This window comes from Acomys russatus, chromosome 12, assembly GCF_903995435.1.
Source record: "Acomys russatus chromosome 12, mAcoRus1.1, whole genome shotgun sequence".
In the NCBI taxonomy this organism is placed as follows: Eukaryota; Metazoa; Chordata; class Mammalia; order Rodentia; family Muridae; genus Acomys; species Acomys russatus.
Genome location: NC_067148.1, coordinates 1,576,918 through 1,648,412, shown reverse-complemented (window position 1 = coordinate 1,648,412; position 71,495 = coordinate 1,576,918). Strand labels below are relative to the sequence as shown.

Below are 71,495 nucleotides of genomic sequence, written 5' to 3'. Positions count from 1 at the left end.
TCAAATTGTGCAATATTCAGCATCTGTGGTCACTTGAAGATGTATGTAGGATTGAATCTATTAGCTTTCAATGATAGGTGAAGAGACTTGTAGGACCACTACCATGCCAAGATTTATAGAATATCGTGATTAGTAGGAGAAAAAGCTCTTGAAGCCAGATCCATCCTCAAGAATATATAGATAACTAATAGCCACTGCATTAATGGCCATTACTCTTTTTCTTTTCTTTTGTGGCACCACCACCCATAAGTTGATCATGGACTTTGATACCTCTTATTCATACTCCTGTAAACAGCTCTAATTACATTTACTACTTCACCATGCTGGGCTTAGGGGATTTCTTTGGTCAGTTGCTCAGATACCATCTGGGATGAATAAACAGTTGATTATCTCTTCAGAAAAAGTTCATACAAAACTAGAGTATTATAAATAAATATCTATTTACTCTAGATAGGTCACAATGACAATGACATTATTTTGGTCAAATATAGCTTGGTGAATGTTTTAGTTATTTTTCTTACTCTTTTTGTTTTGTTTTGTTTTGTTTTATTTTGTTTGAGGCAGGGTTTCTCTGAGTAGACTTGTCTGTTCTGGACTTGCTTTGTAGATCAGGCTTGTTTTCTTATTCTTCTTTCACTGTGCCATAGTATAGTGCTTTGGATGACAATAACCCTGATAGGCTATATAACTAAATGTTTAGTCACCAGTTAGTGAAATGGTTTGAGAAGGATTAGGAGATATGGCCTTATTGGAGTAGGCTTAGCCTTGTTCGAGGAGATGGGTCACTGAAATGGGCTTTGAGGTTTTAAAAGCCCACACCAGGCTCATCTCATTCTGCCTGCTGCCAGGAGATCAGGATGTAAAGCTCTCAGCTACTGCTCCAATGTCAGGCCTGTCTGCTTCCTGCCATGGTGATCATAGACTCTTTAAAAACTGTAAGCAGGTCCATGGCCAAATGCTTTCTTTCACAAGAGTTGGCTTGATCATGATGTTTCATCTCAGGAACAGAACAGTAACTAAGTAGAAGGGGAATGGGAGGAAACAAGTGATGGGATTACAGTTGAGTTGTAATCTGAATAACTTAATTAAGTAAAGTAAAAAAAAAAAAAAAAAAAAAAAAAAAAAAAAAAAAAAAAAAAAAAGAAAAAAGAAAGAATTGTAACTAAGATACATAGTAAGAGCTAAGAGCTTTTTATAGTTTCAGTATCTTGACCAGTTATACATCATCACATTAACTACCACAAAGACGTTTGCTTTCACAGCCAAGCCTGTCAACAGTACTAGTTTTTTGGGTGTAATCATAAACATTTAGAAAGCAGTAATAGGAAAGACACATTATATTCATATACGAAAACAATAGCAGTTGCTTATATACTGGGGCTTATAACCTTCCCGGCCACAGGCTTTTTCCCTCTTTCACTTTTATAGATAATATGTTCATTTTTGTGAAGTAGTCATGCCTCTCTTGCATCATGATTGACATTTTGTTTTGGTGGTTAAATCTGATTTTCAACCTGATAGCATTTAGAATCATCATGGAAACAAACCTCTGTTAGATCTGTTAGAGGTTTTGGGTTTTTTTTTTGTTTTTCTGGTTTTTTTTTGCTTGGGTTAATTGAGGTGGAAGAACACACCCTAAATGTGGTTATTCTTGGCAGGGAACACCTTCCCTGCCAGACTCCCTTTGTTTAATTTGCAGGAAGGTGTCTCACCCCTGTTGAGGAGATCCAACAGCCAGACTGGGCAGCTTCAAGTTTTACCTCTGTGCCCCCCTACATTCTTTCTTTGGATACCTCCTTTCAGCTTTTCAGCTTGCTCCCCTGGGTCCCTGGGTCAGGCTGTGCTGTTTGCCTCTCAACTCCTCCAGACAGCAACACCTCAGGACTCCAGAGCAGCTGAGGGTAAATCTCCACAGCTCTGGGACCTGAGATCAGACACTTGGAGAAACTGAGACTCTGAAGCCACAGAGAAAGAAAGTAGCAGCACCAGAGGCCTCAGTTACGACTGTTGCTGACAGGGAACTCGGGGGAAGGAAGACATATTTAACTGGAGCTAGTTTGTGCGCTCTTGCAGCTTCTCCTGCACCATCTTTATGGCAGCAATATATAAACTAGCCAGCCTTCCTCTGAGGCAGGGAGCTTGACAAGGTATGACACTGCCAGCCAGGAACTAGAACTAGAAATCTGACCCCTTAGTATAAATTCATAGTTTAGTTAAAGAAAGGTGTTTTTGCTTAGCTTACAGTTCAAGTGTGTGTAAATCCCTTAGGGATTTAATTTACACAGAATTAATAGGCTCCTCCCCCATAACACCACCCCCACCCATCCCTGCTGTCAAACTGGCAGTTCAGCTTCTAAAGGTAACAACGGCCATCCCCAGCCCCTCAGTGTGACCCTTCCAGATTTGTGCTAATTTTAGGTGAAAAGGCCGAAAAAAACCCCACCAATTCTTAAGCTTTCCCATGCTCAGGACTTGAAATATCCCCCAGTCTTCACTCTGGAAATCTCTGCCTTAGTTCTCTTAAACAAACAAACAACGACAAAAAAAAAAAAAAAAAAAAAAAAAAAAAAAAAAAAATCAACAACAACAAAACCAGTTCTGTGCTGTTTTCTCCTGGGAACAGAGGCAGCCACTCTTGGATTTGTCCTCCCTTTCTGGACTTGTTCCTCTAATAAATCTCTTTTAAGAGATCTACTGCCTGGTATGACTCTCTCATTGGAAGAAGTGAAGGAGGAAAGAAGAAATAAAGAAGCAGTAGAGCTCAGGCTCCTTAGCTCCTCAGCTAATTATGGGTTGTGGTAACCCTCCCCTGGGAGCTGAAACAGCTGGAGAAGGATGATGGCTCAGGCTCCAAAGTTTGTCAGGCGTTGGGGCAGTTCTCTCTTGGGAGCTTCATGGTTTGGAGAAGGTGTGGGGTTGAGGCCCTTAGCTCCTCAGCTCCTAAGGGGTTGGGTTAGCTGCAATGTCTCTGCCAAGAAGGCCTCCTCCCAGAGCTGGGAGGGTCCTGGGCTCCCATGTCTCAGGAAACCCTTCCCTTTCTGGACACCTTCCCACCTGAGAAGAAAGGCCAGTGGTGGGCATTATTAGCATTCTAGAGGTGCCAGAGTAGGGAGTAGCTAAGAAAGAATAAAAGAGAAAAAGCTGGTTGAGCAAGAACATTGATCTTTCAGCTTCTTGATAGCAAAAATCTATACTACCAGTAACCTCTTGTTCCTGATGCCCCATCTTCCCTGTCAAAATAGAACCCAACATGAAATTCTGAGCCCAAATAAAATTTTTTTTATTTAAGTAGCTTTCATCAGAGTACTTTATTACTGAAATGTAATAAGTAACTCATAGAGTAGTGTAGTATGCCAAGATCATAACTGAAGAGCATTGCCAGACTTTTTCTATTAACAGTTTATACTATGCCTTCAGTACAAAAACCAATCAAGAGAAAAGGCACTTCCAAACTAGTCCCTGTATCCATGTGTATCCTATCTTTGGCAATATGGATTTAACATCTATTATCTGCATAAAATTAGCAAGTGACATGAGGTTTTAGGTAAGCCATCACATCCTTGAGAAGTAGCCATCTATGGGCCTTCAAAAATTTATCTGTAACTATATGGCTTTGTAGCATTCCGTTTTGCATCCACATAATACTGTATTAATATTATTTAGTTGCTGTTTTATTGTTATTCCAGATGCTTTTCCAAATCTGTCAAATTGCCAATATTAGCTTTATGTGAATAAGCCTGTTTGTAAAGGGTGAATACGATTCCTGAAATCCCACTAGTATATATCCTTAGCATGTCCCAAATGGTCTTGTGGTTGCATAGCTAGGAAGATACTTTAAAAGACATTAATAAGGGTCAAAAGGTCAAGAAAAATCTCATTATCAGTTTTTTCCTGAAACAAGTCATGTTGGAAATGACATGGATATAGGGATACTATTCCATCCATCTATCCATAATCATGATTATTCTCCACAAGCCATTCTGTCTCCTTATTCCTTACTTTAGGGCTGCCGCTTTTGGCTTTTTGAAGCTGGTTTATGTTTCTTGGCCTGGCTTGGACTATATTCTTACCTGCCATGGCTGCTACTGGAAGTACCTCCTTACCCAATGCCCTTCCATTGGACATCCATGGCTGCTGAGAAGTTCCTGGTGTGGCCTTTTCTATATCTATCCCAAGCATAGTTTCTTGCAGAGGAAAAATGGTCACCGCATACTCTGTAAAGGTAACTGCCAACAGCTAGGTCAAGCTTACATTTTATCTTTGTGCTATTCTTTCATTGACTTCATTCACCCCTGTGGTAAACAAACCAGACCTTGAAGGTTTTCAGAGCACAGTAACACAGAGTTTAAGTCTCTGTCAGTTTTTTTTATACTAGGCACACTGGCTTACATAAATCTTGAAGAGTTTCCCTTTTTAATAACATGGTTTTTTGCTTTCATTTCCTGAATATTTTATTATCTTATGGACCTAACTTAGATGATGGGCTAAGTCATTTATATATAGAACCTTTTCTGTCTCATAATAATCACATGTGATTATGGGGCCCAACAAGGCCTTTAAAACCACGTAACAATTCAGAAATCCTTGCTGAATCAGTTTTTCTTAACTCTCTAGTAAACACTCACATGACAAAAAACAAGTGTCTCTGCTGGCTTACATGAGTCACTCCATCAGAGACTGATTTTTCTAGTATTGTGTCAGGTTATTCAACCTTGGTTTAAAGGAAGAATGAGTAGTAATATCATCACTAGGTTTTCTCCACTTAAAGAGAAGAAAGACTGATCCCACCCCTCTCCATGACCCATAGGCCCATGAGACAGGCTGTGAGGGCTTCTGTTATTCCTTGTTTAAAAGTCTTTTTCAATTCAAGCACTTTGAATGATGACTCTTCTGTGATTATCAGTTTCCTATCCCAGGGGCATAATTTAGGGCTCTATATTTTCAACAATTGAAGAGGGAATATAGACATGCCCATATATATATATATATATATATATATATACTTTTAACTTCAAACAAAAAAGTAAAGTTAGTTGATATAAGGAAGCAGCCATGTTTCAACATGAGGTCTAATTGGGAGACAGACAAAGTGACAAATCAAAGAAGGATCTGACAGAATTGGAGATTCGAAACTCTCATGAAAAGAAGCTCCTTGAGAGAGAAATACAGGAAGAGGGAAAGGAAGGGGAAGGTAAGAGAAGGGAGGGGGAGAGGGAAGGAAGAAGGGAGGGAGAGAAGAGAGAGAGAGAAGTGTGAAAAAACTCACAAGAGCTCTGTGCCCTATGGATGTTCCTTTGAAGTCAATTGTTTGCTTATTGTTTTATTATTTTTGGGTGTGGTCTCATGAGTTTAACAACTTGATATTTAATAGTTCCAAAGCATGAACAGCAAGCTTTGTTTATTTGTCATCATGTCACTACAGTTTCCTATACTCCTTTCATTACTTTGTTCTTTGCTCTTTACTGCTTTCTGTTCATTGTCATAGTTTCCAAACACTGAAATACCTGTAGGACTTTGCTATCCACATTTTCTTATTTCTTTCTATACTCTATAGATTGCTGATCTCAATTACTTCCTTGGATCAAGAATACTTGATTTCTCCCTTGGATACATACATACATAATTACATACATACATAATTACTATCAGGAATATTAAACCCCTTGGTATTTTGCACTTTAATAATTTCTGGCAATTCTTTTTAAATTAATTATATTAATTTGTTGCATTTTTGAGACAGAGTCTAGCTATGTAGTCCATGCTATCTCCAACTCCATAACAACTTTCTGCATGAGCCTCCTAGGTGTTGGGATTAAAGATATGTGTCATTCTGCAACTCTTTAAATTTTTAATTCTTTATTATAATTTATTCACATTATATCTGATTGTTATTCCCTTGCTCTTATCTTCTCATTCCAATCCTCCCTCCCTCTTCTGCTCTATTCCCCTCCCCTAGACCTCTGAAAGGGATGCCATCCTCCCTGACTGTCTGACTACAGCCTATCAGGTCTCATCAAGATAGCATGTATCCCCCTTCCTTTGTGTGCCTGAAGGTTGCCCCACCAAGGGGAAGTGATCAAATCACAAGCACCAGAGTTCAAGTCAGTGGCAGTCTCCACTCTCCCTAGCGCTTCATCCTACAACTCTTATCTTTACTTACTCATGCAAAGTGCCTTGATTTATGCTTCATTTCCCTCTTTTGTTTTAGACTACATACTTGATATGTTAGCAACTCCTGTAGGCTATGTATCAAAAATTCTTTCTGTTGAAGTTACTTTTATATAACTATGTTTGTTTTTCTTAGTTTATTTATTAACCTGGCTATCGCACAAATAATTGAGACTCTTTTATAATACAAGGCTTCACAACACAATCCGAACAGTTTAAGTCTGTTCTTAGCCCTCTATGCTATCCTGTCTTAATCCCAGCAAACCTTTCAGCCATACCAGCTTTCCTCTTCAATTTCCTTCTCCCTCTCCCTGCTCCTTCTCTAACTGCTCCTTGCCTGGCTGGCAGGGGGCCCAGCCCTATTCTTTCCCCTGCTCATTAATTGGCTGTAAGCCGCTTTATTCACATAACAGGGGACAATTGGGGAGCAAACTTTACACAATATTTAGACAGAAAATCAGAATTTAAAGTACACAATAACCTTAAGTCTACAGTATTCAAAATACAAATATTTTCATCCCATTCATCATGTCCACGTTGGTAGAGGCCAGCATCATCCTTGGCCCAGATTATCACAATAGACTACTAAGTCATGAACTCTTTTCCTCATGCATATTATTTCATAAAATCAATCTCAGCAATATTCCTTGTTAACTAGGTCATAACATCTGTTACATTCAAATTGCTCATCTCCCTGGGAGCAGTGGCCAAACCCATCACTTGGGGCAATAACAGTAAATATTCTATAATAGCATCAAAGCATGGGCACTGATTGTCAACTTGCCAAGATCTATAACAGCCTAGAAGGTAAGATTCCTGGCATGACACGAGGGATTGTCTAGGTTAGGGTGGCTTCTGACAATGTCTAATAAGTATAATTTAGATATTGTAAATTGAAATGAGAAGACCCATCTTGAAATGGGGACCAGTATTCCATGGATGGGTCTCCATAATTGAATGAAAATAGAAATCTGAGCCCAGGCATTTAAAATTCTCTGCCTCTAGACATGGACCCAACTTGCCTAGATGCCTCTGGTGCCTGGTTTAATAACATCTCTGCCTTGATGGACAGTATCACCTGGAACCTCCAGCCTCCAAACCCTTCCTTAAATTGGTTTTGTCAGGTATTTTCACAGTAATAAGACAAGTACCTAATACAGAAAACGACATCTGTTAAAAAATGAGTATTTTCATCAGATACTATAAGTCTATTCCACCATTTCTGTCTTCTACTGTTTCGTAATTACATTTTTTTAGGGCCTGCCAGGAAGTTCTTGGTGTCTCAAATTTGTTTGGTTTCAGCAGATCTGTAATCTGAGTTACTTAAATAACCATGTCAATAAATATTCCTAGAACTTCCTGCTCTTTTTCTGAATTGATAATTTTTCCTACAATATACCATCTTTTGTCTTGTTTCTCAGCGTTGGTACACATATTTCCCAAATTTTAGGTAATATAAATTAATGAGGTCTGTTCATTCATTTTATTTGTAAGCCTCCTCCTAAGACTGGCATTTTAATTTTTACTCCCTGAAGCATTTTGAGATCTGACTCTAGTTATAAGTCTGGACACAGCAAGCAGTAGTGGGAATGGGATATAAGGGAATTGGCCTTGTGGCCATTTGGGCTTTTAAGAAGAAATCCCAGCACTCAGGAGGTAGAGGCAGGTGGATTGTAGTGAGTTCGAGGTCAGCCTGTTCTAAAATGTGAGTCCAGAACAGCCAAGGCCACACAGAGAAACCCTGTCTTGAAAAAAAAATATAAAAAAAAGAAAAAAAAAAAAAAAAAAAAAAAAAAAAGAAAGAAAGAAAAAAGAAAAGAAAAGACATTGTCCTGGACCATCCAGTTGGGCCTAATTTGTCCATTAGGTGCTTACTCACAAAAGAAAAAAGGGCAGAGGCAACATCAGAGTCTAGGGATGGGAGAAAGAGTCAACCAAGTACTGTTGGTTGCACTTACGTTGCTGTTACCCATCAGAACAGGAAAGCTTCCAGGACAATATTTTTAAAAGTTTCTGACCCCAGTTCATCCAACAGTTCAGACTGTCCCACACAGGACTCATATTAAGCCTGGAACTTCCAACTTATGAAATATGGACCACATATGTCATCCCTGACTTACTTAATCATTTTCACCAATTTGGGGGCGGGGCTTCAAAGAAATTATTCGCCCTAAATTAGCCTGAAGAAACCTTAAGAGAACGTCATCCCATTTCCTTTAAGAGGGGTTGGATAGGTCTCTCTTTACTCTCTTGGCGTACAGATGCTTATTTTTAATGGGAGTTGGTTATAAGTATTATTGGTCTTTTACAGAGAGGAAACCAGGTTTGACTCAGGGACGTATCTCTTTTTCTCTATCTTTCTTTTGTAGGTAAGGAGATAGGAGCTGAAAAGAAGGAGAAGAGGATATAGAAATATAGAGGGAGAATGGAACAAAAGATAGATTATTGAATCTACTCATCTCAAAGCCCTAATTGTTACTCACAAATAAGGTTATTTTTTAATTCAATGGTATTGAATTTTGTCTATTGAAGCAAATCATGCTCATGTCAAAAACTAGTCTAATTTTATCATGTACTCATCTTAACTTAAAAGGCTAACTGAAGTGGCTACCTCCTATATCTAGAGAGGACTTCCAGTGGAAGGAGGAGGACTCCAACCCACCCACAAATCCTTTCACCCCAAATTTATGCTGCCAACAATGTGTGCAGAGAAAAACATGGAACAGAGATTGAGGGAGGGCCCAAATAATGACTGGCTCAACTTGCGATCCACCTCATGGTAGAGAGCCAACCGCTGACACTATTAACAACACTCTGCTATTCTTGGAGACAGGATCCTAGGATAGCTGTCCTCTGAGAGTGCACCCAGCAGTCTATGGAAACAGATGCAGACTCACAGCCAAATGTTAGGTGGAGCTTGGGGAGTCTTGTGGAAGAGTTGGGGGAAGGATAGAGGGATCTGGAAGCTGCAAGAACTCCACAAGAAGATCAACAAAGTCAACTAACTGAGGACCATGGGGCCACACAGAGACTGAACTACCAAGCAAAAGCCATGCGTTGGTGGGCCTAGGTCCCCTTCTCATAAGTAGGTAATGGACAGCTTGGTTTTTAAGGATCCCTAGCAATAAGAGCAGGGGCTGTTTCTGACATGGATTCTGTTGCCTGATTTTTAATCACTTTTTCCTAACTGGGCTGCCTTTTAATGCCACAATAGAAGAGGATTCACTTTAGTCCTGATGTGACTTAATGTGCTAGGGTGGGTTGGGAGCTGTGTGTGTCTCCCTTTTGCTGAGAAGAAGGGAGTAGGACCAGGAGTAGAGGAGGGTGGGGGCTGCAATCAGGATGTAAAGTAAAAAAATAAAAAAATTATGAAAAAAAAGTCTAAAAAATATTATTTAGTTCATATTCTTAGTTTGCACTCATTCTTTCCTTATGTCTAAAATTATTGTGCATATATAATTTATATGTAAGTAATAGATACAGAATACATTATAACATCATAAATATATAATCTAAAAATACCCTGAATGATAAAACAAGAGGCAATTCACACAGGTGGTTTCTAGGTTACTATTTGACTAGTAGGATAATTAAACATGTTTTATATGAACATGTTGATTGTCCAAAGAAATGGATTTCTCCCTATTCTTCTGTTTTGTAGCTAGGATTGAATTTGGGGTCTTGGGCCTGTTAAGCAAACAGTCCCTGAACTGAACTCCCAGCTCTATACATTGCCTTGCTGACCTTTCAATTGCTGCCCCCTCTGCACTGTCATTACTGTTTTAGTGACCAAGAGGAGCAACAGAATGGATCTGCACATTTGACTTTATAACTTGAACATTATCTACTCTGTATTACTAAGGAAAGCACTTCAAGATGAAAATAGAAATGAACAAAATATATGTATGTATGGAAGTCTCATAATCAAATCTATGCTTATTCCAGCTTCCCAGGGGCTGGGACAGGATGCCTATATGTTCTAGGACACTTAACGTACAGAGTGAGCTCAAGCGACTCAGCAAGGAATGAAGCTTAGCAAGACATATCTGAAAAATAAAAATAGTAGTTCATTTTGGGATTTGGTCACCCCCAAATTAAAAGTGACTTCAAGTATATATTATCAATTACAGTCATCAGTATATATTTGGAACTTACTCCTGTTATTATTTTATATCCATTGATAAAAATACTCATATCACCCTACCCACAGCCCCTAGTAATCTATAGCTACTGTTCTTCAACATTTTAAAACTCCACATTCAGGTGAAAGCATCTAGGATTATGTTTTGCTGCAGCTTATTACTTCCTGGTTATTTACCAGCATTTTCTTATTCCAAATTTAAGGATATACCAGTTTTCTCTGGAGCCCTTTCCAGACATTGATCTAATCAAATCTAGTGTCCTTTGTTTGAAATAATATCAAAGTGTCTAGAAAATATGATCTAAAATATACAGAATTCACTAGGACACATACCTCTTTCTGTACATATGATGCATCATATTTTTAAATAATATATTACTGAACTACACAATTAGAATTTTTATTAAAAAATTACTGAAATTCTTGCATGTAAATATGCCAGTTAAATCTGTGAGAAGCGACAAAACAGGAATCTTTCATTATAATATTTTATTATGAGTGACTGTAAGAAAAAAAAGATCAACAACTACATACAAGATTTCAAAAGAAAAAATGGAAAACATTCTTTATATCACTGTGACAAAACAATCAGCCAATTTGGATTTGTTGTTGTTGATTTTTACAGGTTAAAGAGAAAAAGGCTCCTGTGGCATGCCAGTTAATCTTTCTGGCAGAAGACAAATATATGACTTGAATGAAGGTTGCCGATTTTGATCTAGAGTTCTAAAAGTGAAAATCCATTAGCACCATAACATGTGTCATTTAAGCCCTCCCAAATATTTGCAGGTTCACCAGCAATGCAGAAGAGAAGCTCTGTTAAAAGCATTTATCCCTATGATGAAGACAATTATGAACTGAAAGTACTCCTTCAAGTTCCCACACTAAAGTCTATTTTTTTTTTTTTTTTTAGATTATCAACATTCTATGTGGTTAAAATGGATGAGATCTGTAAGTTTTGTCTAGTTATACATAATTGTGTAGTCTTCTAGGGCTAAGAATTTATCTGTTCTGACAAGTTGAGGTAGTTGAAATAGGGAGGTATTTCTAATTTTGATTTGCCTGTCTGGGAAGTAATGATATTCTTTTGCTGGTGAATATGACCTTTGCTCTGCAGATGGGCTAGAGTTCAAAGAATTTAACACAGTGTTATCATAAAAGTGTTGATGTTTATTTATTATAGCACCATTGAGACATTTTGAAGTTGGAATTGGTAAAAAAATAAAACAAAAGCATTTGAATTGTATTGGGTCAGTGAAACAGCAAAAAATTGTATTCATTTTTTGTCAAATTATACTTTTTCCAAAAATTTGGAAATAAATAACTGGAATTTAGTCAATCGCTTGCACTGGTTCACAAGATTAGAAGAAGAGGAACACAAGAATGCATTTTTTTTGTTTTACTGGGGCTTCAGATAGAGTTTGACTTATAAAAAGCAAACAGGGCCAACGTCCACACCAAATTCTTGATCAGGACCACCAATGTCATAGGGAGCGATATCTATGATGGGTAGTCTCATGGCCTTGCGTGTTCGGTATTCAAAGACTGTTTTGCTCCATTCCCCAGTGTGTTTCTATTCAAAAGAGGAAAAAATGTGTAAGAAAAATTCATGACATTTCAGTTACTTAGATACTTTTCTTAAGTAATCATGTTGGAAAATTTCCCTCTGTTCTCACAGAGCAATTAGTGCACATGGAAACTTCTAGGCATATGAAAACATCTGTATTTGAAGCTTTAATGATCTCAATTGATAAATAACATTGTTAATCACAACCTGGTAAGACTCAAAAGTTAACCCAGAAGGGAGATTGCCACAGGCTAGCCCATTTGCAAGTATAGTTCTGGTTATTGCTGCCATACTATAGTTGGTTTACAAAGACGTGGGCGAGTCATGCACCACAGGGGTGGCTAGTGCTAAAAATGAGTGCCCCTTTTAATAAATTATGAGGAAAAAATAGATCTTAAATAAGACTTTACACCTTTAAAAAAGCAGTTATGTTTAATGGGCTTCATATAATAAATAGTATGTATAAGGTACAGCAAATATCTCAGTTATCAAAGTGTTTTATGGGTTTAAATTTCAATCACTTTCATTTAAACTGTTTTCTATCTAGAGTTAAGGTCTATTCAATTTTCATAATACTTAACATTTTGTCTAAGAAATATGTAGGTGTTAAATAATTCCTGTCACCCGGCAGCTTTTATCTCTCTTATTGTTTTTAATTTTTCTTCCCGAAATAGTTTGGATAGTTAGGCAGCAAATTCTGATTCTATTTGCTATCCTGCTTGCAAAGACATTGTTACTTACAGTACAGCCATCCTCTAGAACTGTGTAAGTGAATTTGCTGTTTCCTTCAGCTTTGAATTCCCCTTCATTTGATCCCATCAGCTTCAAAGACTTCTTTACATTGCCACTGGCTTGGTCCATGTAGGCAATACTGTTCTTGCAGTGGTACGTAATGTTCTGGGAGGCCCGGCTAGAGAGAAGCCTGAGGAATGCCAGCTGCACATCAAGCACATCTTCAGGAAGATCAGGATTGCCATAGCTGAACTGTAACATGAAAGTAGTACATCAAAGGGTGTGCCTGAAACCTCAGGTACAGGACTTATGCACTTTTAGCATGGATGTTGGACTATAACCTGTTCATATGCAGAGGTAAATGCCTTAGCAAGTTAAAGAAAGATGTTCAATTCAACTGACCTAGTATAATTTAACCTTTTACAGGCATAATAGTTTTTCCAACCATACAAGTGTTCTGGGTATTCTTAGTTAACATGAACAAGAAAGAAGGAAAAATCAGGTAATTCTGCATATCTTGGTTTAAAAAGTATATCTATTATTACCTGGAAACCACCATTCATAGATTCTCCAAACCAAATGTGTTTCTTCTCTGCACCAGAACTTGTCCACCAGTTCTTCCGTGGAACAGTCATAGGATTTGCATTTATGCATGTTTCTCCAGTTTCCATGTTACAGAATACTTTGATTGCATCCAACTTGCAACCTTGGTTAGGATCAACCCAATATTCTCCTGAAAAGTCACCAAAAAAAGATAATAGGAATTAGTTATAAAATTCAGAAGTAAATTTTATAGCCTGGATCAGAAGATTTGCTTGTTTACTTGGTTCTGAGTACTGAGTGCTAATGTATTTGAATGGAATGTATAGTATAACTGATTGACATTTCTGAAGTGAAATCCTACTAAGAGCCATAGAAGCACTAAAATAAAAAAACAGTATTACCATTGATTGATGATATACAGAGTGGTGGTGTATTTGTCTAAATCTCTCATCTTTTAAAGATAACATCAATCCAGATTTATGACATCGTATTTTAACTTAATTGATACTTATTTCTTATTTTAAGCAACGCCCAGAAGTGAGTCTGAGTAAAAGCTGTGGTCTATATAGATATTTAAAAGCTTCAAAGAATTTTGAAGTGTTATTTCAAATTTTGAAAATATAACAACTAATTTTATATAATAACTGTATTTTCAGTAATGAAAATGAAAGTAGACATGCCATAGTGGATAAAAGCATGAGTTATTTAAGAAAGAAGTTTGAATTTAATCATTAAGTTTATTAAAATAAAGTTTAATGAATATGTAATACAAAATATGACCAAAATCAAAATCAAATATACAAAACAATAAATTATTCATATCTAACCATCGGAATAAAATGATACATGTCATTTGATAATTTGAATCTTTTTCTTTTTGTTATTTAGAAATATTTGTGTTAAATTTTCTGTAAAACTGTCCTTAGAATTTCTTGTATTTGAAATATATATTGTAGTTACTTACATCTTACTTTAAATACACTTACTTTAAATACCTCAAATATTGTTTTTTCTCTTCTATCAAGCATTTTAAGCTCAATTAACAACGTTTTGATGGTATAATGGCTTCAAAATATTTTCCATCAGAAACATTTTCTTGGTCAAATTCTAATATAGCATATTTTTCTGTAGGTCTACAGCCACGAGTGAAAAAGACTGGAACATACCACTCTTGAGTTCAGGGTGGCAGAATTTCAGGTCTCTGCAATTCCGAGCAGGGTTTTTCCTAGAACCATCGGGACTGATGAGACTCTCTATTTGTCCGTTAACAGATTTGAGTGAAGACATAATCTCCTCAGTGTTGATCTTAAAATCCAATGGGTCATCTCCATAATATGGTGCGAAACCACCAGACTTTTCACTTCCGACTCCAGCAATGGCAGCGCCCCCACCACAGCAGGGTCCAGGTGCACCTGGAGGTCCGGGCGGGCCTGGAGCTCCAGGGTGACCTGGCGAGCCCTGTGTAAGTAAAAATATGCATCATTCAGCTTTTTGTTTTGTTTTTGGGTCTCCACTGAAGGACTGATTCACTTGTCCAGGAAAATTAACTATAAGCAATTCACTTATGTTGTCATAATTACTTTAATTAAAAATATTTGAAAGAATTTGTAGTTCCATGATTGTCACTTTACAAGACATATGATTTATTACAAAAGATATTTCATTCTTATTATGTAAGAATAATAGGCCTGAGCACAAACTAGATCATTTCCTCTGTATGCAGCAAGATGTAAGCAAACAGCCCAGAAAGCACAATTCAAATACTGACACGAGAGGGAATAAAACAAGGACTTTAGCTTCTGGGCTCAAATTTCCCATTATCTTTTTATCTTTGTTCTAGTGACTTACTGGTTTTTAATTTGTTATATGTTTGCTTGTCCATACAATGGTTTGTTATTACATTTGCTCCAAACTGTAGCGTATGAAGGCATTAGACATGATTTTATCAGTAGCAAGGCAGAAATTTTATGTGATATGTGTGTGTGTGTGTGTGTGTGTGTGTGTGTGTGTGTGTGTGTGTAATATTCCATGTTACTGTGGCATAAAAAGTCTTAAAAGCCAAGAATGTGTTAAATTAACTTTCATTTTCTAAAGTAAGCAAGTATACTGTCTACCTCTGTTTGCACACAATGCAATGTTGGTGAAACATTGTACTACAACAAATTAAATCATGCGTGTATCAGCAATGTCTTACCTCAGATCCTCTTTCACCTCTGTTTCCTCGAGGTCCTGGAGGCCCAATCGGACCTGGATGCCCACTCGTTCCATCTTTTCCAGGAGGTCCATGTGGTCCAACTGGTCCCTTAAGAGATGAATATGATGTTATAATTCCAGAGTTTATTCCTAGTGTAAACATTTTCAAAATGCATTCTCTGATGTACTTAATGACACTTACTCTGGGACCTGCAGGCCCAGGACTACCAATTGCACCCTGGTGACCAGCAGCACCCTGGAAAGCAAGAAGAGAGAGACCAGTGAGGAGCTGTCCAGACTTAGACAAGGGACTCTTTAAGATCAGTGCTGAACGAAATGATCATAATAAAATAAGCATTTCTCTTTCATGTCACTGTTCCATGATAAACTATTATTTCAAATAAGCTCTTGAGTTCATGTGTCATCTCTTGTAATTCATTTCGTTATTCATGCTGTTAAGAGGAGCTTCTAACAGTGGTTGCACTTACAGGAGAGCCCGGGGGACCTGGGTTGCCAGGGAATCCTCGATGACCTTTGATGCCATTTGAGCCACGTTCACCTGTTTCACCTTTGTCACCTCGTGGACCTTGGGGACCCTATAGAAATATGTTTCAAATTAAGGTCTTTATTACATAGACATATTGAGAAAGTAAAATTGAAGTTATAATAATAAATCTATTATAAGCTATAGAATTTTGTTGACTTTATAATAACATTATATGTGATTCTATTATATTTAAAGTAATAAATGTATTACATTGTATAGGATTCCATTAGCTATAAATTCTCTCAAAAGACACTTCACAAATGAAATACTGAAGATTGTTTCTGCTTTAATTTTGGACTGATAGCTGCAGTCCTCACAAATGATGCCTATATCATCTGCATGAAACCGATAGAAATTGAATTGTATCATCAAAAAAAAGTTTATACTTTCTTCATAGTTAGGTATATATCATCTTAACTATTTTCTAAACATTTCAAAAAGCAACAGAATGTTTCTTATACTTTTAAGTGAGTTTTGGAGCATAAGAGTGCAAATGTTCAGTACTTACAGGAGCACCCCGAGCGCCAATAGGACCTGGAGCACCAGAAGGACCAGCAGGCCCCTAGGAGGCAAACAAGCAAGTCAGTTACGGCACTTGAACTGAATATTGTTACTGGTTCAACTCCACTTCAAAATGTTGAGTATGTAAGGAGGACAGGAGGATCAGAGAGTAGTGGGGGAAGAGAAATATATATTGTAGACTGGATTAATTAAAATTGTAATTAAATTAAAAAATTAAATACAATAAACACTTCTGAAGTTTTCCCAAAATGAAATAGTTTTCTTTTAAAAATTACTAGCTTCGTTATGCTCTGATCATAATACACATACTGTTACTGAAAGCTAATATTGCTCTATCCTTCATAATCTGTTCCCTTCCTCCATCTTTACATGGGAATTGAAACAAAGAAAGCAGGAGAACCCCTACTCTGATGTAGCTAATGGTCAGGACATTCTCCACAGTTGGATGGAGAGCAGGGACTAACTCTGACATGAACTCTGGTGCCCCATATTTGACCCCTTCCTCTTGGTGGCACTCAAAGAAACAATAAGCAGGCTACCAAGATGAGACTTTATAGCCTATCACCATAAAGTGGGGGAGGAGGTCCCCCTTGGTCATAGACTTCGGGGAAGGGAATAGGGTGAAAGTGGGAGGGAGGAAGGAATGGGAGGATATAAGTTATGGGATAACAATTGAGATGTAATCTGAATAAATTAATTAGAGAGAGAGAGAGAGAGAGAGAGAGAGAGAGAGAGAGAGAGAGAGAGAGAGAGAGAGAGAGAAAGCAGGAAAAGAGTTCTGTTAAGTCTGACTGCATTCCCACTGTGAACAGAAAACTGCCCCAGGTAATACTGACAGAAATCATCAAGGCAGGAGTAACATCCTAGCACCCCACACCAGCCTCTTTTTGAGGTACAGGGGCACATATAGAAAGAAGCAGCAATTGGAACTCACTGTTTCTCCTCTGTCACCACTTTTCCCAGCTGGACCAACAGGACCAGGTGGGCCTGGATGACCGGGAGCACCTGGGGCACCAGGAGAACCATTTTCACCACGATCACCCTGCAATGAATTCACAGATGTCACATAAGTATGACAGCCATCTGCTATAGTTAGTCTACTGTACACAAATTTGTCATACCTTGCCACCAGGAGAGCCATCTCGACCCGGCAGACCATCGGATCCAGGGTTTCCCTGGTTATAAGAGAGTGGGGATGGGGAGAGCAGATGACTTGAAATTATCCAAGTACGATGCCAGCCTTTTACTCTTTTTAAAGATAATTTCCAATTTGTATACACATATTAGACACCATTATGGTAATTTTGAACAAAGGATCCTTTAGTAAATTTTCCTTTCCTCTCATGTCCCCATTCCCTTGCTGCCTTTGTCTCCCAGTAGAATTAAATGTTGATTTTGGGGACAAGCATCCCATATACTACAATGTGGCTTAGGTTTTTGTACAACCACAATTCTTTGGCAGATATGTAAGATTTCTATTTTGCTAAAATTTCACTAGGCAATATAAGAATACTTATTTAAAAAAAAAAAAACCCTAAAGTGGTATTTACAATACAGCTAATAAATAATTTTTGAAAAACGGAGATCTAAATTTATGATGGAAATCTAAAATTAATCTTTGTTTAATATTTCCATAGTAAATATATCTCTCAAAAATTACACAACACCCTGTTTAAATATATTTGTTAATATAAAATATTAATTTAAAAAGTAAGAATAATCACAAAGGAATAAAGAAACCTATTATACAAAATAGGATCTTGCCTCTAAGCCTAATGACTTTAGTGCAATATCCTGGGAGCTATATGGTGGAAGGGAGGGAACTGACTCTTGAAAGTTATCCTCTGACCTCTATGTCATGGCTCCTATGTGTCCATGTGTAAATACACAAACACATACAACTTAATAAATATAATCTTAAGAGATAATATATTAAACAATTTGAACATTAGCTGACTGGCTGAACACTTTTCCTGAGTTGCACTTACATCCCTTCCGGGTTCACCAGCTGTACCAGGCTGACCAGGGAGACCTTGGGGTCCAGGAGGGCCACGTTCCCCATTATGGCCACTGGCTCCTGGCTTTCCACCTTCACCCTGTGGAATAAGAAATAAAAGGCATTTCACTTTATGACACCAACTATGGTGTGTTACCAGATTGCTTTATTTTGGAGGGTGAAATGTGTTGTACTCTTTTTTTGATGGTTTGAAACTATGCCTTTTATATGGGAAAAATGAGGGAGCAAGATTTTTGGAGTTTCCCAATTGCTCAGGGATTCAGAATAGCTAAATGTTGTATTACTCAGAGGACATTTGATTATGAGGAACAGAAACTTTCAGTACAGTGAGAAAAATCATGCTAAACAATCACCCCGGTGACCATTACAATCGAGACACTTCCTAGATATTTAATGACTGTTGATTTTCTTGTTATTATTTTCTGACATGTTTTGGAAAAGGGTTCATAAAGTGTCATATTATGAAATCCGATATGAACGGAATTTTGTAAACTTATTTGCTGAATGCACATTTTAGATGTTAAGCAATATTATGCTATGTTAATATCAACGAGAGGAGAACAAGAGAGCAAGTTACTTTAAGGGGTGGGTTATTAGCATCAATTACAGTGTCAGATATTTTTGAGCTGAAATAATTTCTCCCTTCAAGTTATAGTGGACGAACTGAAGAATGCTCACAGGTTTCCTAACAATGGTGTTTGAGAAAGCAACGTTGTTTTTCTGTGTCGTTGGCTTATTTGCGTATATATTCAAGGCTTGTTTCTGACTTGCATTGTCTATTCGTTTTGAAATGATTTAATAAAAACTTTGTTTTTGCAAACCTCGAAGTGTCAAGAAAGAGAATTTACATCTTGACCAGAAAGCTTTTTATATCTAATACAGTGAAGAAATCCCTATACCTATGAGGGAAAGCAAAATTCGAATGCAAAATGACCACACTTACCTTGATACCTTGAGGCCCAGGGCTACCCCTAGGACCTGGCATGCCTGGGGGTCCGGCAAGACCTCGTGCTCCAGTAAGCCCTGCAATTCCAAGTGGACCTGGGGATCCCTGTTGCAATAGATAAGGAAGATTCAGCTCGTTGTTACCCAGTTATATTTCTCTTATTAAATTTGTTATCAGAATATATGGTCTATCAATAAAACAACAAAAGAACTCACTGGAGGACCCTGAGCACCAGGTGGTCCCTTCTCTCCAGGTTGGCCAGCATCACCTTTTGGTCCAGCTATTCCAGGGTTTCCAGGGGAACCACTGTTACCTGCAGGACCTGGAGGGCCGTCCTTGCCAGGAGCACCACTAGGCCCTGGGGGCCCTGGGTTACCCTGCAAATAATTGAAATTTAAACATACTTGAAAAGTTTTTTGCTTTCTTTGCCTTTATTTATTTTCAATTTTCATATGGGATTATGTAGATGGCAAAGTTTGATAGATATCAAAATATCACTTTCTAACCCTAGATTTATGGAGTCTTTCTGTAAGGTACATTGAAAAAAGAGCAGAAAGAGCTTACATTGTTGCCAGGAGGACCAGGAAGACCGCGCCCACCAGGAAATCCAGCAGCACCCTGTTGAGATGGCAGTATACTCATTAGTGCAAAGTAGAACACAGATATGTAAACACACAAATATGAAGATAAGTAATGAACCAGTAACCGAGTTCTTTCTTGAAGTCACTTATGGTTTGCCTGCTCTCCTTTGAATTTACACATAACTATCAAAGACTGACTGTCATGTTCTATGGCTCTAGTGTTGTTAAGTGGCCTTTACATTGATTGGAATCAATAAATCTGTTCAGTAACAGTTCATAGTGTTATAGTTAAGAGAATCAGTACTCACAGGTCCACCGGGACTGCCACGCTCACCCTTCACACCCTGAGGACCAGGAGGACCCTAAACATAAAGGGGAGGAAAGGCATATTGAGTACAGCAACAAAATTAAAATTTGACAAAAGCATTAAGCATCTGGAAACCAGTAATGTTCCTGTGAGAGATTAAAATAGCTCATCTATGATTATATTCAAACTACTGAAACCAAAATTGAAATTAAGAATGTATATATATATATATTCCTCCCAAAGTACAAAAATCATACATGAAATATTAAATTACTAATGAGCTAAAATGTCTTACTGGATGGTTTAGCAATAAGACTTACAGCAGGTCCAGGACCTCCAGGGGGTCCTGCGGCTCCGGCAGGGCCTCCTTCTCCCTTCTCACCAGGGGCACCCCTTTCTCCTTTACTGCCTGGTTCACCATTCTGGCCCTGCACACAGCAACAGTGACAGACTGTGAGTTCATCCTTCACAGACATTTGGCTTATCGTTCTTTCTACTTAGCTTTTTTTTTCTAAAGCTGGAAAGACGTTATTGTGGTAAGAAAGGAAATATGATTTGCCATTAGGGAGAAAGTGTTCCCGAGGGCTGTGAACTTAACAACGAGCATCGTGACGGTGCTTTTCCTTGTTGCCTAAGCATAAAGGAAGATTAGATGTTCGAAATGCCTAGAAATGGGACAAAGTAATTTTGCAGGGTAAAGTGGCTGAAGAAAGACTGGAACCAGAGTAACTTGGGTCTGCTAGTTTTCAGAAAGAAGATTAAATGGGCATTGTGACATTCATGCTAGACACCCATACTTACAGGAGCACCGGGAAAGCCGGCAGGTCCTGGAGGCCCGTGTTCACCTCTCTCACCCTGAAGGAAAATATATTGTTAGTCCCAGTGGACCCCTTCCCCACAGGGGCCTATACAACTCAGTGGCATCTCATTTCACTTTAGTGGGAAATGTGCTAACGCGCACACATAGCTTAACCTAGAAATCTTTTTACTTCTTATGAAAATAAAGAAACAAAAGCACTAAGACTGTTGATTCCTTCTGTCTCTGAACTGTGACATCACTTGCAACGAATATATCTTCAAAGTGTTCAGACACTTACTACATTTAAATATATAACCTCTAAGTATAAAGTATTTAAAATTTGGCAAAAGGGTAAGACATCAACTAATACATTGAATAAAAAACCACACTTGCTGTAGCTTCATCTTGAGTATCAGGCTTTTTCAAAGGCAAATGATTTTTGATTTGGAAGAAGCTTTTGGCAAAGTTTAAAGAAATGTTCATTTAGAAATATATACTATTTTTCAAATTCTGTACTTTCCCCGGAGTTATTCAGGAAATAAGGTGCCTTTAAATAATCTCATGTGTTTTTAACATTTAAAAAAATGTTTTAAACTCACAGAACAAGGATCAGAGTTCCAGGAAGGAAGCTACTAAGACAAAGCTATGGCCTGTGTCGGGTTGAGAGTATGTTGAAAACGATTTTAACACTTACAGGGCCACCTCGAGGTCCAGCGATCCCTGGAAGCCCAGGGGCACCACCTTCACCCTGAGAAAAGGTCAAATGATGTTGTCACTGTTCTGTAGCTATTAAGTAAAAGATTTATTTTGGTTTCTAATAGTGTTGTTACCTTATCTCCAGGCTGACCAGCTGGGCCAGGGGGACCAATAGGACCAGCAGGACCCTGCAGAGAAAAAGACTTTTAGTTTTGAAAAAAAGAAAACCCACAATTTCTTGTATTGGTCAAGTAGAGTGTACAGACATTTATCTATTAAAGTGGATAGGGTTTTGTTCTCTCGTGGATCAAATGGCATGTTCATTGCTATGCATAAATATGAGAGTCTAGTAAATTCAATATTCTGTGATAATGATTATACAAGGTAATTTAGTTAACTGAGTTCATTGATTCATTCTTTTTTTCACATTTATCAGAGAGGATAAATAGAATGTGATATAAGATCTTATGGTAATATCTTTCTAAAACTGTATCTTTAGCAATATTAGTTATTTGATTTTGTTACTATATTATGATAGTCATTCCTGGACTTTATCTTATCAGTAAGGATTCTCTCCATCCTTGGGGAACGATAGATACAAGATAAGAATTTAAACAGTCAAATGACTAGTGTCTCTTAATGTTCAGAACGTGAGGACACTTGGTCTCATTAAATGAGAATAGTTTCTTGAACTACTGAAGGGTGAAATAGGGTCTACCACACACCACATATAATAAAGGGTCATTTCTCACAAATGTGAATACTCACCCTTGGCCCATCCTTTCCAGGAGCTCCGTCAGCACCCGCACCCCCTGGTTCGCCCTGCCAAACAGAAGCCAGTGTCATCAGACAAAAGGATCCTCAGCAAAAGTTGACCAAGAAGAACAACTCTCAGGATTTTATGGGATTAGTGTTGGTATTTTTAGTAATAGTTTTATAGGACTCTATCTCAAATTTCATTTAGAATAAAATAATATTTTTGAAATTAGTTTTTAATAATGCAGCTTTCCTTTAATCTGCAAGGTCTGTTTTATCGTAGAATCAAGATAAAACAATAAGCACCTTTTCACCCTTTGGACCAGGACTCCCAGGACCTCCTCTCTCCCCTGGCATCCCTTGTAGACCAGGAGGACCAGAAGAACCAGCAAGACCCGGAGGACCAGTAGGGCCCTGCAATGAAGAGGCATGTGGAAGATGACACGAAAGCACTTGAAGAGCATCTTCTACAATCTAGGCGATCTGGAAACCACAGTCACCTTTCCTCCTTCAGGGCCAGGGGGTCCAGCTACACCTCTCAGTCCAGGAGTCCCTGCAGCTCCAGGGGGTCCACGTTCTCCAGGGGCTCCAGAGTCACCCTAACATTGAAAATGTAGTGTCAGCATTAGATTCACACTTTCAGAAAGAAAAGCACTGCAAACTATGTAATTTCAAGTTTATCTACTAGGTTTTTAATTTATAATTCTTAATAGTTTTGAAATTTTTATGAGTATAAATCATTGATCAGTTGTTTGAGAACAGGAATCTTGAAGAATGTATAAAATAAAATGTGTGTTTGTCTTGATTAAAGTAGAAGTGTTTTTTAAAATAATTACTGTTATAATTCATAGACATAATGTTTACACTTTTCCCACCAGAACAGTTCTCTATAGGGAAACATCAGTAGTATTTCGCCTCCAGTGGCTCAGTCTGTGGTGCTTATTAATGTTATTGAAATAGAGTATTCAGTGGAGCAAATTCAATGCATTGAAAATGCTTTCAGTTTGCTTTGGGAATTTACCAAACAATCTACGCAAAGAAGTTTTGGTTTTAATGTACTTTTTAAAAGTTCCTTTAGTCACTTGCTCCATAACATATTGAAAATATCAGAGAATAAATTACCTTGCCTCCCGGAGCTCCAGGTGCACCGACCTCACCCTTTGGGCCCTAAGAGGTCAACATTATTTATGGTAAGCATTTTCCAGTACGCATTACACAGGTATAAGCAACCTCAACATCTGCCATGCCTGTATATTGTACAATTGTTTAAATCTTGAGCCTATGTATGCACCATAGTTACTTCTGTTGTTTTTATAAAATTTAAACTGTGTAAGTGGTATTATATGTAATTTATTTTTGTTTTGTTGTTGTTTCTGAGACAGAGTTTCATGTAGCTCAAATTAATTTAGCCAAGAATGACCTTGAACTTTTGATAACCCTACACACCTCTCTAAAGGAAATGCGAAAAGAGGCAGAAGTTTGGTTACATTCTGCTAGCGATCTCAGCAAGGGTTTCATACATGCTAGCAAGCATGCTATCAATTGACCTGCACAATCAAAACTCAGCTACTAGCACATAAAAGTTATTAATAGATAAATGATTTTTATTTTTTCACTGAATTGTTAATTTTTCAAAAATAATGTGAAACTTACTGCTTCACCCGGTTTCCCGTTTTCTCCTGGAGGACCACTGGTACCAGGTATGCCCTGCGAATCAACAGAATTACACTTCAATCATCGCTTTGTGAAAGCCTTTTACATTTAAGTATGTTTTACAAGATCGTTCATGACATGATTTTTATTTATTTTAACGTACAAAATATTTGCCCTATTCAAACCAGTGACACATAGAGCATAGTTATTTTGTCTTACAAACTTTTGATCATATCTATATATTTTGTTTTCTGTATATACAGATGTACTGATGGATAAGGGTAGATGAATTAGCTATATGGGCTTTTTATTATAATATAAAATAAGTGTGTACATGTAGAGCTATAGGAGTTTAATACATTTTTAATAACTTTACATGTGCATTCTAGAATAGCCATAGAAGAAACTACTATTAACATTTTGTTTCAGGATGGAAGAAAGGCTTACAAATTAAATTTCACATGAACCTGTAGCATGGTCACAAAAATGCTGAAATATATTTATGCAGGTATAAATAGGTGTGAAAAAGAAATATGGAATTGTCTGTTAAAAGCTAATACCATTTGAAGAATAAGCTCTTACCTGCAATCCTTGTGGACCAGGGGATCCAGGTTCTCCCTTGTCACCAGATGGACCCTATATTGAGAAACACAATGATATATTCCATTGAAAAACTGCAAAATCCCTTCATAGTTAGTCTGAAGTTCACATCTAGGCAGGCCTACTACTTACTTTAAAGGTTAAGAATACTAAAAGTAGGGAAAGCTTGGGGGATAGAAGATACTCACAGCAAACTAAGTACAACATATAGTTAATATTAGAATTTAACATAAAAATTAAGTAAGGAAGTCTAGTAACTTCTTGATGAAATATGATACAGTGGCATGAGTCTTGACACTGTTCTCTATCCCACCTCTATCTTCAATTATATGAAACTTACAGTAGGGCCTGGGGGACCCTGAGGTCCAGTTTCACCATTCTTTCCGGCAGGACCCTACAACAGTGACAGCCAGGGAAGCAGAATTAATACATGTGATAAGGGATCATTGAGACTGGAGATGACTGAAATGATTAGAACACAAAAATGAACAAAAGCCACATACTGGAAGGCCAGGACCTCCAGGGCCACCTCGTTCACCATTCTTGCCAGGCGCACCCTAAAGAAAGAAGAAAGGGTTTACATAGTCAAAAAAAAATCATTGACCAAAGTCCAAAGCCCATTTTTTAGTCCTCCTACGAAGCAATATCATACACATCCACCCATAGCCAGTTATCTATCAGTTCTATTCTTACATGCTACTCAATTTTCGCATATTCTTTCATGTTTGAAGAAGAGGCTAAGTCTTAGGTCTCTTTACACTTTCATATAGAAGCCAAAGCCCATCTGTCAAGAATTTATTAAAGAAATTAGTGACAGAACTTACATCATTTCCTTTAGGACCAGGGAAACCCATGACACCAGGCTGACCCCTGGGACCAGATGGACCAGGAGGACCAGGGCGACCACTTTCTCCTTGACTTCCCTAGGAAGAAAAACAACTACCTTGATGAACAAATAAGCAAAGTATAATATAACAAACTCAGCTAGAGCCAAAGTGTGCATTCCATTTACTACCGGGCTAGTTAAAAGAAATGTCATAATTGTACATACGGGAGGTCCTGGTTTCCCATCATTGCCTGGTCCTCCTGGGCTCCCGGGGACACCCTAAATGAAAAATATAGAAGTAAGATGACATAAAATGAAAAAGCACTACATACTTTATTTGCACAGCTTTGAAATTTCCATGTTTATATATGTAGCCTTGTAAATATACCCCCTTTTTTTGTTTAAAAATGTATCTTAGTAAAATATTTAATTTTCTTTTTTTTCTTGCTCTGACTTGTCCTATGTTTTCTTAAAGAGATTTGATTTGTTTACTTTGAGCCTTCTCAAAGGTACTGTCTGGTTAAAGGTGTCCTCAATACGTCATCGTTTGTATTGTCTTTCTTCTCACCACATCGCTATTTTATTCAAACACATGTGTTTCCTTACCCTTATTCCAGGGGTCCCTGGGGCTCCGTCTCGGCCAGGTTCTCCAGCCACTCCTCTGGGCCCTGCAGGACCTGGGCCACCCCGTTCACCAGCAGGACCCTATGTTGGAAGATAACAAATCTTAGAGATTTTTGACTGATTTAGACACTGACAATACTTAATCTAGAACTACTGGAGTTATTTGGTTTCCAGAGGAGTTGCTGTGGTGTTGCTGAGTTCTTCTCTGTAAGATCACCTTTTTCAGTTTGGAATATCATCTTGAAAACAACTGAGTCAACCATGATGAATATCTCATGTTCATAACCAACATTATTAACTGGACTTTACTATATATTCATGCATATTTAAAGTTAAGCACCATTAGTGATTAGAAGTTACTTTAGGGCCTTCACTGCATTTCCAGGTGTTTTCTGTGGTGGTCACAGTGGTACTGAGATAAGCTGTTTATCACTCACTGACTTAGATGGAGTGAATTGAGTTTATCACCAAGCCCAGGCAGTACTGAAGTAGGGACAACAGTCATGTGGAGGTGAGTTGTGCTTTGCTATTCTGATACATTTCCTTCAGATATCTATACTTCCTTTAATGGGATAGCATACAGAAGAAATACTTATTTGTGCTAATAGTATTTGGGAGTGTTTACCTTTTCTCCTGGGATGCCATTTGGCCCTGCAGGTCCTCGGAAGCCAGGAGCACCCTGAAAGCAATGGCACTCAAATATTTAAGTCTAATTCAACTTGTTCATAATTAATGGGCAGCAATATAGCTATCTTTATGTTGCTAAGATCTTTAAACAGAAGGTTGGGATTAACTTAGTGGTGGAGCATTGCCCATCAAGTACAGGTCATGGGGGAAGTTCCCAGCACAGAAAAAATGAAGCAAAAGTCAAAACTAAACTCCTAAACAGTAAAAAATAAACCTACATCATAGGACAACTAATCATCCAAATGCACAAACAAAACAGAAATAAGAAAACTGAAAGTCTTTGGGGTTTTAAGTTTGAATTTGGCACTCAAAGAAAAACAATGGGCCAAAGGACCTGGGGATGCACACTTTGAATCCCAATGATTGTTAGACAGAGTTAGAATAATCCCGAAATTTGAGGTAAGACTGTAGTGAGATACTGTAAAAAATAATTCACCATTACAGGCTTTTTTTTTTTTTTTTTTTAATCTTTTAAACTGGTGTGGTTCATATCTCTCATCGAAGTACTGGGAGAAGATTAGACAGGAAGATTGCCATGAGTTTAAGACTAGCCTGGGCTACAGAACAAGGTCCAAGACAGCCTAGTGTATAAGTAAGACCCTGTCTCCAATGAGGAGCAGGAGGAGGAGCAGGAGGAGGGAGGAGGAGGAGGAGGAGGAGGAGGAGGAGGAGGAGGAGGAGGAGGAGGAGGAGGAGGAAGAGGAGGAGGAGAAGGAGGAGAAGCAGCCACACGAGGAGGACCAGAAGCAGCAGCAGCAGATGAAAGGTTACTGTACCCTGAAGGTGAAGCAGGTAACCCTGGAAACCTACCCTTTCTCCAGCAGTTCCCGGAAGTCCATTTGCACCAGGTTCTCCAGGTGATCCATCTTTGCCATCTTCACCCTTAGGTCCTGGAATTCCTGGGGAACCAGCTTCCCCCTAAAAACAAAGAATTGTGACTAAACTTAGTTGAGATACTTTTACCCACCACTTTCTCATTGGGATGCTTTTTTTTTTTTTTTTTTTTTAGTATCCACACGTGTTGCTTTAGTACTGACCCGTTCACCGCGAGCACCTGGCTCTCCCTTCGCACCGTTCTTGCCGGGTTCACCCTAAAATGAAGCGAAATCTCCATGTAAAAACAACGAGGATTTGACTAACAAAATCATAACTACCTGGGTGTTCTACAGCTAATAGGAGAGTTATATAAACTAAACCGAAAAGGAACCAATGGAATATCAATATTTTGTTGTGAGAGTTAGATAAAACTTCCTGACCTTGAAGGAGAGACGAACTTACTGAAGGACCTCGCTGTCCAGGTGCACCGTTCGTGCCAGCTGGTCCAGGGGGACCCCTAGCTCCCATTAGTCCAGGGGCTCCAGGAATGCCAGCTGGACCCTAAAACAACACATTCACCATCATTAGCCAAGCACGGACCTTCTTTTCTACTCTCTAGCTTAAACACATAACTCCTCTGCGTGTGAATGAGCTGCAGGGGAAGCCACTTACCATTTCACCTTTCCCGCCAGGACTACCATTATTCCCGGGAGGGCCCTAGGCATACAAAGTAAGAAAGCGTATTAGCAGAAATGCCAAGAGCGCATGTATTCGGAGTTCTCTGTTTAGAGAATATTTTTACTGACAGGTATTATGTATTGTAGAGAATATGTTATTTCTCCAACTGTAGCACAGCATACAATGGTAGGAAAACTATGAATTAAGTCAGATATAATATGTACTTGGTATAAATAACTAAATAGTACAGAAATAAGAGGTTTTGGTTTTGTTTATTTTCTGGTTGCTGGTTAGCAACAACAAAGCATTGGGTTACTAACCTATCCATTCTCTTCCCTGTATTATGTAAATATAAAATTCACAAATTCTATAATAACACACAATTCTTAAAAATACCGTTTTCCCTAAAAACTCAATTGTGGTAGAGCACAAAGCTACACTTTTTCAAGGAAGCCATTTTGACTGGCAAAAGTGTTGAAGCATGCATTGATGATGCAACTTGACTCCTCTCAGGTCTTATCTGCTACTTACAGGAGGCCCTTGAGCACCAGCATGTCCCTGTGGTCCAGGTTCCCCTCTCAGTCCTGGAGAGCCATTAGAGCCTGGGGACCCTGCAGGTCCAACTTCACCCTAAAGAGTCAAATGCAAACATGTCAGTTTTCCTTTCCACTTCTAATAACTTAGCTCATCCCCCAGGTCTGTTAAAACCTATTTTCCTAAAGCTATAGCACCATGAGCACACACTATAATTAAAAGAAAGGATCATTAATCATAAGAACAGAGAACAAGGGAGACATGAGTCTGCCCATATTCTACTTGTTTCCCAGAAAGGCCGTGAGAAAAAACAGAAGCCCTCAGAAGAGAAATCAGGATGATGGTAGAATGCTAATGATAATATAGAAATCATTCATATCTATCTATCTATCTATCTATCTATCTATCTATCTATCTTCTAGAGAAAGAGAGTGAGAGAGACAGAGAAAGAGTAAGGGAGAGACAGAGACAGAAGACAAGATTAGGGCTTTTAAATTCTCTGTAGATGAAAATATACATCTGCTTATTTTACAAGTCAACCATGAGAAGCAATCCAGTGCATTTTTGTCAATAATGTATTGCACATTCTTCTAAAGCACAACATGTTTACCTTAGCACCAGGGGATCCAGGAAATCCAGCAGTTCCAGGAGAACCGGGAGGACCCTAAAAACAATGAACAATTTGCATGTAATAAAAGTTGTTAGACTGAACATCTAGAATAATCATCAAATGAAGCTTTCTAAGAAATGATACATGAACAATGTAAAAAAAACAGAGGCCACAATGAATATTAAATAGCATTTGCCATTTAGTCATGAGTATTCTATAGAGAAACATTGTGTAAGAAAAGGGTTAAATCTGAGGCAAGAGCATCAGCATTTCTCTCCACTTTTTCATAAATCCTGTGACTGTGCAGGATTTTGTACTTTTTTTTTGTACTCTTCTTTTCAGTATAGAGATATTATCACCATCTATTTCCCATGTCTCTTAATTGGCATGTGCAATGTTGGATATTAAACGCAAGTGCCAGCAAATAACTGAAAATACTTGACATGGCTGGATGATGTGTACTTTGTAAGGTTAGTATCAGTTTGAATTGTATCTTGCTGAATACTATTGAGTATTGGGCCTACAAATTGTTTCCATTTCAAGGTTTAAAACAGTCATCAAGAGGCAACATGGGTTTGCTATATAATAATAGCAGGATATCACATGTACTACACACTATCTAAGCACTGTGGAACAAAGGAGGATTACATCCAAAGTTACTCACTGGTAGGCCATCACTGCCCCGAGCACCGTCATTGCCTCGAGCACCCTAAAAAGAGAAGTCTGTCTCAAATATTTTCTTAGTTATGAAAGGTTAATTAAAAGTCATGTTATGACTGTAATGCAAGATCAGTTACATTTCATTTTCCTCAAATATATTGCAGAAAGAGAAATTTGTCTCAGTTTATTAATTACAAAAGGTTAATTACAAGTAATGTTATAACTACCGCGAAAGCTCAGTTGAGTTGAATTTTACTAATCACACATTTTTAACGTCAGTGTTAGAATGTTGAGGCATCACATTGGTGTGGTGCAGCAGGCCTGGATTCTGGGTTTTTAGAATTGAATGTGGATATATGGCTGTAATGAATGTATGAAACTGACACCCTAATACCAGTCTAAATGCTCAGCAGATAAATGCATGACCTTCCTTTCCATACCATTACGCCCAAAGCTGGTCTAAGATGAATTTGAAGCAGTTTTCCGTGAAAGACAACTTCCACTTTCATGTGAGTACACCGTGGCAATACTTACCGCAGCTCCAGGAAGGCCTGGCCGTCCTCGCTCACCAGGAGCCCCTCTGGGACCCTGCAGGCAAAATTGAAAGTATATTCTTACTGTCAACCTAACATACATGAGAAGATCTGGAAAGGAGAAAGACAATGGTGTTGGATGGTTGATACAAATACTGAAAATTACATGAGAGGAAACAATTACCATGGGGCCAGGAGATCCATTTTCTCCAGGAAGACCATTTTCACCCTAGAGAAATACAAAATGTTATTACTATTTTGTATACGACACTTTGACATTACAAGTATTTTGTCTTAGAAAATGCTAAGAAAAAATGTGTACTTTAGTAATATCAAACTATTGTTAGCATTGAATTGAAATTGTCAGATATTTAAATTTCTGCATTTTAAATGCATGAGGACTAAGCACATCACTTATGAGTCACATTGGTATGCACAACCACTTCTCTGCCAGAGTCTCAGGTATCAGCTGCCATGGGTGCTGTAAGAGGCTATGCCAAAAATGACGAATACGTAAAGAATGGCTGTGAGACAAAGTTAGGACCAAATGAATAAATCTTAGCCTAGTTCCAGACACTGAGTTCACTCAGGAACACTGTTTGCTGCCATTCACCTTTAGTCCAGGAGCACCCGGTTCGCCCTTTTCGCCATTTCGTCCATCGAAGCCCTAGATGAATTTAAAAAAAAAAAAATTAAAGTTTGTTAACAATTCAGAATGGTTGGTAATTTTTACATTAAATTTTCATTAGTGGTCTTTATTATATATGACTATCTATAATAATTTAAACAATGTAAAGTATTTGAACAACTGAAGACATTTGGCATATCTTTATATAAAAATAACTAAAACTAATGAGAAAGTTCAATTTAGTCTGATTAGAAAGTTGCCTTAAGTATAGAAGTTTGGTGGATTTTTGTTCTTAGGTTGCGAGATTCTGAATTGACTGGTTTTACTGTGCTCACTTCAGCAGCACATATCCTAAAATTGGAATGATTTTACCTAATGTTTTGTTAAAAATAAGGATGCTCTGTCCACTTATGAATTATATCTAGAAACATGAATAAAGAATTAGGCTTAGAGCCACTTACTCTGTGTCCTTTTATACCAGGGAATCCAGGAATGCCAGCTGGGCCTTTGATACCCTAAAGGTAGTACATGGGAAAGATGCTAGTTAATATTCAAATAAAATCAAAGTCTAGTTATAAAATACAGTTACTTTAATGTTTAGCTCAATTGGACTATGCACTTTTGAAGTTAAAGTACTTGTGACTACTCTAACTAGTTAACATTTAAATAAAATCAAAATCTAGTTCTAAAATGCAGTTACTTTAATGTTTAGCTCAATTGGACTATGTACTTTTGAAGTTAAGGTACTTGTGACTACTCTAACTAGTTTACCAAATGAAGACTTACTGGAGGTCCAGGCAGTCCACGCTCTCCAGGTCGACCAGGTCTCCCTGACTCTCCCTAGACAGAGAAATGAAGAATACATAAAGGCTTACATACAAGGAAATGTGGTGCAACTAGGGAGTAGTTCAGTAGCTCAGCCTGGTTGGACTGAACATATAATTGCGAGTTCAGATTTTATTTATTTATTTATTTATTTATTTATTTATTTATTTATTTTATTTGAGACACAATCTCTGTATATAACCCTGTCTGTTTCTGTGCTCCTGAACCTCCCGTTCCCACCTCTAGATGGTTGGGATTACAGGTGAGTGTCACCTGTTCAATGTTACATCAGTTTTCTCAATAGGAAGTCAGAGGGAGGCTCCTCCCACCTTGACATAAACCTATGAAGAAATAGTGCAGACATCTTGCATGCCTGAAATATTTGGATTTCTCCCAAGTCAATGAAAAGAATTTGCCCTTGAAAACTAAATGAAGAAAAAGAAAACATTTAATATTTATACATTTATGTTTATAAATTAATTATATTAATATATTGATTCTATGACAGAGTGTAAAGAAAAAAATCTTGTGGTGGTGGCACACACTTTTAATCCCAGCATTTGGGAGGCAGAGGCAGGTGGATCGCTGGGAGTTAGAGGCCATCCTGGTCTGCACAGCAAGTCCAGGACAGCCAAGGCTACACAGAGAAACTCTGTCTTGAAAAACAAAAACAAAACAAAACAAAAATCTTGTTACTTTGGAATGAAAATGAAGTGCATCTGAGGGTTCTATTAGTTTAGAATTCACCTCACCAACTAATGTATAACTTTGCAAGTACAATACAGAGATTAATATTTAGATATGAAAATACTATCCTGAAAAAAATTAGAAAAAAAAAACAACTATCCATTCATACAGTGATTCAGAGATATAATGAGTTTTACAAGATTTATAATGAAGATTGCACCAAGAGACCATAACTCTCCGTAAAATTACCATAGAAGCAATAAGAAGTACTGATCTATGTTAATGATAACCCTTAAGAAAGGCAATTTCAAAGCTAGAGTATCCAATATAAAATGCTATGGGGAATCTTCCAAACTATTAATATGAGTGAAAATGTTTATTTGGTACATTTTTTTAAAAAAAATGTTTATTTGGTACATTTTATTCTAAGATTCTTCTGTAGTGGCATGTAGTATAGACAGTTTATCATTCAAATTGAATTTTGCTATTTTTCTGTTCAACCTATAAATACTTACATCCTTTCCAGCAGGACCAGATGGACCAATAGCACCAGGAGGACCTGGAGGGCCCTTAAATAAGGAAATAGAAACAGATTTAATAAAAATTTTTGTTACTTTTTGTTGTTGTATATTAAGTGCATTCTGGAAGGAAACCTGTCTTTGAAATACTTCATGAAATTTACACTGAATTAATATTATACCTTCATTACATTTAACTTTTACTCTTGATTAAAATTTTAACTATTGTATATCTTTATCTTATATAAAGTATATATACATATATTACTTTTATATTTTGAGTTATTAACTACACATACAATTCTCAATATTTTTAAATACTGTATTAAAATAACATTCATTTTACTTTTGTATAGCTATATAACATATGATTCTAGAAGATTCTTATCTTTATCCCTACTATATGCAGATGTATATATGCATATAGGCACAGTGGTAGAATAGATACAAAGAAACTTTAAACATGTATTTTCTCTTTCTTTCTTTCCAAAATTTTTATTTTTATTATAACACGTATAGGTAAAATTTGCCTATTTTGCAAAAGATAAAGAGTTAACAAGATGAAAAACTTTGTCATTAGGAAATGTGTTCATATATAGATATGTTTAATAAAGTATAAAATAGTTATTTGCAAAAAGAATAGTAAATACAACACATCTGTGGCACAAAGATCAACCCAAAGTGCAGGAAATTTTATGCTTTAGAAACAAGAAGGCTTTTGATTATATTTAAATACAACCAGTTTACACTCCAAGTTATCTGTAATTCAGATTTAAAAAAATATTTGATGATAGCTTCATGACCTCAAAAATACAATAAAGGATGATTTGGCTAGTTAAAACACTTCCAGTAACATGAAATTTTTAAAGCCCCATAAACAAACAATTTTTTACAACTATCAGTGGTACATATCAGTTTCAAAGTCTACAAGTCTCTGTGGTCCTTTAACAATAACTGTTAATAAGCTTTAGTTTCCTGCAAGCTCTGTCACTTCTTTTCACAGTTTGATGGAGCAGAAATGCAATTGTGATGAGGCCAGTTCTACACTCTGGGGAGATAAAGAATGCAAAAAACTTGCTTAAAAGAGCTTTTGACTTCTCTCTTTTAGTCCTTTGTCAGACATCGAGCTACCCCAGTGGTTGTCAACCTGAGAGCATGTAAGTGTGAAATGTGGGAAGAGAATATGTCTTTGGAAGAACTGGTTCTATAACAGGCGGCATTTTGTGAAGTAAACTATCTGTCCTATCTCCCTCCCTAATGCACTGACACCTCATTTTCTAGATAAGAGCTTTTCTGTTAACTCTGAGAAGTGAATGGTTTTGGCGGCTAGTTGGTCAGGAATCTCTAAGATCTTTGAATTCACCTCAAACACCTCAAACATGCTAAGTTATTATGGAAAATTTCAAGGATGCAAGTAATATACACTCTAAATGATTCCATGAATGTTTTGGAAACTGATATTAGATTTCATATGGGATGTGAATTGTCAGTGTGTTCAGTGATACTTGAGTGTTACTTACGGCAGGACCAGCTTGACCAGGTTCACCAGGGGGACCTTGGTATCCCGGAGAACCCTAAAATAAAATAATAGTGTAAATGTCTTTAGGGTAATGAGAGTTTCACATAAGTAACTTACACCTAGCGGGTAGTAAGGAGTCCTGATTAGTGACTGTAGGCAGACGTTTTATTATAGTTTATGATGATTTAAAACATTTTTTGGGATCAGAATAAAGATAACATATTCCATTAGAGTTTTTTCATTGAAATTGAATGGTTCTTAACTCAAAGGCCTATTGTGTACAAAGGAAACACATATTTTATTTTTACTAAGGGTTTAATTGCCAATAATTTTTGGAGAGTGAATTAAATGGGGAATTGTAACATTTAAAAGTAGTCAGTTCTTGGTGTCAACTTCTTTATTTGGAATTATGGATGTTGAAATGGCTGAACTACATCCATATTTACATTATTTTGATTCATGTGTTCATGAAGAAGAAAACATCGGTAAGAATTATACTTACAGGGGAGCCAGGATGTCCGGAAGAGCCAGGGGGACCTGGAGGGCCTGGAGGACCCTGGAATATAAATTTGAATGATAATCACAGAGTAGAGAAATGTGAAGCATGTTGCACAGGTGACATCTGTTCAGACATGATGCCAACGTGTTTTAAAGCATGCACAACTGTATCTTGTTATCTGATAACAAACCTGAGTATGCTTACTTCTGTGAAATTTCCAATAAAGAGTTTCACATGAATACATTACTCCAGATGAATTGGAGTGTCGATATAGATTACTGATTATTGTTAAAAAATGTTAAACTTAACTCTTAAGAAAGCAAATTCAGAGGGTAAGGAATCAGTATAAACTGTGATGACAAGCTTCTTAATATTTCATTGATACCTGTCTGCATTGCAAACGATCTTGTCTTTTGGATAAGCATAATGTGAAAAGTATCTTTGTAGCATACTTTTTTTTTTTTTTTTTTTTTTGAGACAGGGTTTCTCTGTGTAGCCTTGGCTGTCCTGGACTTGCTTTGTAGACCAGGCTGGCCTCGAACTCACAGCAATCCACTTGCCTTTGCCTCCTGAGTGCTGGCATTAAAGGCTTGTGCCACCATCATCTGACTTGTAATATACTTCTTATGACACAAGTTTCTAAAATAACCAGGCCAATCAACTCCAAACCTTATAACTATAGTGATATATCACAGTCATGTTGATGTAAAGACTTAGATGTAAACATGAATCACTATGCATGTGATACTCACAACTTAAAACAAATTGATGTAACTATCATTCAGAAATGGACACTAAACTAGAAAACCAGGAGTATACTACTTCTAAATTTTGACAACAAATTTTAAATCAATTTTAGATTATCTTTCTGGAATGTCAATAAATAGTAGTTTTATTTAGTCTCATCTATCTTATTAAATGAGGATTTATAACATGAGGGTAGTTATAACCCATGTTCACAAAGTAACTGATTCTCTGTGTGATTTTCAAATATTTCAAATAAATAATATCAAAAACTGTAGGAAGTTGTAAACATATATTTTTTTCAATTTCCATCATACAAATTATAATATGCTTTTGGACCTACTGACAAAAGTTTTTTCTTTAACTTTAGAGGCCACGATATATTTCCATATTGTTTTTATTTACATTGGTGTTTCTGTTACATGTAGTGAATTATGGGCTTCAAAACTATTGTAATTCCTGAGAACTAGTCCAAAGCAAAAGTCACCAACATAGATGACGTCAAATTCAGCTATCAATGCTCTTGCTGTTTTCTGTTATTAAAACTCTAGGCAATTTACGTTTGAAAACTTCTTCATGGTCAAGTGAATGGGAATTGTTTAAGGTAGTTGAGCATAAAAGATCAATGCTTTCTAAAAGTATTCATACTTGCTTTAAAATGTGGAGGAAAAGTGGACTGTGATATTGAACATTCATGAGTTAAGCCATCATTTAGAATGTAAGTCACTGAACACAAGGATGAAAAAAAAAGATGGTGAGCCAAATTGAGTAGGAAGATGAAAAAGTGGAAACATGCCATAGCAAAACTACATTCAATTAGACAATATGTGAGGCGGGCGTGGCCCCGTGGGGCAGGTGGGCATGAATAAGTAGTAATAAGGCATGACATGAAATGCCACAAGGAAGAAATGAGTGAGGATAGAAGAATCATGAACAAATTGCTGTTTTCTCTTCCAACCTTGGTAGTCAATGAACCATTTTGCACAATTCCATGATAAAGTTGTGTTTCAAGAATAAAATCACCCAAGAGTTAAGAAACAAAAGGCTAGATCAGATTTGAAAATGCTCAGAAACATTTGTACTCACAGCTGGCCCAGGATAACCTGCTCCTCCTGCTCCAGACTTGACATCATATGAGTCAAACTGGGGAGAATAGTTCTGCAGCAGAAAGATCAAGTATACAGAGAAGATGACATTAATACGAAGATTATAGTTCTTTTCCCAAGCATTTAGAATAAGTGCATGCAACATGTACTGCTCACTGATGGATTTCTGCATGCCCAATGTATAGCTTGCTTACTGTGTCCTTTTATACTTTAAATATTAGACATGCTACAGAAATACTTTCCTGTATGACGTATGAAGATTTTAACCAACTGTATGAAATGGAAACTGCCCCTTTAATCTAACCTCAAACACTGTCACTGAAACCATTTTTTTCCACATAACTGTTATACTATTATATGCAGAATCATTGAATATTTGAGAACAAAAGAACTTTGAAGTCACAGAATCCAAGTCTTTAGTCTCCAACTAAACATGGGGTAGTAAATTCCATTTTCAGGAGGCCAATAGAATTATACATATATAAATATACATATATATTATATGTACACCTATATACATTGATTATATGTGCAGATATGTGGCCTCTGATTAACATAATAAAAGCTGAATCCCCCAAATAAGCATTTCATCACTGCAAACAAAGAAAAACATCAGAAAATTTGAGAGTTTATTTTGAGTTCTAGGCCTAGCTAGGTGCCATTTGAGTTCCAGGAAGCTCCTTGCTGATGAATTGACTTGGAGTAACAATTGGTTGGTTTGTATAATTCTCTAAGTTCACCTAAACCTATGCAGCTGAACTTTATATGCTTGGTTATTCATTTTATGTATGGACTGATTGGTTGCCCTGACTCAGAAGGAGAAAGGCGTGTCTTTAAGTCTGAACAGAAGCAGCTATAGAAACACAGGCAAGTCTGTTTACCTGAATTCAATCAAGGCTTTGATTTGTGTTAGGAGTGGATTAGGGAAAACAGCACTTTCTACATATTGTGAGTTAACTATTTTAGGAGCTGATAGTCCATTTATCAAACAGAATGAGTATAACATATACATGCTAAGACGTTGGGACACTTTAGAAGGATACAGTGGCAATCAGAGTACATGGTGGTAGTGGAAAGTGCAATCCTTTAAAAGCTCTTAGCATACAGATGCTTAGCATATAGGAGTTTCTATATTTAACAAATTGTAATTTATTAAATATAGAAAACCAGAGCGCAGAAGTTACCGTTGTGAGATGTAATACAGGCCGAATAAAGATGAGCTAAGCCACTTCTATGGAGGAGGATTTAATTCTGTCGTTTCTTACCTGACCAATAGTTGGACATGATTCACAGATTCCAGGGGATCCAGGTGGACCAGGCAGACCTGGCTGTCCAGGAAGGCCAGGGCTGCCATTTCTCCCAGGAATGCCAGGAGGGCCCTAACAAAACAAGGCAAAAATGAACAAAACAGGAAAATAGGAAGTGATTCAGAGTCGTTCTTAGGAATTTGCTTCAATTTTTTATCAAATTAAATATTAGTACAATAATCTGTCCTTGGGGATAAATATATTTTAAACTGACTCTTGTGAATAATTGAAGTTTATTATTTTTCTTTGTATGTTGAGCATTATTTTGCTTTTCAAATTGACAAAGGGATGAAGACTTGCAGAACCTTTACATGTATAGTATAGGTGTTTCAATTTGACTTTGGCATCATTTTCAAGTGTGTAGGACAGAAGAAAATTCAGAATGATGAAAGTTCCATTTGAACAAGGAAAACCAGCTCTTTCTAGAAATGTCATCAGCAATTATTCTCCTTGGAGAGATGTTACTTACTGGATCTCCCTTGGGGCCTCGAGGTCCATAACCATCAGGAGGTACAGGAGCCTATAACGTATAAACGATAAGAAGATTAACATATGTAAATTGATACACTTGGCACCTTTGTTTCTTAACTCTGACCACATCCAATACCCTCTTTTCCATTAAAAGCGACCATCATTCACTTGTCATGGCAAAATGACTGCTTAACAGACCTGGCTTGACGTTTCTTTCAGGACTCTATGCTATAGATATTTTTTATATGTTTAAATGAGAATCTGGAAGATGTAGTTTTTGAAGAGTTTATAGTTTCTATAGACTCACAGGCGTTGAAGGCTGTGGGCATATTGCACAACATTCTCCAAATGGGATCTCTGGGTTGGGGCAGTCTAGTTCCTGGTCATCACACATTATGTCATCACAAAGGATAGATCCTGAGTCACAGACACATATTTGGCATGGTTCTGGCTTCCAGACATCTCTAGATTCATAGGACTGACCAAGGTGTGTGCATCCCAATTCACCTGTGGGAAGATAAATGAGAAGATATGGCATTTAAAGATGTTTTGACAAATTGTGATTTTGTTTTTGCTTGTATAGTCATGACTATTTACAAAGTAGAATCAAAATACAGAAAGTTTGGAACACATTATTTCTTCCTTCATTAAAAATCACATTTCCCTTATAGAACTGCTATGTACCAAAGGGACCACTTTTTAGCATACAATTGGCACACCAAAATTTTCCATAAAATCAATTGTTTTTACTTCACACATATTAAACACTTAACATCAGTAGTTATAACACAAAATTCAAACCCTTGCTTATTAATTATGCAACTGAAAATAAGCATTTTTACTCATTTGCTATGGTATGCCTTAACAGCAGATGTGAGCACTCAACTAAAAGGATGATTTTTGCTCCTAATTCTGGGGCCTTCTGGATTTTATTAACCCACTTGAGAAATTCATGGGAAAACTGAGCTAATCTTGGCAGCATAAAACTTTTCCAGATTGTCTTGAGAGGACTAACAAAGCTAATTGTGTGTTGAATGTCACTGCTAGCTCTGTTGGACATTAGTGGTTCAACATTATATGACATAATATATATCATATATGAACAAAAGGGTTTTCCAAATGTCCAAAAGAAAGTGATACTTTGAAACAATATTGGCCATGAATAACTAAAAATAATAGGGGGAAACATGAATCATGACCATGTATATTTGTGGTTTACTATGGCAAAAGAAATAGCTTCAACCAAAATTTTAGACTTGGTTCTTAATTATATGTAAGAAATTGAAATTTCAGTAGCCATTCACAGTGAATCTACTTAGATCATGCCAAAATAAAACCTGGTCTCAATTTTTGAAGTGTTAACTGTGTAGTATGGCTAAATGCAGTTTGAAAATTGCTATGATAGTTTGCCAGTAATGATTGAATAAATAATAAGTTTTCAAATATCTGCAAACAATTTTGATTATAAACAATGTCTTGTTGAGTTCTTTTACATTTTTTCAGACAGTTAAACCTTTAGTTTCTCATAATCCCAACTGTAATTTAAAATTTCTCTTCCTCGATTTTCATATTTAGATATTTTGAATCATCTAAAACTTTACCACTAAGAGAAATTTCAGACTATCCAATCCCTATGGACTAAGGAGTTGCTTCCACTTCTTTCATTTATATATGTGTGCCAATACAACTTAAATCATCTTATGAAGTATCTCAAGCTTCTTGTATGAATCAAGACCCATTTTTGCCTTAAGAATTTGCTGATGTAGCCGCCAATAAAAGAGAAAAAGGCAGCTCTATTGTTATGTAAAATGTAGCAGCATTGTCTCTGAACCTGCTCTGCCTGCAGGAGATCTGTGAGGACAAGGCAGGTCTCTCTAAGGCTATAAAGAACACAACTTTATTCTCAGTGACTATCAAAGCTGAACACCAAACTGGTTACTCAGTGTAAATGAAACAGGGTATGCGGATGGTGCTGTTTTAGGGGAGGAGCTTAGTACTAAACCCATTTGTGTTTACCTAAAGCTGATACTTCATGTTTAAGAACTAAACTCAGTTGGTTGGCAGGAAAAAAAAAATAGGACTAAAGTGCTGAGGTGGAAGATTTTTCAACGAAATAACAAAATCTTTCACCGGTTCTCCTTTCTTAACGTGAATCATTTTACAGTTTCTCTCAATTAGGCTGGCAATTTTCATTTGATTAGTACCAAATTAGGACAGTCTCCTTGTACATGTAGATGTCAAACTGCTTGACCCCCAACCCTTTGAAAATACTAGTGGATTGTGCTAATGTTTCTTTCAGCAATTTGTCTTTGTATCAGAAATATCTCTCCACATTTAATAGAGCCTGAATGATATTCAAAGGAGCTATTAGATACCCATGCTAAATTAAAGATAAATTAAAATAGCAGTTAATGCTAGACTTAAATACCTCATATGTTCTCAATTGGCCTTCCAATTAGCATAAACCTTTTCTCTCCTCCAGTCTTCTTCCCATGTGTATTTCTCACTGAGGATATTCTCATGTCAGAAATGCAGTGTTTATTATTCATTATGAACACTGACATTGACTCATTAAAATTACAAATGAGTATGTTAAGCTTAGAGTTACATAATTGAAAACTGATATCTGTCTCCTTAACAAATTTTGTTAGAAATCTTATTGAGTATATTTTTAAAGTACAGAGACTTTAATATAATGATCAATGGATCTTAGTATCTCTGCTTTTTTGTATTTTTATCTTAATATTTTATTTTATTTTAATTAATATATAAATCTCCACAATTCTATCTTTTAATGGGGTTTCATGTAATATATGGACACACATGTCCATGTATTATGTTTAATCCAAACTGGGCACATTTATCTGTTCAAAATTTTGTAATATATGATTAAAAAAAACTTTCAAAATACTTCCACGTAGCATTTAAAATGCATCACACACCAGAATCTTAGTGTTAGCTAATGGCTAATTAGTTCTAATTGACATCCATTCTGCATAATCTCTGATTCTATCTGTCTCTGGCCTCTAGAGACCATCATTTTATTCTTAATGTCTCATTCATTTATTATGATGCTGTGTTCAGAGAAGCTTGGATAAAAAGGAAGCTGAATAGTTTTGTAAAAGCTATTAGCTAAAAGACAATCACATTCTATTCTGGACAAAGTGAAAGAACAAGATGCCAGGAACTGCACTTAGGATTTCTGCAAGTGCAGTATGTACTCTGGACTTCTGAGCCATCTCTCTAGCTTCAAGCAAAAGGATACTGAAGAGGCAGTCTACTCCTACAGAAGAAGTTCATTTTTAGAGTTGTTTTACTTGGATGGGTAGATTCTGATCACTCTTCTTCCCGCAAAGAAAACTTTATGAATCATCATTTTAGGTGTTTCTTTGTTTTATTCTCTATTGACACATGGTTATTATAGCTCTAATTAGAATGTCGGATAACTTGATTGATATTTATCTTTCACAAAATAAAAATAGATAAATAGAAAACTAAAAACATAAATGATCATCAAAAATGGCATTTATAATATTATCTGCAAATATATATCTAGTATATTTAACTCATTCTATAGCAACTTTAGTTTTGTACTTTGAAAATGCAGATTTTGACGTGCTCTTCCCTATCACTGCATCGCTAAGTACTTTACTTTTTCCAAGTGTAATGGTAGTTTACACAACTAATTCTAGACTAAGCCTGTGTTCTAGGCACTGTTCTTGAGTGGCTGACATTTTCTTGTTTTCTTTCAAGTCATGGTAGCCACTTGTAACCTAGGCTAGCCCTGAAATCACAGTCCTTGCTCTGCATTTCCAGGCGCACATCAGTGCATCAGACTGCTGGGAATGTAGTTGTGCATTCTTATGCCTAATGCTTTACGTCAATTTTTTTTTTTTAAATTTCTTCCTGAATGTGAAGGACCTAAATGTTGTCGCAATCTTCAATGCAGGCAAAGAACCTGAGATGACCTAAGTAATTCCCCAGTTAAAGGAAAGCAGATATGAATCTAGAATATTTCTCTGAAATCTGATGCTCCTAATTTCTTCAATTAGATTTATTTTCTGCTTTCAAGGATAAGATAGGACGAAAGAGACCAGTTTCAATTCCCTGTCCCATATGGTTTGCTAATTCTGTACCCTCAAGGGTTAAGAAGGCAGATTTTTAAAGGAAAAACAGTGATCTGCAAAATGTCTTTTTTCTCTAGTCTTAAAATGGGAAGACACCATCTGGAGTTGAATCCTGATGTTTATTTCTCTTGACCTTATGAAAAAGGTTTGTATATCCAAGGCCACCCTGATGGTGTCCAGACCACCAGTAAGATGAGCGTGTGATTCAGAAGCCAGGCATGTAGACAAAAAATAAATAAATAAATAAGTTTTCTGCATACTCATAGATATATTTAGTATAGCTAAGGCACCAATATTCAGAAAATATAGTTACTACATGATTCACATTTGTTAACTTCTAATTTAATCACAACTCTTTTTTCAATGATAGTTGGGCATTATAAATTCTATGCAACACCATGAGTGTTTTGGTGAGAAGTGCAAACTGACTCTACAATAACAAACAGAAGAAAAATGTCTCACAAATATGTTACTGAGAAAGTCACCTCTTAATGCTAATTTTCAAAGCTAATTTAAATGTTCAATTTTTGATTAGTTGTGTTTTAACCTTACTTCTTTGTGACGGCTTTAGTCTCCCTCCCATTAGAACTTTCCATTTTCTTCACTGTGATTACATTTTAAATGGTAGTGCTTGACCTCAGCCATGGAAAAAGCAAGGCTTTGATTAGTTAATCTGAAAGGAATCCACTTGAGCTGTTTTTGTTCTACACAGACAGAACTTCTAGTGGTTAATGTAACTCTCCAAACTGCAGCTAACAAATGTCTGCTGCAGGGAGAGCCAGCTCAGAGTTTCCACTGCCTCCCTGACAGGCAAAGTTTCCTCCTCTAAAACTTTTGGATTAACAAAAAAACAATGTGACTTTTTTTTTCTAAGTGTGGAAAATAAGGACGCTAAGCTGTTGCCCTAAGAAAGAGAATGAAACATTTTATAAGAATCAACACAGCTCACACACACTGCCAAAAAGTTATAGTGGGCCTGGAACTTTACAAGTGTTGCCAGGTCCAACAAAGGCAAGTACACTTTCTTCTTCCCAGCTCTGACTTACTAACAATGCACTTTAATGGCGTCAAGGTGGAGCTATCAGTTAATGTATTTCACAAAGCATTCCTAGGAGCCCTGCACTGCAGTCATCGTCGGTGGACAACGCAGAGCTTCGCTAAGGGCCAGCCTTTTCTGAGTTCCCACTCCAGGCCTGACCTCAGCCCGTAGATAGGAAGCAGGCTTTTCTGAAGATCTGGCTCTCTTTTAACACAACATACACTACAGTGCTGGATAAATCCGTTTAAAAAGAACCCTGCAGGCAAGCCGCCAAGGAGGAGGAGTCTGAAGTCATTATGGAGGCTTTACTGTCCACCTCTCTGTCCCAGCATGGGTTCAGAAGCTTTGTTCATTTCTACAGTGCTCAAATGGTCCATCCTAGATCTGAGAGTGATGCAGAGTCACTCACAGGTCCTTCACCCTTCAAGCCAAGCACTGTTGAGGTGCTGAGGTAGTTCTTCGTTTACTGGCAATGTGCATTTCTTGTAGAAGGGGTGATAATTTTTGATTAAGATGTTAGGTTCTGAGCCTTTGGCTTAATAAACCAGATTAGTCTGTTAAAGTGGAATACACAATAGAAAAAAAAGACTACCTTTTTTAACCTTCATAAATTTGTTTTCTAGAACAGTATAGGATTTGGAATCTCTCTTTTATTTACAAATACTTAACAAAAATAAAAAATCCAGATGTTTATAGTTTATGTTTTTGTTGTCAAATCACTTAATATTTCATCAAATTTCAGTTCCAGTATTAACCCTGCCCTTCTCTACTTCTAGGCTTTACTAACATACTTTCACTTACATGACTGACATTGAGATATGTACAAAATTGTGTGTTTTCTCTTGTTAAAAATAAGGATATTTCCAATGACTTTACGATACATTTTATCCCATTGTTCCATGTGTTTAATAATTGGGGCAATACAAATCAGAGAAAATTTAAATGTTAATATTAGTTAGTTATAACTTTCGCTTTAAACACAATGGGAAATAGACTCAAAAACATGGAATAAGAATTAACTCTCTAAGTCTATTTGCAATTTTGAAATTGCAAATCAGTCAATGGTTAACAGTGGATTTTTGTGAAAGTATCACCATACCAAAACATAGAAGCATTAGAGGACATTTAACTATAATAGTTCCACCCATGCCCTAAGAAACGTCTACTATGAATCTATAGTTGGAAAATGGTAATGGTAAGTGAAGATGACATCAATCTACGAGTAGGGAAAATGCATAGAAAATGGTACAATGAGGCCAGTGTTAGATTCTGAAGCTAGGGCTTCAAATGTGCCAGACAAGTTCTCCTTCACTGACCTGCAGCCCCAGATTTCTTTAAACTTTCTATTTTGAAACAAAGTTTCACTCTAGTTCCCAAGCTAACCTTGAACTCCTTCTGTAGCTCATGCAGAATTTGGACTTGTATTCACCTACTCTCAGCATCTCAAATAGCTAGGATTATAGGCCTGTATCACTATGCCTGGCTGGAAAGTGCTTATAACTTTTACATTCATTTTCAGAAAGTCTTACAATACTATTACCAGTTTTGGTTGTGTGTTTTCTGCCAAAATTTCATCATCTATATTTCTTTTATATATAAAACCAGTGTTTGATTTTTAAACATTCTCCCCCCCCCCCCTCTCTCTCTCTCTCAACAATCATGTTGGCACTGGTTATGTAAATGGTGTTTTCGACTGTCAGCCACTAGGTGGTGTGTTTTAGCACTTAAAAACCTGGCATGCTTATAAACCACAGGAAATATAAAACAGAGCACGTTTTTCCATAGCTGGAATAAAATGCATGAATAAAATAAGGCTTGCACAGATTTGTAAAGAGACCAGAGTTCTTTGTGGAGATGTGTTTTATACTCCAGAAAGCTCCTTTGTGTATATTACAAGTTGATGTCAAGCAGTTCTGTCCCACTTCTATACTATAAATGGCAAAGTTTTGTGAATGTGCCCAGTACACGGAATATCTGCTACCTACTGCAACCTTCCCAAAGTTAACTATCCAGCAGGATTGTCACTAAAAACTTATAAAGAACACGTAACATACATCTGAAATCCCTTTCATCCTTCTTTGAGTCTTAAAGACTCAAGCATAAAGGTGGAAGCAATTGAGCTTGCATTGGTATTAAGATGGTGAGGGATCAAACATGCTTTTTTTTCTTACTGACATTGCATTGGGAAGAAACACACCCAGTACACTACACTATTTCTCATATTCCTACAACTGTTAGGCATCTACAAATTCTGTGTCAATATTTGAAATTTAGGTCCCAACGGCACAATTTTAAAAAAATTCTGTGATTCTTTTCCCAGAAATTAGAATATATTTATTAGGATGCTGGAAATTAATGTTTCTCTGGACCATGTCTTTTGGTTTTCTTGGGAAGTCATGAGAATTGTTGCATTTTCCAGGGAGGTAAGATGGGGCAAGAAAGTGAAGACAGAAAGTCAAAGGAGAGATGAACTGTCCAAAGGAAAGAAAATGTGAGGTGAGGTTGGAAAGGGACAAAATGAAAATGGAGATGGAACAGAGGGAACACACAGGGAGCAGGAGGGTATGGCAAGAGAAGGAAGAGTGAGGAGGATGGGGGTGGGGTGGTGAGTGAGCAGGAGGGTGTGGCAGGAGAAGGAAGAGCGAGGGGGAGGAGAAGTGGGGGGACATGCTGAGGATGGGGGTGGGGTGATGAGTGAGGAAGAACATCTGGGAGGGGAACTCCTAAGGAGCCCAAAAGGGTGGAGAGATAGGAAGGGATTGGGGGATGGGCTAAGGGGAAGAGAGCTGGGAATAAGAAATCTGAGTGTTCCTTTTCTGTTGTAGCCATGGACTGAATATACAGAAATGTCATCCAGTATCCCCTCCACCTACTTTTGCACATATAATTTGTGAACAGCAAAGATATTACATACAGTGGAGACTCTAATACTCATGAAACATTTGCCAAACCTAAAGGTTTAAATACAAACATGTTTGATAACCTGTAAAAAGAGTCACTGACTTCCTTTAGCCATTGCTAAGATTCATTCACATCACAATTATTTTGAGGAAAGTGTGAACACTAGTTTTTCATGATGATGAGGAACATATGCATTTGTAAAAATTATTTAGTAATAATGAAACAATTGTTTTTAATTTGGGGCACAAGAAATAAAGATCGTTAATTGGTTACCAAATATGCATCAAGTCTTTTTTTAGAACAAAACTAGTATTTTTACTTTGTTTGTAGAAAAGCAAAAATATTCCTGTTAAAACATTTTACCTTCAGTGTGGAAAGCCCTCTAAGCAGAATGTGTGAAACATAAAACAACGTTTGGCAAAACTTTGAGGCAATATGGATGAATCGACTATGCATATGCTTTGAATGCAATAAAAACAGAAACAAGGACATGTTTTCAGTGGCCTGGGATCATTTCAGGAAGGTACATAGATAATCCATTGTTACCATTTTACAGAAATACATAAAGGGGATCTATAATCTTCTAATATCTTCTTCTGTGCTATTCATACCGGAGGTATTTCTAGTGTGTTATTTTATTTGAAAAACAAGGCTAACTATTCTACCCTGCAAAGAGAGCTGTGTACAAAGGAGAACATGAAATTATTACAGGAAACCAATAAGTTCCAGATGGCTTGGGAGCATTCCAGGATGTTCACAATGCTGGAGGGGAGTACTTTATAGCAGTTTTTAAGGAGGAAGGTGAACATGAAAACAAGTTAATTTCAGAACATTTTTATCTTAAACAACTAGAGAAATTTCAATTACACATACGCATCAGCTTTTTTTAGAAAACAAATACAGAAAGGAAAACTATGCTTAGCAGAACATCCTACAGTCAGAAGCTAGACAGGAAATCCTTAGGAGGCTGAGTTTTCTCTCGATGTGACTCTTTGTAAGAAGTTAAGACAAAATTAACCCAGAAAACCTTCTGAAATCATTCCCTACTTACCTATATTGGACTGCTGTGCCAAAATAAGGGTGGGGTGAAGCAGGGTGAGAAGAAACCAGGTCCCACTTTGCACAAAGCTCATCATGTCTAAATATCAGACATGAGACTCTTTGTGCAAAAGAGGAGAAAAGAAGAAGCAGCTCAAAGCAGCACCATCAGTTGTTCCCTGCCCCTCAGCACCAGGGCCCGTCATAAAACTCAGCCACCGAGCTTCCTCTGCTTTGGCCTTAAATAGGAAAAAGTTTGGCTTCCCTCACTTTCCAGCCCCTTTCTGAAATATGAGAGCAGCACCCATCCCCTCAGCAGTAAAAGCAATGATTAATATTTCTTTCCCCCTGTATAGAGGACACAACCCACAGAGTTAGGAAGCCAGCACATCTGGAGCTTGTGTACATCAGCCTATGTATATGTTTACAACATGCATTAGTCTTAAATACATAGCTGCATGACAAGAACACATAGGAATGTGCTTTGTGATAGCCTGCAACAATTGTTTGTGTGTTTTTAAATTTCTCTCTGAGGCAATAAAAACTGCTTGGATTTTGAGAAAGTGTTTGATTCCCACTCTCGGACATGGTGATTTGGTGAATTTTATCTTCCTGGAGGACTTTTTTTTGGGGGGGGGTGGTTTGCCGGAATCCACCCCAACTCAATTTAAACAGGCGACTGAAAGAGACTAACTGGGGAGAGGCCTCCTTCTGCCCTTGTGCTCCTCACCCACTCTGCATTCTGCATGCTAGATTGCAGGCAATTGTCACAAAGCCGTTTTTGAGCAACCTTTCAGCAGATCTTAAGAAATTCTTATCTGCTACGATTTCCCGCTTTCTGTTTCTCACAATTTTCTATAACAAGCCTGAGTGTTTCTGTGCAGGATTTCCAGTTTATGTGTTATGTGGGAAAGTCAGACAGGCTTTACTAAAGAAAAGTTCAAACTTGTCCATGTCTTGTCTTTGTAAGAAACTACAAAGGAAAAAAAAAAAAAAAAAAAAAAAAAAAAAAAAAAAAAAAAAAAAAAAAGAAACTACAAAGGAGAAAGTGCTGTGTATACCAGAAGAATTCTAATTTCACCTCCATTAATGTAACAATTACAAATAAGTGTGTCTAGAACCAGTCTTTTCTATGCTTATGTTGCAAGTCCTCATCTGAAGTTTTTTCTACCTGTTTCTAGATCTACGGAGGATGAAATACCAGTATACCTCTTTGATTAAATCTCTGCAGAATAATTTATTTATTAATTTTATTATGATGTTGTAAATGACCAATTCATGTCTTGATGCCCTAACCCTCAGTCCCTTAAAATCTATAGTGGGCATTTCAATTTTAATCAAGGTCACATATGTTTATTTTAGTCTTAACCTCATGGAAGTGTGCCTTTTATGTCTGTACCCTTCTCCATATTACCCCTTACACCAATTCATGAGTGTCACTTCTTAAATGGCTCAGATAAAAACTTTTTCTCTTTAAGAAAACCATCTCTCATAAATTTCTTTTTATCACTTTATTTTTTCTAATATATAATACTTTTTTTAATATTTGTGTTTTATCCACATCAATGTGTGCATGGAAAATGCTATGCCTTCCTCCTTATATCCTTGATCAGAGAAAGCCCACACTAAGATTTTCAAGGGGGAAATATAGTACCATTTTGGTAACAGAAAGTAAGAAAAAAGGAAAAAAATCTCTCTACCCCTTGTGCATCTTCTGATTTCAGACTGGAGAATGGTTGTGGAAGAGGCAGGGAAAGGAACTGCTGAGAATGGTTGTGCTGTTGGGTCATAGTGAAGAGGCTGGAGGAAAGACCTCTTGTGTCTTCCTGTCATCCAGTCTCCATCCTTTATTGAAATGTTTTCCTTTGTTCAAACCAACTCACTTCTTTTGGAATCTTTAGAGTGTAGAACAGTGCATCTCACTTTGTTAAACATTGAGATGCATTGAAAAATTTCAGTAGAATTTTTTCTTGAAAAATTAGTAATGCTACCCTAAAATTCTGTAGCATGCATAGACTGTACCGAGGCTCCCTGTATATGTGTAGCCAACGGGCAGTTTGTTCTTCATGTTGGTCCCCTGGTAACTTGAGTGGGTACTGTCTATGATAAGGACTCTGTTGTCTGCTTTTGATCACTTCACCCTGCCTTTCCTGGCCTCAGTGAATGAGGAAGAGCTCAGTCCTGATGAGAATCAACGTATTGGGATGGGTTGGTGGTAGGGCTCCCCTTTTCTAGGGACAAAGAGAGAGGGGGTGGGGGAAGATGGTGGGAGTAAGGGACCAGGAGGGGAGGAGGGAGGGGGCTATGATGAGGATGTAAAGTGAATATATAAATTAAAAATAAATATAAAAAAATAAAACTTTGTATACCCTATTTCATGTGTTATGCATAATATCTACCATATTTTAAGTTTGTCTTAAATTTCTTAAAGTAGCCTTATATGCATAAGAAAATTCATGATTTATATACTCACTACAGAACTATAGCTAATATTTTGCAGATGTACACATTGCTCTAAGGGTTGCGGAGAGACCTGGAGAAGTCATCCTCCAGATTGTCTGGTTTATCACTCTTTTCTACTTTTAGTGTGTTTGGAAGTCCTGCTTCCCAAGTCTTTGTGTTCTATGTCTTAGACCTTCTGTCTCCTCATTTCGAAGTGTTTCTTGGTATAGTGTCCAGATGGGTGTGGATCTGAACTGTTATTACAAAGGCTGAAACACATGTCCCGGGAAATTCTATGATGTAAGCACACACTGTTGTGGCCTACACAGATTTCTTCCTATACCTTTGTGACTTAACAGATATTAACAGGATGCATAAAAATGTTAGTTTGTTCTTTTCACTGCATCTGGAAACATGACAAAATATAAATTCCTGCACTAGCTAAAACAGTGCTCAATCTGTTTCTGGACAAGAGTAGCTGGAAAGATGAGGCAAAGCAAGGGTGTGGCAGATTATCAACCAAGAATTCAAATCTTCAGTGGGAAGCTGAACTTGGGGGAGATGCATTAGCCCAGCTGTGATGAACTCTCCAGGCCAGAAAATGTCAGCAATGCTCTCCACAGTGAATTGCATTAAGAAAATCAATTGTTTCCGTCTTGCAAAACACATGAAACTCAAGTTTCTTCTGCCCTGTCTCTCCCTCCACTTTCTGTCTCTTTTTCTCTCTGCCCATCACTTTCTGTTTTCTTCCCCCTACCTTTGCCAAAGTTTTATTTGTCCAAAGTATTTTATTTATACATTATTTTTGTGAGGCCGAGGGTCATACTATCTTTATATCATATACATTACTATTTTTATACCACTTCTATTCCACACTCCCTCCCCTAAATGACTTTTGTACCATTTCAGCTTCATGACCTTGTCTTTAATTATTCATTTTTATGGTCAAATGTACCTGTAATGGTACTCATAAAATATACCAAATCTTCACTAGTATGGCGGGAAAGAAATGGTATTATCTATACAGCTGTGGAATGCATTGTAAGCCTTTGTTATTCTTAAGAAGATGGATCTGTCTATTCAGTGTTGAAGGGCTGTACAATCTTTGTGAAGTTTAAAAGGAATTTAAATAATAATATGTGCATACTAAATCCAGTTTTACTCTTGAAAAATATCATAGTTTAGCTGAAATACTTGAATATACCTGATCATAACGTTTCTAAGATTAAGAAATGACTTTTGAAACATGGCAAATACATAATTATGGGCATAGCAATAAGGAGTTGGGTTGCTGTGACCTACCCCAGGGTACAGTATATTGTTCCCTTCCTCTGTGTCTATATAACTATGTTACTAGTCACTTCTTTGTGACTTTTACTTTTGCACAAGTCTCTCATTGTCTTCACTTTGCTCAAATAGTTTAGAAACACTCTATAACTCCATAGTGATCCATTATTTGAATCCTCGTTGTTATACCTGAGGTTCTAAGTACCTAGTTTTGAGATTTATGATGAAGTTTACACCATATTTGAAAAGAAAGTTTCAATAGCTTGTGTGACTCTTCAAGTTACTCATTGGAAGGAACTACCACACTTTCCACAGTTCTCACAGTGTTTTCCACTTGAATTAGTCACTGATTGTGGTGACTATATTTTTATGCAATGTAGAAATTGTGTCAATTTGGCACATAATGTTGTGTTTTCCCTTTAAGGACACTAAAACAGACAGAGGGAAAGGATTAGTATCAGAGGAAATGGTCAGTCTATTTGGATTTCTGATTTTATCTTATCACTAATGTCTGAATAAATGTTAGTACTGTACTTAAATCCATTTTAGTTTCATTTCTGTGATGCATGATGTGTGTGTGTGTGTGTGTGTGTGTGTGTGTGTGTGTGTGTGTGTGTGTATTGTACTGTGCATATATAGGCAGATAAGAGGATGGCTTGGAGGACTCATTTCTCTCCCAATTTCAAGTGTCTTAAAGGGCTAGAAATGAAGTCATAAGGCTTGGTGGCAAGTTCCTTTACTCACCAAACCTTAAATATTAACCAACTCTTAAGTACATTTTAAGTGAATTAAACACTCAATAATCATAATAGTTATATAGTTATATATTCACACATTAACTCACAAGTTAAGTCAGCATCCACAGGGTTAATGTTGCATACTATGCTGCCTTTATATTTTCAATGAATCAGATTTTCATCTCTTGTAAGAGAAAAAAAATTCCAATGATGGGTATTTATGATGAGAGCTAAAAACAGATAAGGTTCTGATATAAATTCTTACTTTTATATAATTTTGAGAGCTTTGTGTATCTATAGAACTTCTACCTCCACCCAACTCCTCCTGGGTGTTTTATTTTATACCCAGTAACTAAATACGTAGGCATATAGTCTTAAACCATGAAAAAATTCAAGTGACGTTTCTGGAAATTTTCTTCATATGCATGAGGTGTACTCCATCTTCTCTTTGTTAATTTCTCTTTACAGAAGTGGATGAAATATGACTTTCCTCTTATGTGGATATCACCAGTCATTTACTTAATTGACTTTTAATCGCTGATAGGAAAATCATAGAGTTTTATCCATCTAATTGTGGAATTCCAGTTGTGCTATAAGCATACTCCCTGAAATGAAGTTCTCATACACTTACACTTACGTAGTCACATTTATCTACTGTCCACATAATTGGTGCAATTATATTTGAAATTTCTCTGAAAATTTAAATTGATCTCTTTCTCTAACGTAACAGCCTGTCTTTGAGCAGTGAGATTACTTTATCTGTGATATAGAGCGATAAAGGCTGGGAAGCATCATCTTGTAAGATGCTTACTCCCCGCTGGGCTTTCAACTAACTCAGTCATTCTCAGGATAGAAGCTCCCCTCTGAAAATCCCACTAGACTCTCTATCAAATATAATTTGTCATCTGAGTCATACTTAGGAATTTTTAACAGTATCCAACACAGCTGCAACAGCTCTTCAAATGCAGCCAATAATGTCTGAAGATAAATGGAAGGCCAAATCACCATCTTCTGAAAGAAGTGTAAAGCAGGCCAAAAACTAACTGAATTTTCATACTTGAAATGGGAACCAAGCTTAATATGCATCAATCACATGTATGTGTAGTTGTGCAAATATGCCCTACCTATACAGTGTTGTGCATGTGTACACATCTACATACATGTGTGTGGGTTTCAAATTGTGCTTAATGAAGTATACATTTAGATATCCTATTCATATATGAACTGATGTCAACATTAAATTATTGGTGCTAGAAACAGGTCAAGGGGGAATGTTCTTCCCCGGATCTCAGCATGACTACCCAGAGCAGTGGCTCTCCACCTTTCTAATGCTGCGGCCCTTTAACACAGTTCCGCATGTTGTGTGGCCCCCAGCCATAAAAATACATTTTGTTGCTCCTTCATAACTGTAATTTTGCTAGTCTTTTATATCATAATATCAGCCATTTGGGAGATAGAGGTTTGCCATAGGGGCCGTGAGTGGCAGCGTGACCCCGCTGACCTAGAGTCTCAGTTTCATGTGGAAGTGCCCATGGTGCTAGTTTTGTTTCTAATTTATACTTATACTTTTCAAGAATATGTTTGTTCCTGTATATATATTTTTCTGGTTTTCTGTTCCAATCAGTTTTAAAAGTCAGGACCATCGGAAGGTCCAGTCTGTCCTATGTATAGGCAATGGTAAATATAGGAAATGAATTTAGGGAGTAGACCTTTGCAGATTTATTATGCATTTATAGGATCAAGATCATGAATCAGTCCTTACCATCATCTCTCCTTTCTAATGACATTGTATACAATTTTTGTGGTTATTTGGTCAAATATTTAATGGAAATAAACAAACCCATATATAAAGTTCCTAATAAAATTTATGCTATTTTTCTCTTTCACTGTTGAAATTATGAGATAATTTTATCAATTTCCCTTCCCCTTTTCTCTTTTCAAATCCTTTCATATCACATAGCCCAACTCCTTTTCAAATTCTTGGCCTCTTTTTTTAATTGATAGTTGTTACATTTCTTGCTCCTCCTTTATAAATACATAAATATAAACTGTTCAGTTTATATAATGTTACTTAATTTTTTTTTCAGGGTTGACCATTTGGTTGGATAACCAATTGGTGTGCTCTTCCCTGAAGACTATTTCTCCCACTCTCAGCATTCTTTAATTGTCTGCAGTTCGTGTTGTAAGCTAAGGTGTCATGGTCTTTCTCTCACCCACTTTGGCATATCTTTTTGTGTCATCCTTGTTCAACTCATGTTTAGGCAGGCAGTCATGTTGCAGAGACATCATGAGTGTAGCTCCTGACATTGCTAGAAGACACAACTACACAACGAACTCCCTGGTCCTCTGGCTCCTACAGTATACCCACCCTTCTGCTACAGTGTTCCCTGAACCTTAGGTGAACCAGTGTTTTGTAGATGTATCTATTGGGGCTGGGCTCCATAACCACATTTTGATGGGTTGTGATTTTTTTTTTTATAGTGTTGTCCACTTATCACAAAAACAAGTATCCTTGGTGAGAGAGGAGGATTATGCTTATCTGTAGGTATAACAACAAATATTTAGAGTGCAGATAGGGGCTATTATTCATAAAGTGGTGGTTCTCCTCCAAGGTCCATGACATTCATTAACCTGGGTATTTGGTTAGGTTTCCAGTGCCAGCCATGGTTTCTTTCTTCCTGAGTAGGTCTTAAATCTAATTAGAGAGCTGTTGGTTGCCAGTGAAGTATGGAATGCCACTGCGCCACCCTTGGGGTTATCATGCCACACTCTCCTTTGTCATGATTTATCAACATCATAGGTGGTAGGACTGTGGGTTTATTCCCTCCCTTGGAAGCTTTCATGGCATCTTCTGGTACTATGAAAGCTCAGAGACTTAATTTCCACCTCTTGGTGGTATAACAAAGTGCAATAACAGTAACCTGTGTGTGTGTGTGTGTGTGTTTTGGGAGTCTATTGAATAATCCTGACCAACAACTCAGAAGACATATTTTCATCTCTTCTGTTGGAACTTTTTGTTGTTGTGGTTGGTTTTGTTGTTGTTTTGTTTTGTTTAGGTAGTCTGCAGAAAGCAGGGACTGTACACTGGAGCAGCGTGATGGAGAAAAATGAAGAAAATAGCAATGTGTATATGATCTGATGGTGGCAATGGGGAGGTGCCATACCGATAGTTCAACGTGCTAATCTTGAGTGACTGTACTGAATAGATGAATATGACTTTATCTTCTTATATCTGTCTGGCCTCTCCACTTCTTACCACATACACAAAAGATACAGATTTTTCCACATCCCCTAGTACACCATCTATCTGGATTCAATACTGTCTTCAATAAGTATAAGGGCTATCTTTTGACCACACCTCATTGATAGTGCCTTTGCTATTGTTGTCTTTCTTTCAACTTGTCTACAAAAATCTGATTTTTATTGTTGAAATAATTCTCCTCCTCTTCTACTTGTGTCTCTCATAGCTCTTAATTTATTTTAATGCATAGATTTAAAAAATCTTCCTTCCATATAAAAAAAGTTAATACTTGTTCCATGCTTACACATAGATGATAAATAAATACTAGCTGGCATGAGCTAAGATCTGCAGCCATTAATTGAGCAGAGCAGATTGGAAGTTAGTGTATTATTTGTGTGTCCTTCCTTAGTTCTTAGAATTTTTCAATAAGTTAACTATTCTCAGGATTTTCATTGCTGTGAAAAAGAATGATCACTCTTTTCAGCATAAGAAGTCTTTGGATTTATAATGGATTAAAAAAATTCCAGATGTTATAAATTTATTTCCAAAATAGAAAAAAGAAAACAATAGGACTTGCTCACAAACAAATTGAAAGCAGTAAAACTTGTGTTCTCCACTACTACAAATAAGGGCCCACTGAAAAGACACAATTAAAAAATGAAAATAACAAGGGTAAGGTAACAAAGATTCACAAATTTTTGTTAATTGCAAAGTTAATTATATGTCAAGCACAAAATGTGTCTATTTTAAAATAGACCAAAATTTAAATGAGGCAAACAAAAGAATATTATGAGAATATAATGGTTCAATGAAAAGTTTTGCACCTTTTGTTCAAATTATTTTCATAACTCTTGAACAAATTTCCTTAAGGTTGAACAATTTAAAAGGGAAAAACAAAATAAAACAACAAAAATGCAAACTATCAAATCAATGTTCTAAAATGATTATTATAACACAAATGTAGACACTCTACATGCATTACTAATTCTTAAAGCTTTCTTTTGTGAATTGATTTCTTAGCTTAAATCTTCTAGAGAACTCTTTAAACTTTAATTTGGTTAGTTGAGTATGCCAAGAATATGTAGGTAACTATGTTCCAGTGAGGACTCCTGTGTGTAGGTGGTCAGCCCACATTTTCGGTTGTCAGGGAGAAGGTTAGCATGTAAGGGCCAAGCACATTGACCTACATTCAGCATTAGGGTTTTGTCACCCTGACGTCGGCCAAGAATTCAGATGATACAATCTGGACTAAAAGACAAATTTGTGTGTGGTTGTTAAGGGTAAATCAACAGTAGAGAGTTAGCAATTGGATTAAATATGTGCTCAAGTTGAGAAAGATCGAATGAGATTTCTGTAACTTCTGTTTTCAGCCTAAAGTAATGATACACAATATCCTCTTATGGTGAGATGTGGAAGAAGAAACAAAATATTGCTTGTTGGTTATTTATTATGATGACTAACTAGGAAGAAATTCATAGCTAAAGTAAGACTACTTCAGAATATCAACTAGGTTATTATTTCCCCCCTCAAAATAAAATAAAAACCTGATGAATCCTTCTACTAACCATATAGATTTAAAGGGAGAAATAGGAAAGGGTACATCTGGAGAGATTTCGCTGGAATTAACACTAAGTCAAAGACTGTAATTTTTTTTATCTTCACTTTTTTGCTATAGCAAACAGCAGAGCAAAGTACAGCCAGGCAGTCAATTGGGAGAGCATGACACACCACTGGAAAAAATGACTGGCTAGTGTACAATTACAAGAAAAGTAAGATCATTGTTGAAGCCACGTTAGCATACCCTGCTCAAATTATATCTGATTCTCTAGACACTTCTTTTGGAAGATTCCCCAAACAAAAGCAGAGAAATTACATAAATGGTTTTCCAGGCCAACCTTGCTGATTTAGTGTGCTGTAAGTTGCTTGCAATGTTTCTCCAAGTAGAGGATCCAGGAAAATTCCTAGTGGTTGTTGATTTTGGATTCTCACCAAATCATTAATGACTGCAGTCACCCTAGTTAGCATTGTACTGCCTTATTGTTATTAAGAAGATAGGGTGACATGCGAAATAGAAGGAACAACAGCAATAATGCTGTCCACTCAACACCCGGGTGCCATGTACACTCACCACTGTGCTGGATTTCTTTCTGATTTTCTCTAGCACTAGACTGGAGTAATTAACTTTTCTTCTCTTTGGCTAAAACGATTAGAAATAATATTTCTCACTTTCTTTTTTTAAATCAATAGCCTAGAATTTAGAGGAAGAGTTGGAGGCAAAAGAATCTTAATATTTAAACATGTACACTGCAAAGATATAGGCCATCCACAGAAAGTTGGCAGGGTATGGGCCAACCACATCCCAACAAGTCCTCTGCTTCCTTGTGTTCATTTATTATGACAATTGACTTGGCTTCTCAAGGTTGTATCCACCAAGGGGAGAGCATTTTGTTGTGTTTTCTCAGTCATCAAACAAATAGCTGAAGGAGCAGAAAGATGGAGCTAAGGACCAGTGATATGTTTAGATTCTAGTTAATAATATTCATGGTTCATTAAAAAAGTTTTTAATTCACTGTTTTACTGGTGAATTTATATAACAAATTTAAATTAATGGTCCCTGACCCGCAATATTATGTAGAATATTTATAAGAAAATTATCACTATAATAATATTATACACTTGTAAGGTCTTATATGATTTTTTTCTTCATTATATAAACACTGCCAAGTGAAGGAAACACAACGAAACTCACAACACTTGCCAGAGGCAAGTTTATTAACATTTTCCCAAAGCATATCTTATTTGAACTGCTTATTTTGGAACACTGTTCAAGAAAAATTGCTTTCTCAAAACTTGTAAGAAAACACTTGGCTTGTAAATGCTAATTTGAATGGCTAAAAGCAAAGAACTGCATAGTTGAGGAAGAAGAAGAGAGCCTCCCACAATTAAAACAGTCTTAGAAATTACTTTATACTTTGAAATTTGAGTAGTTACATGTCACTTATAGTTTTAACCACCTCTCTATGCAGTCTGACTTGTTAATTTTGATGCAGTTCCTGGCATATAGAGTGCTCAGAGAAGTCCTACGTGTTTGCCTCTATCTGTATCTGTATCTGACACATGCCACAGAACATATATGGAAGTCAGAAGACAACCTTCAGGATTCAGTTTTCTCTTTCCACCACTGGATTCAGGAATTTAATACAGGTGCCTGATTTGTACAGCAAGGACCTGTACTCACTGAGCAATCTTCATACTCTGAGTGCCTGCTTCATAAATTACAAAATATTACATGTTTTGGTTTTTTTTTTAGTATGACATAAAAGTTAGGTAAAACCAAGAATTGCAGGATATAAGCCTTGTCTCAAAGAACAAAAAACCCCCATAAAAATAAAAAAATAAACAATAACAATAAAGTAAGCTCATTTCTGTAATTTAAAATTCATTTTAATTATTTTTTACTCTCATTACAACCTGACTGTGGTCTGCTCCTTCCTCTTCTCCCAGCCCCACCCTCCCTACCCCTTACTTCTATCTCTCATTTCCTATTCCTCAGAAACGGGGAACTCCAACCTACCCCAGCATATCAACTCACATCAGGACTGAGAGCCTCTTACTCTCCATGTGATCTGGAGAGGCATCCCTGCCAGGAGCAGTGTCAGAAAAACAAACATCAGAGTCCATGTCAGAGACAGACCCTGCTCCTCTTACTAGAAGACCCATTTGGAGACTGAACTACATCTGTGTAAGGGAGCCTAGGTATGGTCCAAACGTGGTCCTTGCTTGGAGCTTTGGTTTCCACCATGGTCCTTGCTTAGTGCTTTGGTTTCTACCCAGCCCCCCTGGGCCCCGGTTAGTCCTTCTATCCTTCCTCATTACTTCTCCCACAACAGTCTGCGCTCTGCCCAAAGTCTGTCTGCAAGTCTTAATATCTGCTTCGATATTCTGGTGGGTGGAGCCTGTCAGAGGATACCTATGATAGGCTCCTGTCACATGTAAGTTTGTGTGTCTGTATGTGGGTATGTGTGTAAGAGAACAAGTGCCCTTGGTGGCCAGAAGTGTTGCGTTGCTTAGAGCTGGTATTACAAATGGTTGTAAACTACCTGATATGGATGCTGGGAACCAAATTTAGATTAGACCATCTGCAACAATAACAAGGAATCATACCTCCAGCACCATCTCTCCAACACCATATAATTAAAACAAACTACTGCTAATACTACTGTAATAATAAAAGTTCTCATGTAGTAATTACTTTATGCCCTTCTTATCTAAGTATGTGTATATGAATATACACATAATTTAAAGTATGGCTCATACAGATATTTTACATATATGTGTATTACAAGAATACATAGATACAACATGCATGCACACACTTTTTGCTGAGTCTTCACTATGTCTCATGAGCACATAGGATTTATATACCTGTTTTCCAGATGAGTAAATACTTGTCTAAGATCACACAGTCACTAAATGACAGAACCAGGAGAATATTTTCAGAAATGTGCTGGAGAATACGTGCTTTCAATTCACATGTATGATTTTAAATGTAGCAACCATAAATGCTTTTAAACATGGCAGTAGCTTTATGTTGAAGTGAATCTCCAGTGAAATCATTTAAAATATATTTATATTTATGTTTTGCTCAGATTTATTCTCAGGTATGTATTTATTAGAGACATTAGTCTGTGTTTTTCTTGTGATCCATGTAACTAGGTTTAATTTTAAACAACTTGTTGCTATTTCCAGGCAATAAATAGGATAAACAAGTGGTGAAACTACCAAGGAAAGTGTATACAATGTCTCTAGTCTTCTTGTATGTATTAATGATTATAAGAGAAGTCCTCTAGAATAGAACCAAAGAAATCCTCATGTGGGAAATCTAGCCAAAGATGCATTGTTTCTGTCTCAATTGTAAAAATGAAAGTAACAAAAACCCAAATGCAGAAGTCCCCTTGACTTAAGAGTCTCATAAGTCCTTTCTTGGGACAAAAACTGTGTAAACATGTACTAGGCAATAAACACCAAGGATCTAAATAGAATCTCATTCTCTTAATTTATGTTTCTTAATTTTCTTTGTCTCCAAATCTGTTGGTACAATTCAAGTTTGACTACAGTTAGTGTTCAGCATGTGTTAGCCAAATAAAATTAGAAAGTGAAAAATTAGGTTTTCCTTGCCCACACGGTTTGTCCATGCTGTAAACCGTACAAAATGATCCCATCCTGTCAGTGCAGCGATGAACACATTTTCCAGAAAAACTTACATATGTGGCAGGAAGCTGTCCTGAAATGACATACTTATGCAAGTACTTCCAAAAGGATTATGAAGCTTTCCTTTTCTTTATGATTTCCTAAACTTTGCAACATTTCTTAACGTGGCCTTCCTTCTTATCACTTTCTATTTTTTTCATATCTTCCCATCTAAGCTAAGTCAATACTCAGCTCTGTTAAAGAAAAACATACCTCTTTTATTTGCATGGAAATACTTAATCAGTGTCCCAAAGCCATTGCAACACTTAAGAGAAGTGAAATTAGGGGTACTGTTAATTATCAACAGTTAAATAAATCAAGACAGCTTATCAAATTCTAAGTTTACTTTATTCATTAAATTTTTTACATTACACACATGAAATGTATACCATATGTTCTGACTTTATAAATCTGGGTTTTCAAGGACATTATTCACTTTCTTATATTGTCTCAAAATTAATTTCAAATGCTTTATGTAAGTGTACCTTAAGTAAACATTGGTATCTAACTTATGGTTCAAATAGTTTTTATTCAGTTGTTTAATTATGCTATATAATATATACTGTGTTCCTAAAATTAGAAATGCTACATTATAAATGTATGAAGCTTAAGAGAGTAAATCTAGTGTTATATATATGTTTTTAACCACAAAATAAATTGTATATATCATGCTATATTTCTTATTGTTACTCATTTTATTCTGCTGAAGATAATTTTTATTTTATATTAAATACATTTGATTATTTGATGGGGTTAATTTTAGATATATGCTACTTCATAATGAAGCAATAAACATACTAATTCTCATTCATGAGGAGTTACATGTTTCCTTCATTTGAATGGCTTAGTAGAATAAACTTAGGGAGAAGCACAATTCTTTTCTTTGCACTCCACTATAATCTTTCTTATGTCAAGAAATTTATGTCAAAAGATGGAGGTTATAAAAACAGCCTTCAGCCACACTAGAAACAGCAGCTGGATCTTACACTGTCTAATGGTAGCCTGTCATGGTTGGTTTTGTTACTTTATCAGAACACTTGGGAACAAGAAATTTGTAAAGGAACAAGTTTCATTTTTTCTCACCGTTTTAGAAACTGTTTGTCTCTATTCATCAGAAAGGTCTTAAATAAGGTAGCTCTCATTTGTGTAGAGAAGAGTGAATGTACTAAAATTCCAGAGCATAAATAATAACTATTGCCACATAGTTAGAAAATTTCACATTTGGGGCTAAGTAACACCTCACAGATAAACTCCAGAAGCTTCAGATTTTAAGATGGCGAATTCTGGTACTTCATTGTATGTCATTTTAAGGTTAAAAAAGACTTTCTGTTGTGATGACATGATATTGAAACAAACGCTACTAACATTCCTGTAGAAGACTGAATAAGAAACACCACAGAGAACTGTATCAAATTTGTAGATGATGATGAACCAGAAGCATAGTAAAGTTGTGCATAATGTAAAGTATTTGTAAGAAAAAAATTGATCCTACAATAAAAAAGCAAAGAAAATACGATGACACCTTAGTTAATGTGTGTGACATTTAGCTTACCCTAACAAGGAACTCGAGGAAACAATTGGCTTCAGCCTGTGTTCATATCTTGAACATTATTGCTGATAGCTTCTTGTGTGCTACTCATCACTCCAGAAAATAGTGACTAACCTGATCTTCACTTCTATAGCAAATCCTCAGAATGATTGGGGCGGGGCTATCAAACAGTTTCAAATGAGAATGGTAAATACTACAATATAGAGGCATTATGGACATGTGTAAAGGGAAAACTCTGTCTGTAATGGTCAAAATGAGTCTTCTAGGGAATTTTTAAAAATTATAATTTATTCGCATTATGTTCTGATTGTAGTCTCCTAGCTCTTATCTTCCTGTTCTCGCCCTCGCTCCCTCTTCTGCCCTATTTCCCTCTCCTACACCTCTGACAAGTGGGGTCCTCCTCCACTTTCTTACTACAGCCTATGAGGTTTCATCGGGATAGCCTGCATCCTTTTCCTCTGTTGTTGCCACAGGGCCTCTCCTCCAACTGGTAGCATGTGTACTCCATGCCCTAACACTTCCATTAAACTCACAGCTCTGCCCAGAGTTTGTTCGTGAGTCCTAGTATCTGTTCCCGATACCACACTGGGTGGAGTCTCTCAGAGGACTTCTATGTCGGGCTAATATCCACTTATAAGTGAGTATATATCATGTGTGTCTTTCTGGGTCTGGGTTACCTCACTCAGGATGACTGTTTCTAGTTCTAACCATTTTCCTGCAACTTACAAGATTTACTTGTTTCTGATAGTGGAATAGGATTCCATTGTGTAAATGTACCACAGTTTCTTTATCCATTATTCAGTTGAGAGACATCTAGGTTGTTTCCAGATTCTGGCTATTATGAATAAAGTTGCTACAAGCATAGTTGAGCAAATGCCCTTGTTGTATGGTGGAACATCTTTTGGGTATATGCCCAGGAGTGGTGTAGCTGGGTCTTGAGGTAGCACTATTCCTAGTTTACTGAGAAATCTGCAGATTGATTTTCAAAATGCTTGTACAACTTTGCAATACCACCAGCAATGGAATAATGTTTCCCTGTCTCCACATCCTGGCCAGCATGTGCTGTCACTTGAGTTTTTAATCTTAGCCATTCTGTTAGGTATAAGATGTAATCTCAGAGTTGTTTTGATTTGCATTTCCCTGATGAATAAGGATGTTGAACATTTCTTTTTTGATATTGAAAATACTATTTATTGTAAAATATGCATTACAGATGATCATTTCAACTTCTATTGAACATATTGTAATGTTTGACCACATGTTTCTTTTTTGACTCTATGTTTTTTATTTAATTTTATTATTCAAATTACATCCTGATTGTTATATCCTCACTTGTATCTTCCTGTTCACCACTCCCTCCCTCTTTCACCCTATTCCTCTCTCCTAGACCTGTGACAGAAGGGGACCTCTGCCCTCACCATATGATTACAGCCTATCAGGTCTCATCTGGATACCCAGTTTCCTATTCCTCTGAGTGTCACCAGGCCTCCTCACCAAGTGGAAATGGTGAAATAGAGTTCATCAGAGTTCATGTCAGAGTCAATCCCTGCTTTCCACACAACTGGGGAGAATGTGCTGTCCATTGGCTGGATCTGAATAGGGGTTCTAGGTTTAGTACATGCATTGTCCTTTCATTGTCATTGGTTGGTACAGCAGGATGTGCAGGCCCCCTAGGTCCAGATCTACCAGCCTTGATGGTTTCTTTAAGCACTTCTTGGTTATTAGAGACTCTTCTGTTGAGAATTATCTGTTTAGTTCTGTACACCAGTTTTTAATTGGGTTATTTGCTTTGGTGGTGTTTAATTTCTTGAATTATTTATATATTTTGGATATTAGCCCTTTGTCAGATGTAGGGTTGGTAAAGATCTTTTCCCTGTGTGTAGGTTGTCAATTTGTTCTGTTAACAATGACCTTTGCCTTACAGAAGTTTTTCAGTTTCATGAGGTCCCATTTATTAATTGTTAGCTCAGAGCTTGAGCCGTTGGTGTTCTGTTCAGGGAGTTGGCTCCCGTGCCAATGATTTCAAGGCTCTTTCCCACTTTTCTTCTAACAGATTCAGTTTGTCTGGTTTTATGTTGATGTCTTTAATCCACTTGGACTTAGGTTTTGTGTAGGGTGATAAATATGGATCTATTTGCATTTTTCTACATGTAGACCTCCAATTAGACAAGCATCATTTGTTTTTTCTATTGTATAGTTTTGGCTTCTTTTTTTAAAATGAAGTGTCTATAGGTGTGTGGATTTATTTCTGGGTCTTTGATTTGATTCAAGTGATCAACTAGCCTATTTCTATGCCAATATCATGCTATTTTTATTACTGTTGCTCTATAGTATAGCTTGAGGTCTGGAATGGAGATTCCTCCAGAAGATCTTTATTGTACAGGATTGTTGTAGCTATTCTGTTTTTTTTTTTTTTCCACATGAGGTTAAGAATTCATCTTTCAAGGTCTGTGAAGACTTGTGTAGGTATTTTGATGGGAACTGCATTGAATCTGTACATTTCTTTTAGTAAGATGGCTATTTTTACTATGATGATTCTCCTGATCCACAAGCATGGGAGACTTTCTTCTGATATCTTCTTCAATTTCTTTCTTTAGAGACTTGAAGCTTTTTTCATACAAGTCTTTCACTTGCTTGGTTAGAGTTACACTAAAATACTTTATATTATTTGTAGCTACTGTGAAGGGCGTAGTTTCTTTAATTCCTTTGTCAGCCCATCTGTCATTTGTATATAAGAGGTCTACTGATTCTTTTGAGTTGATTTTTGTATCCAACCACTTTGTTGAAGGGAAAATGTTCAAAAATACACCTCATAGCTGGGAGTGGTGGTGCATGCTTTTAGTCCTAGTGCTAAGGAGGCAGAGGCAGGAGGGGTCATTGTGAGTTAAAGGCCAGCCTGGCCTACAAAGGCTACACAGAGAAACTTTGTCTTGAAAAACAAACAAACAAACAAACAAACAAACAAGATACCTCCCATATTCTAACAGTGTCACATAAAAAGATATATATGCACACAAAATAGAACTCTTATCATCTCTATAATAGTTTCACTAACCTATTTTGTACTCGATACTATTTGTAAAATTTGAATGTAGTGCCATTTTTAAGTTCTTCAGACATCCACAGGCATCTTATGAATGTGCAATTGTTCGATGAAAGATTCTGAGAACCAGAAATTTTATAATACATTTCCCCTACTTTTTGTTTGCTTTGTTTTTTTGTTTTGTTTTGTTTTGTTTTGTTTTGTTTTGTTTTTTAATGTTTTTTTTGAGACAGGGTTTCTCTGTGTAGCCTTGACTGTCCTGGACTCACTTTGTAGACCAGGCTGGCCTCGAACTCACAGTGATCCGCCTGCCTCTGCCTCCGGAGTGTTGGGATTAAAGGCATGCGCCACCACGCCCGGCTTATTTTCCCCACTTTTAAAAATGTAAAATACCGGAATTGCGTTCAGATAAGGCAAATAGCAGTTTTCTATGGTATAAAGTAGAAAAGGTTACAAATAAAAGCACAGGAAGAGGTCCAGAAATTTTTTATCCTTGTTTCATAATCTAACATTTTTAACACTTTCATAACTGGAACAAAGTTGCCTCTTAATACGATTCATGTTATGCTTCCATCAATAATGTTTAAGTACTGCATTTAAGAAAGAATTCTCTCTGAATGTACCTTAGCAGTGATTTGTGGCAGAGACAATCAAAAATCTTAAAGGACGGCTGAAGTCTTGAATGGTATGGAACCCGGAATGTTCCTACTTTCCCTGTATCTACGTGTTTGTATTTAACATGTGTGATTAACAAACGCTACTTGTAAACTAGAAATTAGAAAAAAACATTGGAATAAAAGTTATGTGAATGTCATTTCAGAATAAACCTTTTGATTTTGATTTCGAAAGTGTTCTCTCTGCCTTTAGTACCAAGTCTAACTTTATTGCAAGCATAGTAGTGTTGTCATGTGGTAGCACAGTATTACTTTGTTTCTTTGCCTTTAGTACCAAGTCTAACTTTATTGCAAGCACAGTAGTGTTGTCATGTGGTAGCACAGGGTTAATCTTTGTTTCTTCATGTCTTACACTTCAGTGATTCCAATAGACCTTTGTGAAGTTAGATCCAAGGAGGCATCTACTTCTTCAAAGCTTGGTTTCTAAGTAATCAAAAGTTTCCTTTAGGAGGATTCTGTATCATCAAATGTTTCAAATCTTTAATGGAAGATGAAGCTTCCCAGTATTATATGCATCCTTTAGTCCAAACCCATTATTTGACTTGTTTTCTCATCCCTTATTTGAGGTACCTACCTTGATGTCACTTATTTTAGGAAATCTAGTGCTTTCTGGAAGGCTTTCTTCCATAACACATGGATAATAACTTAAAAGTGTTTCCTACTTAAGTCTAATGTTCACATATTTACTACTTCTTCCATAAGCAGTAAGCAACCCGTAACTATGGTTATAATGTTTCAAGTTTGAGATGGAGCTGCAAAAGTAGCGTGAATTTAGTTTTTCTTATGTTCATAAATATAAGAATCATTCTTACTATAGATTTTGTCAAACTCTGGATATTTTCCTTCTTTATGATTACCACAGCAGTCTTGTGCTGTGATGGTGCTGGCAAATAAAATAAAGGTTACTGTTGAACACATGCTCGAAGATTTGGCAGGAGAGGACTGTTAAACGACTATATGGGAGAGCATCAACTACAACTTGGCAATGGTGGATGAAGGGAGGGTTCACCATCATGCTAGTGCAGCAGAGTGGTATGCTATTCCATGTGCTTCCCAGAGTAAAGCCCAATTTGAAATCTGAATATTTTTGTGATTTGAATTTCTCATTTGGTAATTTCAAAGGTTAAATGAGAGTTACTAAAATTATAGACCACAAAACTACAGATAAAACCTAGATAGATGTTTTAAGTTGATAGAGGTGAGATAAGATAGATATTGATTTACATTCTGAATTTTAGAGTCACCAAGATAGGAAAATATTTTCTTCAAGGTTGCTCTATATTGCTTATTTTATATATGTATAATAATATAAATGTACATGTAAAAATTTTTTAGATGAAAATTAAAAGAAGTAAAAACCAACCAAACAAACAAACAAAAAAGTAAGACCACTGAATAGTTATTTACTTGAGACAAATAAGACATTTGCTTCTCTTTTTACTCCTCTCTCTTTCTCTTCCTCTCTTTCTTACTCATTCTCTTCTTTTGCATAATCCCTGACACTTTAACTACCAAGTCACACTAATTTCAGCAGATAGAATATTGTCCCCTTCATTTTGGAGGACTCAAAAGCAGCTATACTAGCACAGAAGCTTTCATTGTTCCAAGCCTGTTCACATCTCAATCTCTGTGATAGTTACTGCATTCAAGCTATTACGCGTATTTGTAGACCATCCACTGAGTCTCCAGCCGTGATACTATTATTTCTCCATTTTACATTTATTCTCTGTACCATATCTTAAGAAATCATCTTGAAATTCAATTAAATATTTTCACTTGCCAACCTGCAAGCTGTCTAAGGCATTGTACCATCCTTAGGATAAAAAGCTTCCTGACATGGAGGATTATCTCATCCCTTTTCAATGCAAATTGAGCATCCTTTCTCCCTTCATTCTTACCACCATGAAAAACCGATGGTTCTTCCAACTACCAATTTCATTCTAGTCTCTGAATTTCCGCTTGATATACATTCTTTTCAGAGAGCACATTTTAAAAGTTAAAAATGGATCCTTTTCTTGTTTTATTATAGCTGAAGTCTCTTTTTATTTGTTATTTATTTTATTTTATTAATTTATTCAGATTATATCTCAATTGTTATCCCCTCACTTGTATTCTCTCATTCTTCCCTCTCTCCTTCTTTCACCCTATTCCCCTCCCCTAGGTCTGTGACAGGAGGAGACCTCCTCCCCCGCCATATGGTCACAGCCTATCAAGTCTCATCTTGGTAGCCTGTTTACTCTTTCTCTGAGTGCCACCAGGCCTCCCCACCAAGGGAAAGTGGTCAAATATGGGGCACCAGAGTTCATGTCAGAGTCAGTCCCTGCTCTCCATACAACTGTGAAGAATGCCCTGTCCATTGGCTAGATCTGAGTAGGGGTTCAATATTTATTGCATGTATTGTCCTTGGTTAGTGCAGTAGTTTGAGCAGACCCTCTTGGTTCCAGATCTGCCCATCATGATGTTCTTCTTATGGGTTTCTAGGGCCCTCTGGATCCTTATATTTCCCCATTCTCCCATACTTCTTTCATCTAGAGTCCCAATAGGAGGTCCCACATCTATTCCTATCTCCTGGTAAGTGAAGATTTTCATGGGACATCTCTTTTGGGCTAGTGTCCAGTTATAAGTGAGTATATAACATGTAAGTCTTTCTGGGTCAGGGTGAACTCACTCAGTATGACCATTTCTAGTTCCATGCATTTGCTTACAAATTTCAGGATTTCCTTGTCTTTTTTTATAGGAAGTATCTTGATTATATAGTTTCACCTCCCTCTATGCCTCCTTGTTTCGTTCTACCTCCCCTTTGTTCAGAATCATCTTCCTTTCTAGCTCTTATTAGAAATAGCAGGTTTCTAAGAGATAACAACCAAATATGACAAAATAAATATAAGATGAAGCAAAAATGTATTTATCGACATTGGACATAACAACTCAACAGGAGCAAAAGATTCCCAAAAGCAGCAAAAAGTCACAAAGCATTTCTTTTTCTTTTTTAAAAAAAATTAAAATTATTTTTCACATATTACATCCTGAATGTAATTTTACTCCCACCATTTCTCCTCCTTTTCTTTTCAGATAAGGCCAGGTGTCCCAAACTTGGCATAGCAAGTTACACCACCCCTCATATAAAGGCTGGACAAGATTACCCAGTATGAGAAGGAAGGAAGTCTCAAAAACAAAGAGTCAGAGATAACCCCCACTCTTACTGTTAGGAGCCCCACAAGAAGATCAAGGCACACTACTGTAACATATGTGCAGAAGACCAAGGTCAGACCCATGCAAGCTCCCTGAGTGTTGATTCAGTCTCTGTGAGCACCAATGAGCCTAAATTAGTTGATTCTGTGGGTTTTCTTTAGTGTCTACGATCCCTCTGATTCCTACAATTCTTCCTCGTCCTCTTGTGCAGGATCTCTTGAGCTCTGTATAATGTTTGTTTGTGGGTCACTGTATTTTTTCCCATCAGTTGCTGGATAAAGTCTCCACAGAGTGCTTTTAAAGGCCAACTGTTACTCATCCTTTATTGGAAGATGCTTTTTCCCATTCAGCTAAGACACAAAGAAAATGGTTAGACAAAGAAAGGGGACATTTTTACTGAGGAATTACCTTACCATTGGTCTTCCATACAGTCTAAGGTTATCATTTGTTGTCATGTGTGTATGTAGTGTGTGAATGAGTGAGTGCGTGTGTGTGTTTGTGTGTGTGTGTGTGTGTGTGTGTATGTATGCATTCATGTGTGAGTGAGTGCGTGCATGCACAAATGAGCACATGCTTACCCATGTAGGGAGGTTATAGGTTGAAGCTAGGATGCCTACCTCAGTGCCTTCTCCACCATCCTTTGACACATGGGTTCTCACTACTTAGTGCTTATCATTCTAGGTCATCAGTGAGCTCAGGATCTCTACTCATCTACATCCTCCTACCTTAGAGCCTGACTGAGAAGCATATGTTGCATGCTTGACATTTGCATAGGTGTTGGGAATCTGATCTTCATGTTTGTGCACCAAGCACTTTAACCATTGAAACATCTTGCACTCCATTTATAGTCAATTTTCCAACAGTGCATCACAACTTCTTGTTGTCACCTCACTGTAACTTGTAATACACCAATCAAATACTTCCCATCCTGAATATTTTGCATAATTTTGAATTGCCAAACTGCCTCATAGATGACATGATATATCATAAATAGCTGCTTTTCTATACTGTTCAAGGGTTAAATGACCAAAAATCCATGTCTGTGTAGTATAGGTATAATTTTAATAAAATATTTGATTGATAAATTCATTTGCTAGTACAGAATCTACCAATAAAGAGGGCTAGTCCTCTGAAAGTTATCAAACATAACAGGAATGGTAAGAATGAATACTTGTGAGGATTACAGACTTAGGCTTTGCTCTTTCTGTTAGAAGAGATAAGCCTACATTGCCTCTGATTCCCACATTATCTTATCTTTGCATTGCTAGTTAAACACAACAGAAAACATTTGAATCATTATCTTTATGTCACTCTCTTATAGTAAAACAAATACTTCCCAGTCCAGAGCAGATACCACCAAAATATTTGTTAAGGACCAGATGTGTCTGTTCCCTCTGCAGTCAGATAAAACATAGCCTTTGTGAGAACATGCAGATTATTGGTTCAGTAAACTTATCATCTTTGCAGGCAAGAGAAGCAGCTGCTGAGTGTGCAAACAGTTCTTGATCTTGAACAATCCACCCCACTAGTCACTAATTCAGTCTTAACTGAATGTTCTAAATTTTTTAAGGTTCTACTCAAAGTTTTGAGATTCTTGACACTTGAAACCTTCCAGAGTTTCCAAATAACTCCATACTAAATCCTTCTCGGCTTCCCTTTTATTACACCTAACTTTAAACATTTCTTATCTTCTGTTAGCATTCAAGAATTTCTAAGCAATTATTTTCAATTATTAATTTGTGTGGACTGGGCATGGACAAGGAACAGAGCAGTGCCTAGTAGTTAAAGCCTGATAGGTCTTTGTGTTTCTGGGTGTGTAGGTCTTTGTTCATCCTTTTCAAAATTGCAGCAATCTTTGAGAAATGATGTTGGAATTCAGTTGAAGGGAAGGGTGGGGCTAGTTTGAGAAGCTGCTGCCAAGACCACGTGCATAATTTT

General features: G+C 36.9%; 1 protein-coding gene across 1 annotated transcript; it reads right to left on the bottom strand.

The window, feature by feature from the left end:
* Positions 1-11,455: 11,455 nt before the first annotated feature.
* Col3a1 (collagen type III alpha 1 chain) lies at positions 11,456-48,366 on the bottom strand. The gene is made up of 51 exons (XM_051153771.1): positions 48,156-48,366; positions 39,345-39,544; positions 39,036-39,086; positions 38,525-38,638; positions 37,240-37,311; positions 35,413-35,466; positions 34,912-34,965; positions 33,389-33,442; positions 32,148-32,201; positions 31,823-31,876; positions 31,347-31,400; positions 30,918-30,962; positions 30,735-30,788; positions 30,205-30,249; positions 29,541-29,594; positions 28,928-29,026; positions 28,391-28,435; positions 28,181-28,279; positions 27,940-27,993; positions 27,713-27,820; positions 26,841-26,894; positions 26,198-26,296; positions 25,817-25,870; positions 25,590-25,688; positions 25,269-25,322; positions 25,106-25,159; positions 24,748-24,801; positions 24,166-24,219; positions 23,635-23,679; positions 23,013-23,111; positions 22,819-22,926; positions 22,525-22,578; positions 21,891-21,944; positions 21,755-21,808; positions 21,063-21,116; positions 20,582-20,689; positions 20,263-20,316; positions 19,938-19,991; positions 19,589-19,750; positions 19,371-19,478; positions 18,399-18,506; positions 17,532-17,585; positions 17,345-17,452; positions 16,397-16,450; positions 15,830-15,937; positions 15,544-15,597; positions 15,343-15,450; positions 14,315-14,606; positions 13,151-13,338; positions 12,615-12,857; positions 11,456-11,879 (listed from the first exon to the last, which is right to left on the bottom strand). The coding sequence occupies exons 1-51, from the start codon at positions 48,238-48,240 to the stop codon at positions 11,733-11,735; spliced, it is 4,389 nt and encodes a 1,462-aa protein (XP_051009728.1). The 5' UTR covers positions 48,241-48,366; the 3' UTR covers positions 11,456-11,732.
* Positions 48,367-71,495: the final 23,129 nt, after the last annotated feature.

Bases quoted from the DNA above. Each gene is read 5' to 3' on its own strand.
- Col3a1 (XM_051153771.1), bottom strand. From the start codon at position 48,240: ATGATGAGCTTTGTGCAAAGTGGGACCTGGTTTCTTCTCACCCTGCTT. The intron at 22,927-23,012 runs GTGACTGTGGTT...TCTTCATTGCAG, and splicing joins CTGGCCCTGAAGGAGGAAAG to GGCCCTACTGGTCCTCCGGG. The intron at 19,479-19,588 runs GTGAGTTCTTTT...CTATTGCAACAG, and splicing joins CTGGTGCTCAGGGTCCTCCA to GGATCCCCAGGTCCACTTGG.